Source organism: Fusarium falciforme, chromosome 1 (genome assembly GCF_026873545.1).
Source record: "Fusarium falciforme chromosome 1, complete sequence".
Classification (NCBI taxonomy): domain Eukaryota; kingdom Fungi; phylum Ascomycota; class Sordariomycetes; order Hypocreales; family Nectriaceae; genus Fusarium; species Fusarium falciforme.
This window is the reverse complement of record NC_070544.1, coordinates 305897-374505: the sequence shown is the minus strand read 5'-3', so window position 1 is coordinate 374505 and position 68609 is coordinate 305897. Positions and strand designations below refer to the sequence as shown.

Here is a 68609-nt window from a genome sequence, read left to right as displayed (position 1 = left end):
ATGGGCGAGGATAATAACGGCCTTCAATATTGCTGGACGTGAGGACGACACGGGTGAACGAGAAATAAATAGCACCGGCTAAGCGTGTCTGATATAGCGCGACGTTGTTGCGGTTGTCGAATATCCTTGCTATTGATGGTTGGTATATACGCCGGTGTATTTGGGCTGCTCCAGTAAAAGACGAAGAAGATTGAGATGACAATGATGGGATCGGGCTCTGGTCTGTGGACATGGTCTAAGGTCTACCTAAAGCAGTCTGGCGTCTCACTGCGGGCGGCATGAGTCACAAGAAGCCTGGCCTCGATCTTTGGGACTCCTCATCATAGGGGGTAAGAGACTGAAAGACTAGAAAGAGGCAGAGATAAGTCGCGTTACGGAGTCAGATGGGAGAAGTGCTGCTCAATGCGGCTCAACATTGGATGACACGTGCCTGGGATACGTGGGAGGGGGGTGTAATAAACCTTATGGAGAAGATGGGGGTGGAATTCGGTCCATCGCCAGCAAGGCCTTTAATAGGCAAAATCCCCGAACCCCTCCTCAAGCTGACGACTAGGCATGTAAACTATGGGCAAGGTGACCGTTAGAACGTCGTGTGGCGCGAGTCAGTATCGCAAAGCTTATGTCTAGCGAGTCTGGCTAGGGACACTGTATGTCTAGAATCCGAAGTGCCGAAACATATCCTCCAGGTCCGGCGCCTTAAGTGCCATGTCGCCTTATGCTCTGCATCGTTAATGGAACCCCTTCCTTTTCAAATTGGCTATGGCCATCGCTAGTGTCTATTCCTTCTACCGTAGTTTATACTTAACATTAATGACTTAATATGCCACTACTCCTATAAACTAGAGTATTTTCCCTACCTAGCTTAGCCCAGGAATAGTATATATTGTAAATAGTAGTATATCAACCGGCTAATCCCATGGTCAATCTCAACTAAGATCTTATCTGCGGGGCTTTTGTCGTCGTCCCACTTGACCCCTGAAAATCAAAGTTTAGTTTTATGTTCTCGTCGTCCATGGTGCTGAACCTTTTCTTCCTCACAATCTGTCATTGGGCCAGACAATAAACCAATGGCTTCCCATGACTTAACACCTTGCTCGTGACACCAAACTAACAGCTTTATATAAACTCAGGCTCGAGCGCTATCCCCAGGCGGCAACAAGAGTCATAAGCCGCCACTATAGTCGCAGCTTTACCTGAATAGGTAGTACTGTGCATATTCGCGGGAGTCAGTGATAATCACAAGCTTATTTAATACGCTAAGACTTGATATTTTTAAGTTTTATCCCTCCTATACTACATTACCTTAGCCCACTCGTTCTACGGTAATGATAACTTAAGATCCAGATGACGGTCGGGGAACTTAATATGGCGTCGCTAAATTGGCGCTCTTTTTAGCCACCATAAATATGAATAGCACTTGTGCAGCCCAATGCTTTAGGTGTGTGGCTGTTGGAATTGTGTGAACATTTAGAACTAGACCCGCCACATCGTCAAGCTGACAATGGGAGAAGATGGCCACGCATCACATGCCAGGAAGTTCTTCGTTGGCTACTAAGTCCTAACGCATGCAAACTTGAGTGAAACTAGTCGTTAGGAACACTCCGCCACGGCTAACGAATACGACCCTATCCAAGGAAAGATAAAACAGACCAACTTCAGTCATTCATTTAGATAGAAATAGAAACCAAGAGCTTCAGCGCAGTGAAAACCCCCCGCTGAATGTGGCAGAATCTGAAGTCCTTGGGCGCAATCAGCATGTTCTTGATCTATTGAATCGAACATAATATCGTTATCTTAAAGTGGAGGCCTGGGTTTCCCAACTAAGGATGTCGAATTCTTGATCTTTGGCATCCTCGCTATAGATGCCATAGGCCACATTTCTCATAAATCCAGTTAGAGAGTCTATGTTATGTGCTGAGGCCTTGGGTTTCGCCTTCCGGTACCTATTCACTACAGTCAGGTAAGTACGGCCTAGCGCCAAACCCAGGCCTATTACCGCACAATCCACGACCTCTGAAAGTGATTGTTCGTAGTATGACCGGAAGCCTACCCGTTAAATCCGCCGTGAGAAGGCTGTTTTGCAGGATATATCTCTTGCAAGGTTACTCCACTCATTCTACGTTAAAATACTTCACCCTACCATCCCGTCTAGAACTTCCAAACAACCTTCTTTTTGACAGCGCATGATCCCTGGCCATTTGGCGTACCGCCCTTCTCTAATGCTCGTGCAACGTTGTCTATTTGCTCCTCGGATATCGCCAATCACATGACTATCTCGTATGCCTTGGCACACCCAACTCCCTCCATTTCGCCACTGGCATCCAGGAGGGGCTCGTCCGCAGCAGGCAGGACGGGCAGCTTGGACAGGTCCGCGCCAGGATTCTCTGAGGGGAGCGGCATGGGCTTGCAGGGCATCTTCGGTCTCGCTGCTGGCGAAAGATCGTCCGTCGGAGAGACCACTAATACAACTGTCTCCTCTGCTTGAGGTAGAGTGACTTCGCTAAATAGCAGTGTTGGGGACGTGTGGTCTTGGTTTGGTCGCGACACAGTCTCTCCTTCCTCGATCGTCTGGATAACCTCTATCAATTTCGCGGCTGAATTCGAGAATGAGACTCAAAAAGTGACCTAATGTGCAAAGAGGTCGCCTCCATTTCCGTCACTGGGCGGAATGATAATTGCGCCACATGGACCGCTGATTGGAAACAACTGACTTGTAGCTTGCCGATGACTCAGAGGGGCTGATTCTGTCCGCTCAATATTTACAGAAGTGCATCACGGGATTTGCAATAACATAGTTGAGGGTTCCGATAGGACCAAAGGGTCCAGTGTGTGTTAATTTGTCCATACCGCTCATTGCTGAGGCCAACAGATTACTAAAACCGCGTAAACTCGCATTTCAATAGTGTATACTGCGCGACGGTAGAAGCTACGATGACGGATGCGACTCGGCGGACCAGGTGCAATGCGACGATCAGAAGTGCAGATCGTCCTGTCTCCGGCGCTGAAACCAGGGCCTCAGTGCTTGGTCTCCGGCGAGATGGGCCAAAGGTTCACCACCGCAACTCCCTCTGTTAAGTTATGCTTACCCCTTAAATAAGTATCTATATCTTCTAAGCTAGCAAGGGCCACTAAGCTATACCGCGTCCTACTTATCCCGATAATAATAAGAGTATAAAAGAGGTATGTGTATTTACTTTATAACGAATTTCTTAATAAAATAATATAAAAATTATATTTTATTTAATAATAAGTATATAATTAATAGTTAATATATTATAAATAATATTTTAATAATAAGAGATATATTAAAGAAATATATAATAAGATAATTAATTTAAATAATTTTATAAAATAATTTTATTTTTTATAAATATAAGTTATAGCTTTAATTTGTTTAATTTTTATACTTAAATAATTAGTATAAAAATAAATTAAATATATCAATATTTAATTAAATAATATTTATAATTTTAATAAAATTAGCTTTGTTATAAATATAATTATAAATAAAATAATTATTATAAGCTTAAAAAGGTATTTAAAGCTAAGATTAATATAACTTAGAAACTAAGAATAAGTTATAATTATTTAGATAATTAATATAAAAGGCTAAATAATTTATTTATTTATTATAAATATAAGCTAATATTACTATATTAATGAATATTAAAAAAGTAATTTCTTAAGTGATTAAGTAATTATAATAATATAAAATAATTAAATAAATAAGCAAATTAGTTTTAAAGAGGTTAAATACTTTAATTAATATATAATTAATTAATTAATTAATTATTCTTATTTCTTAATTCTTAATATTTGTTAAAATTATAAAGTTTTTAAATCTAAAAAATATTATAAAAAATTGTTTAAGTTATAATATTATTTATTTATTTTAATTCTTTTAATTTATTAATATTAAATATTTTAATATATTAAAATAAGTTTATAATTAGAAAATAAAATCTTTTATTAAATATTTAATAACTTATATTTTAATAATTATATTCTTTTTTGCCTTATATATTATATATAAAGTTATTATTATAAAGGAAAATATTAAAAAGGCTTTTAAAGAAATTAATTTTATTTTTTTATATTTATAAATTATAATCTTAATACTTAATATATAATTATAAATTTTAATGTTTATTAAGATAAACCCTAAGCCTTTAACCTCTTAGGTTTTAAAAATCCTAAGAATTATATTTAAGATTAAATATTAATTTAAATATTTTAAAAAATATATTAAAAGCTATTAAAATAACTTCTTAGAATTAATCTTTAAAGCCCTAAGGTCTCTTAAAAAAATTATATATTAAAATATTTTAGTTATTAAAATAAAAACTATTAAAAAAAATAATTAATTAATCTTCAAAAATAACTTAATTATAAGAAAGAATTATAATAAAAAGAATAATTATTTAATTAATTAAATATATATAAATATATATATAATAATTAAATTATTAAAAAATAACAATAAAGATATATTAATATAATTAAATATTTAATATTAGAATATATATAATAAATTTAATTATAATATAAAGACTTAATATAGAATAATTAAAATATTTAAAAAAACATAAAAAAGAATTTTAATTAATTAATTAATTTATAATATTCTTATTATAATTTTTATTTATAAAATTAAAATTTTTAAAATATATATATAATTATAATATTTATTTAGTATAACATATATATATAGCAAGTATCACAAATAAGCAAGTATTATAACATACTATATACCTAAAAATTATAAACCTTAAATTTCTAAAAACTAGTATAAAATAGCTATAAGCCTAAAAAGAGAATTTTTATAAATCTAACTAAAAACGTTATAAGGTTATAATCTTCCTAAATTTTTAAAAATTCTAATTAATATTTAAAAAATAAAAAACTTAAAAAAAACAGTATAAATAAGAAATATTTAAATAACTTACTTATTCATTTTTTACAAAATCTAGATAAATTACTAAGATATTTTAGACTTTTTAATAAACACTATTTATACTTCCTAGTATATAGGAATTTAAATTAGATTATTTAGAATTTTTTAAAATACTTCTAGATTTAAGTAAGATTTATACTATAGGCTAAAAGTATAATACTTAGTTAACTATAATACTTGCTATATATCTATATTATATATAAATAAATTATTTAATGAATTTAAATTATTTATTATAATTTCTTTTTAGTATTTAATTATTACTTAATATATTTATATATTAGAATTATATTTTTTATAAATATTATAATATTAAATCCTTAATTATATTTATTATTTTAATTATTATTTTATAATAATTAAATTATTATTTATATATTAATATTTAATTAATTAATTATTTGTTTTTATAATTAAATTATATATAATTTTTTAATTTAATTAAATATTAAATATATTTTTTAATAAATCTTTTATTTTTATTCTTAATAAAAATATCTCTTTTTTAATAATTTATATTTTATTATTAAAAATTTAAAAAATTTAAAAATTTAATTTTAAAAAATAATTTTATATTTAATTTTTAAAATATTTATATATAAATTTAATTTAACTTTAATTTTTATGAATTTTAAAATTTCTAAAATATAAAATAATTTCTTTAATAAATATTAAATATATAATTATATATTAAACTTTAAAATTATAGTTTTTAAATAATATATAATAACTTAATTTATAAAAATATTAAATATTATTATAATTAAAATAAATAAAAAAATATTATATAAAATTATATATTTTTTAAAAGTATTTTTTAAATTTAATAGTTTAATAATTTCTAATATTAATAAATTATAAAATAATAAAAATTACTTAATTAATTAATTTATATTAATTAAAATATTATAATATTTAAAATTTATTTAATTATTAATTTAATTATTTTAAATATTATTTTAGATAAATAATAAGTAATAAAATATTTAACTTTTAATATTAATTATTAAAATATTTAAAGTGTATTTTTATATTATATATTATATTAATTTTAAATATAAATATTTTATTTAGCTTTATTATTTTTAATTCGTTTATAATTATATTTTTTTATTAAACTTAATTTTAATAAGATTATATATATTATTTAATAATATATTAAATTATATACTTATATTTATTATAAATATAATTTAATTTTTAATATTTATTTCATTTTTATATTTAATTTTTTAATAAATATATTTAAAAGTAAATCTTAAATATTATTTATTATTTAAGAAATTTAAACCTTAATAGATATTTATTAATAATATATTATTATTTATAAGTAATTTATTAATATAATATTAAATATAAAAATCATTATTTTATTTATTTAATTATAATACTTATTATATATATATATATTCTTATATATAATATTCTTATAATAAAAATAATTAAAAAAGCTTTTAAAAAAATCAATTTTATTTATTTTAATTTAAAATATATAACCTTAAAAGCTTAAGCTAAGTTCCCTCTTTAAATTCCATATAATCTTATTACGCACAATGCCTAATTTAACAACTATACTATAATAAGGTCTACTCCTTAACCCATGGTTCTAGGACGGTATAGTAGCAAAAGTATTAAGTTATAATAGTTATGTATTTCCTAAGAGATAAACCGGCCGTACTAGGTTTATATTAGCAGAGAGTACTAGGCATAGTCTAAGCGGTAGGTATAAGTTACATCTAGTAATATACTTAAAGGTATTAAGTATAACTAAATTATATTAATAGCTAAAGTAGCTACTATATAAGAAAGTATAATAAGTATATTTTATATACTTAGGGGATTTATCTTAATTACGTATTTTAAGAGGTTAATTAGAGTAATTATATAAGTAATTATAGGTAATTACAAAGTAAGTACTATAATTATCTAGTTCTAGAGGTAATCGCGTCTTAATTAATAAGTAATAATAGGTCCTCTATTAATTATATAATAAGTGCTTTATTAGGTTATAATATAATATTTCCCCTTTATTAGGTTTTATCCTTATAGCCTATAAAGTTAATCGCCTAATTTCTCTTAGTTTATTAAAACCTTTTTCCTTAAATATTTTAATAATATTAATAGTATACTAAAAGTAAAATCTTAATTTATTATATACTATTATTATTTATTTAAACTAATTAAAGAAATAAGCTTTAAAGTTATATCTTATTTAAACTATACCTAGAAATATCTATGATATAAAATACTTAAGGGTATATTTTATTACTTAGAGTATATATATTAAGGTTATACTTATAATAGCTAAGGAGTATTAATTTCTATTAATAAGCGTAATTTAGCTTCGTATTTCTTTTCTTTATTAACCTATTTAATAATATCCCGCCTTATAGCTAAGAAGCGCTGCCTTAAGCTAGAGGAAGAGAGAACCGAGGAGGAATTAATTGCGCTATAGTAATAAGTAAATAAGCGGTTTTCCCGCCTAATATATTTATATCGCTAAAAGAAGTAGATTTATAAGCAGGGCATAGCAATAATGCATTAGGGTTTAAACTTATTAGATAAGTTAGATAAGGCTAAGAGGGTAAAGTTAGAAGCTATAATAGCTATATAGCTTATTAATACTATAGATATTATTAATTAGAATACTATTTTTATTTCTTCTCCTAATATTATTAATAGAAGTCTTTTAGAAAGTATTATATATTAATAAAGTATTCTAAGGGTTCTTATATATTTTCTAAGTCTAAGTAATCCTTTTATTTAATAAAGTATATTATTTTACTATTAATCTTATATATATTAAGAATAGTCTCTATAATATATTTTTTTAGTTTATTAACCTCTATCTCTAGTTTATTATTAGTTTTAACTTAGATAATATTTCTCTTAATTTAAGTAATAAAATATAAAAAATTAAGTAAAGCTTAACTTTAAGTAATAAGTCTAATTTATAATTATATTTTAAGATTTTTTATATAATTTTATAGGGTCTAATATATTTATAATTTAGTTTTTTATTTTATTATTTTATTTTAATATTTTTTAGAATAAGGTAGATTATATTTCCCTTTAAGAAAATTAATCCCTTAATTTTTTTTTTATTTATATAATATATTATTTTATTTCTAATAAATTTAAATTTTATTTATATTTCTTTATATAAGTTTTTTAATTAATTACTAATAAGGATTACTTTAAGATTAATAATAATATCTTATTTTTATTAATATATATCTAATATAAATCTAAAATTAATATAAGCTAATATAATATTTATGCTTTTATTTATAGCTATATTATAAGCTAGCTATATAGCTAATAGCTTGTTAACCTAATTAGTTTATTTATAATTAATATAGTATTAAAGATATTATTTTAATATCTAGTTTATATATTTATTTATTTATTTATTTCCTTATAATATATAATAAATAATTTATAATTAATTCTTAAGTATCTTATAAGGCTTTATTAAAATTTTAAAGTAAATAATAATTCTTAATTTATAATAATTTTCAGTAATATATTATATATTTTAGCGATATAAAAATAAAAAAGATAAATAAATTCTTTAGCTATTATTATTTTTTATAAGGTATAAAATAAGAAAATTTTATAAATCTATTTATAATAATAAGAATATTATTATAAAAGTTTTTAATAATTAATTCTTTTAATAAGGGTAATGTAATAATAAAATCTATAATAATTATATCTTATAGTTATTTTATAACTAGGAATAATTATAATTATTTATAAGGTTTATAGCATTATAGCTTAGTCTTTACGCATAGGTTATAGTATTTAATAGTTATTAAAATAATTTTCTTTATATTTAGAAAAATAAGAATTATTTTAATTTATTCTAGGGTTTTATTTATTTCTTAGTATCTATATAATTAATACTTATATATTTTATATATAAATGTATAATATAGTTTTTCTAAGATTTATTATGTATTTATTTTTTTATTATCTAAGAGTTATTTATTATATTCTAAGATGTATTTTAAAAATATATTATTTTATTTTATTATATAAGGTATTTTTAGGATTTTTTTAGTATTTCTAGATATATTAATAAATAATATAATTGCTTATTTATTTATAGTATTTTTTTAAGAAATTACCTTTAAGGAACTTATTAATATATATAACTAGTTTTTTAAGATCTCTATAGTTATTATTATAAATAAAGATAATAATTTATTTTATATATTCTTTCTCTAAGAAATAAATTAATATCTTAGCTACTTATATAGCTACTTTATAATATTTTTTATAATACAATATATATTCTTATACTTTATATAAGAGTTTATAATTATTATAATACTATTATATAACTTAGGTTATCTTATTTATATTCTTATAATTAGTAACTTAATAATAATAATAATTAAAGATAATTTAAAATATTTTATAAAAAATAAAAAATTTCTTTTTATAGCTTTAAAATCTATTTTTATTATTAGTATTTTTATATATAATTAATAAAGTCTATTACTTATTACTTATACTTCTTAATAAATATAAGGTATTTTAATAAAGGCATTAATTACTAGGTTTATATAATTATCTTTTATTTAAGATATCTCTTTAATATAAACTATAAGAATTATTTTTATATTTTAGTTTTTTTTATATCTAGGTTAGGTTATTAATTAATAATATTAGCTTTATTATTTTTTATTCTTATAATATAAATAATAATATAATTTAATTCTAAGAGATATTTAATATATTATTATTATTATTTACTAAGTTTTTAAATTTTTATAAAATAAATAATATTTTTATAATTTATATATATTTTAATTTAGTATTTATTTCTAAGGAAATAATATTAAAATTCCTTAAATATATTAATAATTATATGGAATTTTTTATTATAAAGAAGGTAATTAAGTTATATTATATATAGTTTATAAAAATAAAAAGTAATTAAATATAAAAGTCTTTTGTTATTTTATTACTTAATCTAGGCGCTTAATATAAAGTCTAAGGTATTTATTTTAAGTTTAATTTATTAAGATAAATTAAATATTTTAAATAGTAATTTACTTAAAATAAGTTCTTTAATTACTTTAATAGCTTTTCTTATCTTATTTTTAAATATAAATAATTTATTTTCTTTTATAAAATTAATAAATATTATAATAATTTTTATAAATTTCCTTAGGAACTTATAATAATAATTCATAAAACTAAAAAAGAATTATATTTTTTTTAGAATTTATTAATTTTCTTATTTTTTAATTATTAAGTCCTTTTTAGGGTTTATATATATTTTATTATAAAAAATAATATATCTAAGAAATCCTATTTCTAGGGTATAAAATATATTTTTCTTAGGTTTTATTAATAACCTAGTAGTTTATAATATTTATAATATCTTATAGATATATTTTATATATTTTTCTATTATTTTAAAGATAATATAAATATTATTTAAATAATCTATAATAAATATATCTAGATATTCTTATAGTATATTATTAATTATATATTAAAATATAATAAATATATTAATAAGTCTAAAAGGTATAATAAGGTATTTAAATAGTTTATATTTAATATAAAAATTAATTTTTTATTTATAATTTTTTATAATTTAAATAAGGTTATAAGCTTTTTTAAGGTTAAATATTATAAAATATTATAGTTTAAAAAATTAATCCTTTAACTTATTAATAAGAGGTAATAATATATAATCTTTAATTATAATAATATTAAGTATTTTAAAATTAATATATAATTAAAACTTTTTATTTTTCTTTAAAACAAATATAATAAGGTATTTAATAAATAACTTACTTTCCCTAATATATCCTTTTTATAATATATCTTTAATATATTTCCTTAATATTAATAATTATATTTTATTAAATACGTAAAGTTTATTAAAGCTAGGTTATTTCTTATTAATAAACTTAATATCTAGGTTATGATATATATACTTAGGTAAACCTATTTTAAGTTCTTTTATAAATAGCTTCTTATATATATAATATTATAATAAAATATTCTTAAGCTATTTTTTTTTAATATCTTTCTAACTTACTTAAGGTTTTCTTTTAATTAATAAAATTAATATATAATATATATAATCTTTTATTAATCTTATTATTTTTATTTTTTATAATAATTATATTATATCTTTTTAAATAAAAACATATTTTATATTTTTTTCTTCTTAGCCTTTATAATATTTTTAATAAAAATTTAAAATCTTATATTATATTTTAAGTTATTATTTATTATAAAAGGTATCTTATTATTAAAATAAAATATTTAATTAATTTATTAATTAAAATATATATTAAATTAATAGAATTATTAATACCTAAGTATAAAATTATATTATATATTTTATATAATATTAAATAATATCTCTTAGTTTTATTTTTTTATAAAAACTTTAAAGTAATTAATTTTATTATTAATAATATCTTATAATAATTAAATAAAATTCCTTCTAGGTTAATAACTAAGTAAGGTATTTATTTATATTTTTATAATAGCTTAAGCCTATTTATTATTATTAAGTTAAAGTAATTCTACTTAGTTTTATTATTTATTAAAATATTTAATTATTTTCTCTTAACTTATACTTTGAATTCTTAGTAATATTATTTATATATCTTATTTATAAAATATAAAGCCTTTTAAGGTAATATATTTTTATATTTTTTTAATTATTACCTTATATTAAATAATATATTTAGTTTTTTAATATTATTATAATATAGCTATAATAATTATATATATATTTATTATTTATCTAGGCTTTATAATTATAATTATCCTTTAGGCTATTTTATTATTATTTATAGCTTTATTTTATAGCTTTATTATTATTATTAGGGTATATATAGTCTAGCTATTATGTTTTTATATAGGCTATATTAAGGTCTTTATTTTTAATATAATAAATATATTCTTATAAGACTATATTAATAGGCCTATAATTCTGTTTAAACTATAATTAATTATTTTTATATTATTCCTTATTAATAATATTTCTTTAGTAAATTAAGAAATTAAATCTTTCTTTTATTCTATATTCTAGCTAATTATATATAACTAATACTTACTTCTTATATTATAAGTATATCTTTTTATAATAAAGGGTTATTTTTATATTAAGATAGCTTTTATTTAGTATTTCTTCTTATTTTATTATAATATACTATATTATAATAATTACTTATTATTTTAAGTTAATAATATTTTCTTTTAAGGGAGAAAAATATAATATAATAATATTAATCCTTTCAATTAATATTTTATTTTATATTAATAGGTCTTATATATTAAATAAAGTTTAATATTTAGCTATAATAATTAAATAAGAAAATAATTATTTTATTTCTTATTTATAATATATATATTATAATAGTAATCTATATATAATACCTAGGAGATTTCTTTATATTAAGGGTATATTAATATAATTTAGGTATTATCTTAAGTATTATATTATAGTTTTAGTTATTAAAGGTTTATTATTATTTCATTATAATATATATAAATATAAATATTTTTTACTTTATTTATATTTTATTATTCTTTAGTTAGCTAAATATATTATATATCTAGGTTAACTTAGTAATATAGGTTAGTTCCTTTTTTAATAAGGATCTTATAGTCTTCCTTTTATAACATATATAAGGGTCTCTTTATTACCTTTATAGCTAGCTTATGTCACGGCCTAATTAAGTCCTAATTATATGCCTCACATTGCCTTATAATATCTACTAATTAGTAGTAATATTAAGGCACTTACTCTTACTATTATAAGCTATTATATATTACTTGCTATAAGGATAGTAAGTAATTATAACTCACTTACTTAGGTATTAGTAACTTACTTAGTATATAAGATATACCTATTATAGTTTTTTATATAATAGCTACCTAAACTATTAATATAACTTAGTTATACTTAATACCTTAAGTATATTACTAGATATAATTTATACCTATTACTTAGAATATATTTAGTACTTTCTGCTAATATATACCTAATATAATTAATTTATCCCTTAGGAAATATATAAGTATTATATATTAATAGCTCTTATTTAGTAATATATTATATACTCTAAGTAATATTATTTTTATAGCACTTAATATTAGATCCCCTTTTACCCCTTGTAGTAAGCTACTTATTACCCCCTAGTAAGGATAGCCTATAATTAAGCTAGAAGAGCCTAATATCCTAATAGATATAAATAATACTATTAAAAAATATATTATTCTAGCCTTATATAAGGATAAAGTCTATAAGCTTAAAAATATATATAATTACTTAAGTACTTAATATAATAACTTTCTAGATAATATATAAAATAATACTAAGATTACCTAAGAATAGCTTATAAGTATAGAAGTATTTATAAGTAATATATAGAAATACTTTTATTAAGCTATATAATAATAGTAATAATAATATTAATAAATAATAAATAAATAATAAAACTAGATTAATTAATTTATTATACTCTAAGCTTAATAAAATAACCTAATATAATAATATATCTATAACCTTAATAACCTAATATTTAAGTATAATAATATAAATATAACCTATAAAAATATAAATAAAATTATTTAACCTAAGGGCCTAGAGCTATTTAATAAATACGCTATTTATATTAAGATATTTTTTATATCTCTTAGGATATATTAATATTATTTTCTTATTAAGATAGCTAATACTAAAAATAAAGTCTTATATATTAGTAAATATCTTATAAGTAATATATTTACCTAGTTTAAGCCTAAGCTATATAATGTTCTTAGGAATAAGCCTATTAAAAAAACCTTATAAATTTTTATAAAGTATAAAACTTTAAAGATATAATTAAATAAAACTTTAGAATTATTAATAAAGAATAATTAGCTATATAGAAACTTAGGAACTTATAATAAATAAAGGTTATTTTAACTTATATAGTTAAGCTTATATAAATTATCTTATATCTTAACTAAGAAATAAATACCCTCTAAATTATATTTTATACAAGACTTAAAGATAAGATTAAGGATAAATTCTATAAGATAGATAAATTAAATAACCTTTAAGATTATATTAATATAGCTATTAAGATTAATAACTAATAATTTAAATAATATATAAAAGAATCTAATACAAAATAAATTTAAGGTAATAAAAGTAATATTAATTAATCTTATAAGTAAGAATAAGCTAAAAATAATATATCTTATAAAACTTATATAAGACTTATAAAACTTAGAGCTATTTAGAAAAATAAAGATATTAAATATTATTATTATTATAAGAAGGGCTATAAAGCTAATAAATATTATAAAAAGTAATAAGATATTAAGAAAAGGTAATATTAGCCTAAGCTGTAATAAAACCTCTTAGAGGGTAAGAAATACCTAGATATAATTAACTAAGATATTAACCCCTAGATAGCTATTTATATTACTAAAACCCTTAGGATAGGATAAAAAGGATATAATAAGACTAATATTTACTTAAATAAGTTAGATATATTATATAATTAAGTATACTTCTTAGAAAAATAAGTAAAAAGTAATTATATAATTAATCATATTATAAAGAAATAACTCTATAAATTAATTAAACCTTAAAAGACTAATTAATTATATATTATAGACTATATAGATTAGAAGCTACTCTCTAAACCTAAGGCTATTAGTATTACCTTATAAGGATAACCCTAGTAATAAATTATTATTATTACTTAGTAGAACTAATAGTATAAACCCGCTATAAGAAATAACTATGCTAAGGGAACCTAAATATAGTAAGAAATAGATATAAGCTAGCTATAAAGGTAATAAAGGGACCCCTATATAATACTATAAGCAGATAACTATAAGACCTTTATTAAAAAAGGAATTAACCTATATTACTAGGATAACCTAGATATATAATATATCTAATTAGCTAAAAAATAATAAAATAAATATAAAGTAAAAGATATTTATATTTATATATATTATAAAGAATTAATAATAAACCCTTAATAACTAAAACTATAATATAACCCTTAGGATAATACTTAAATTATATTAATATATTCCTAATATAAAGAAATCTCTTAGGTATTATATAAGGATTATTACTATAATATATATATCGCAAATAAGTAATAAAATAATTATATTTTAATTTAATAATTATAGCTAAATATTAAATATTACTTAATATATAAGACCTATTAATATAAAATAAAATAATAATTTAAAGGAATTAATATTACTATATAATACTTTTATCTTTTAAAAAAAAAGGCTATTAGGCTAAAATAATAAGTAATTATTATAATATAGTATATTATAATAATATAAAAAGAAATATTAAATAAAAGCTATCTTAATATAAAAGTAACCCTTTATTATAAAGAGATATACCTATAATATAAAAAGTAAGTATTAGCTATATATAATTAGCTAAAATATATAATAAAAAAAGAATATAATTTCTTAACCTATTAAGAAAATACTATTAATAAGGAATAATATAAGGATATTTAATTATACCTTAGAAAGAATTATAAGCGTATTAATATAGTCTTATAGGAATATACTAAGTATATTAAGAATAAAGACCTTAATAAGGTCTATATAGAGATATTATAGCTAGATTATATATACCCTAATAATAATAATAAGGCTATAAAATAAAATTATTAATAATAATATAATAGCCAAAAGAATAATTATAACTATAAAGCCTATATAAATAATAAATATAAATATAATTATTATAGCTATATTATAATAATGATCAAAGACTAAATGCCTTATTTAATATAAGGTAATAAATAAATAAATATAAAAATATATTATTATAAAAGGCCTTATATTTTATAAATAAATTAGATAAGTAATATTACTTAGAATTAAAAGTATAAATTAAGCGAAAATAATTAAATACTTTAATAAATAATAGAGCTAAGTAGAATTACTTTAACCTAATAATAGTAAATAAGCTTAAGTTATTATAAAGATATAAATAAATACCTTACTTAGTTATTAATTTAAAAAGAATCCCTTTTAATTATAATAATAATATTATAAATAATAAGATTAAGTACCTTAGAGTTTTTATTAAAAAAAAAAACTAAGAGATATTATTTAATATTATATTATATATATAATATAATCTTATACTTAGGTACTTATAATTATATTAATTTAACTTATATTTTAATTAAAGAATTTACTAAGTATTTTCTTTTAATTATAAGATATTTTTTATAATAAATAATAACTTAGAATATATTATAAAATATTAAATATTTATTAAAAATACTAAAGAAATTAAATAAATATAAATATAAAATACCTCTTTACTTAAAGAGATATAATATAAATATTAATATAAATAAAAATAATAAAATTTATAAATAATTATATATATTATATAATAGTTTTATTAATTAAAAAAAAACCATAAAGAAATTAAAAAGATATTAAAAGAAAAATAACTTAAGAATATTTTCTTATTATCTTATATTTATAAGAAGCTCTTTATAAAAGAACTTTAAATAAGTTTATTAAAGTATATATATTATAACTTAGAGATTAAGTTTATTCATAATAAATAACCTCGCTTTAATAAATTCTATTTACTTAATAAAATATAATTATTAATCTTAAAAAAATATATTAAAGATATATTATAAAAGAAATATATTAAGAAAAATAAGTTATTTATTAAATACCTTATTATATTTATTTTAAAAAAAAATAAAAAGCTTTAATTTTATATTAATTTTAAAATACTTAATAATATTATCATCTAAGATTATATATTATTACCTCTTATTAATAAATTAAAAGATTAATTTTTTATAATATAATATTTTTTAATATTTAACCTTAAGGGAGCCTATAATTATATTTTAATTAATGAAAAATATAAATAAAAAATTACTTTTTATATTAAATATATATTATTTAAGTCTCTTATTATACCTTTTAGACTTATTAATATACTTATTATATATTAATCAATAATTTATAATATATTCTAAAAATATCTAGATATATTTCTTATATATTACTAAGATAATATTTATATTTTCTTTAAAATAAAAGAAAAATATATAAAATATATTTATAAGATATTATAAATACTATATAATACTAAGTTATTAATAAAACCTAAGAAAAATAAATTCTATACCTTAGAAATAAAATTTCTTAGATATATTATCTTTTATAATAAAATCTATATAAACCCTAAGAAGATCTTAGTAATAAAAATATAAAAGAAATTAATAAATATTAAAGAAATATAATTTTTTCTTAGTTTTATTAATTATTATTATAAATTCCTAATAAAATTTAAGAAAATTATTATATTATTAATTAATTTTATAAAAAAAAATAAACTATTTATATTTTAAGATAAGATAAAAAAAGCCTTTAAAGTTATTAAAGAGCTTATCTTAAGTAAATTAATACTTAAAATATTTAATTTATCTTAATAAATTAAACTTAAAATAAATACCTTAGACTTTATATTAAGCGCCTAGATTAAGTAATAAGGTAATAAAAAACTCTTATACCTAATTATATTATATTTTTATAAATTATATAAAATATAACTTAATTATTTTATTTATAATAAAAAATTCTTTATAATTATTAATACCTTTAAAGAATTTAAATATTATTTCCTTAGAAATAAATATTAAATTAAGGTATATATAAATTATATAAATATTACTTATTTTGCGAAAACTTAAGAAGTTAATAAATAATAATATATTATATTAAATACTTCTTAGAATTTAATTATATTATTACTTATATTAAAAAAATAAAAAATAATAAAGCTAATAATATTAGCTAATAACCTAACCTAGATATAAAAAAGACTAAAATATAAAAATAATTCTTATAATATATATTAAAAAGATATCTTAAATAAAAGATAAGTATATAACCCTAGTAATTAATATCTCTATTAAAATACCTTATATATATTAAGAAATATAAATAATAAGTAATAGATTTTATTAATTATATATAAAAATATTAATAAAAAAAATAGATTTTAAACCTATAAAAAGAAATTTTGTATTTTTAATTAAATATTTTAAATTATTCTTAATTATTATTATTATTAAGTTACTTATTATAGAAATATAAATAAGATAACTTAAGTTATATAATAATATTATAATAATTATAAACTCTTATATAAGGTATAAAGATATATATTTTATTATAAAAAATACTATAAAGTAACTAAATAAATAGCTAAGAGATAAATCTACCTCTTAGAGGAAAAATATATAAAATAAATAATTATATTTTTTTATAATAATAATTATAAAAATCTTAAAAAACTAATTATATATATTAATAAGCTCCTTAAGGGTAACTTTATAGAAAAATACTATAAGTAAATAAGGGATTATATTATTTATTAATATATTTAAAAATACTAAAAAACCTTAAAATAACTTATATAATATAATAAGGTAATTTACTCTTAAAATAAATCTTAGAATATAATAAATAACTCTTAGATAATAAAAAAATAAATAAATAATAAGTCTTAGAAAAACTATATTATAACCTTATATATAAAATATATAATTATTAGCTATATAAATACTAAGGAATTAATAAAACCCTAGAATAAATTAAAATAATATTTATTTTTCTTAATATAAATAAAACTATCTTAATAATTATTAAATAATATAACCTTTATATATAAACTAAGGCATAATACTATAAACCTTATAGAAAATTATAATTACTCTTAGTTATAAAATAACTATAGCATTTAATTACTATAGATCTTATTATAAAACTATTTCTATTAGAAGACTTAGCTATTAAAAACTTTTATAATAATATTCTTATTGATATAAATAAACTTATAAAATTTTCTTATTTTATACCTTATAAAGAATTTATAATAATAAAAGGATTTATTTTTTTTTTTTACTTTTATATTACTAAAATATATAATATATTACTTAAAATTATTATAAATTAAGCATTATTATTTATTTTAAAATTCTAATAAAGCCTTATATAATACTTAAGAATTAACTATAAACTCTTTATAATATACTATAAAGAGATAAATAAATAAATCTATAAATTAAATACTAATATAATATCTTTAATACTATATTAATTATAAATATACTAATTGGGTTAAAAAGCTCTTAGCTATATAGCTAGCCTATAATATAGCTATAAATAAAAGTATAAAGATTATATTAGCTTATACTAATTTTAGATTTATATTAGATATATATTAATAAATCTAAGATATTATTATTAATCCTAAAGCTATTCTTATTAGCAATTAGCTAAAAAACCTATATAAGGAAATAAAAATAAAACTTAAGTTTATTTAAAATAAGATAATAAATTATATTAATAAGAAAAGAATTAAGGGACTAATCTTCTTAAAGGGAGATATAATCTACCTCGCGATAAAAAATATTAAAATAAAATAATAAAAGATATAACTATAAATATATTAAATTATATAAAGTTAAGTAGAAAATTTTAAAATATAACTATAAACTAGACTTATTATTAAAGGTTAAGCTTTACTTAATTTTTTATATTTCTTTACTTAAATTAATAAAAAATACTATCTAAGTTAAAATTAGTAATAAGCTAGAAATAGAAGTTAATAGACTAGAGGAATATATTATATAAGCTATCCTTAATATAGATAAAATTAATAGAAAAATAATATATTTCTTTTAATAAAAGGGCTACCTAGACTTAGAAAATATATAAGAACCCCCTAAATACCTTATTAATATATAATACCTTTTAAAGGACTTTTATTAATAATATTAAAAGAAAGAATAAAACTATTAAGGAAACCTAGATCTAAGATATTAATATATATTATAATTTAAATATCCTCTCTAAGTAAAGATAATTATTATTCTAACTACTTAAGCTTATCTAAGGAAGCTAAACCCTTATATATTATCTTTATACCTCGCGATATTAGCTATTATTTACGCTTATAATATAACTCTAGCTAAGAAAGTAACTTATTTAGATCTTATTGCGCCTTTTATAAGGCCTCCCGATAAGAAGTAAGTAACTCCTTAGTAATAGCCTCCCGCTTACTTAAATAATAAGCCTTCTTAATAATATAGGATATTAGTATTATTAGTAAGAACCCTAGAGAAAAGATATAAAATTATATATAAGAATTTAAAGGGATACCTATTATATTATAAAGATAACCTAGGTAGGTATATAAATTATATTTCTTAAAACTAGAGATTATCTTATAGATAACACCGCGCTTTAAATAGTAAAAATAAGCCATAACCTTAAAACTAAACTAATTAATACTAAAAGTAAGGCTATAATAATTTTTTGGAAATGAAGAAATATTAGATTTTTGAATTATATAGGCTAATATCTTATTATTATAATAATAAAAGTAATAATATATGATAAAGTTAATTACTTATAGAGAAGTAGCTATAATTATAAAAAGTAGCCTTAAGGATAAGATTAATAAAGGGGAGGTATTATATTATAGCCTAATTAAGTCTTAATTATATGCCTTATATTGCCCTATAATACCTACTAATTACTAGTAATATTAAGGCATTTACTCTTATTATTATAAGCTATTATATATTACTTACTATAAGGATAATAAGTAAGTATAACTTACTTACTTAGGTATTAGCGACCAATTTAGTATATAAGATATACCTATTATATATTCTTATATAATAGCTACCTTAGCTATTAATATAACTTAGTTATATTTAATACCTTAAGTTTACTATTAGATATAATTTATATCTATTACTTAAAATATACCTAGTACTTTCTGCTAATATAAACCTAGTATGACTGGTTTATCTCTTAGGAAATATATAATGATTATAGCTTATATCTACTTCTTATTATATTTAGGCCCCCCTAGAGTAATTATCCCTTATAATAGGTTTATACTATTAGTTCTACTAGGTAATAGTAATAATTTACTACTAGGGTTATTCTTATATAGTAATACTAATAGTCTTAGGTTCTAAGAGTAGCTTTTAGCTTATATAGTCTATAATATATAATTAGTTAGTCTTTTAGGGTTTAGCTAATTTATAGAGTTATTTTTTTATAATATTATTAATTATATAATTACCTTTTATTTATTTTTCTAAGAAGTATACTTAGTTATATAATATATCTAACTTATCTAACTAAATACTAGTCTTATTAGATTATTCTTATCTTATCCCAAGGGTTTTAATAATATAAATAGCTATCTAGGGGTTATGATCTTAGTTAGTTATATTTAGGTATTTCTTACCTTCTAGGAGGTTTTATTATAGCTTAGGCTAATATTACCTTTCCTTAATATCTTATTACTTTTTATAATATTTATTAGCTTTATAGCCCTTCTGATAATAATAATAATATTTAATATCTTTATCTTTTTATATAATATATATAATAAGTAAGTAGGCTAGATAAGCAAGTAGGCTAAAAATCCCTTAATTCTTCCTCTTTTTAATTAATTAATTAATTCTTAACTACCTAAGATATCTTAATTAAATAAAAAGGTAAATATCCTTTTTATTCTTTAAGCCCTTTAAAATAACCTAAAATTAAATATCTAAAAAGCTATAAAGATCTATAATATATATTATAATACCCTAGGTTACTAGTAAAAAGGCATATAATCTCAATGCAATATTATTCCTAAATTATATAAGCTATCTAATCTAAAGGATTAGATTATTATTTAATTTATTCTTAACCTAGATTCATAAGGGTTTTCCCCGTAATTATATAATATTAAAGAAATAATAAACTAGCTATTTATTAACCGCGATATATTACTTATTAGTAAGTAATAAGCTATTAACTTTATTAAGCGGCATCTAGGCCTTAAGACTTATTTCTTTTATAAGTATAATTATTAGAGGGCTAAATATAAAAACCTAACTATTATTTATAATTAATTCGCACTTATAATAAATATAATTATAAAATATAATATTACTCTTACTAATATCTATAATTTTAATAAGACTAACTTTATAATAAGTATAATTATAAGCAAAATAGTTATTATAAGCATAAAGAGGTATAAAAAGCTAAAATTAGTTTAGCCTAAAAACTAAGAATAAACTATAATTATTTAAGTAATTAATATAAAAAGGTAGGTAATCTAGCTATTTATTATAATTATAAGCTAATATTACCTTATTAACTAATATAAAAAAAGTAACCTTATAGGCAATTAAGCTATTATAATAACTTATAATAGCTAGATTAATAATAAAATAAGTCTTAAGTAGCTTAAATACTTTAATTAATATATCGCTATTTAATTAAATAATTATTATTATTTTTTAATACTTAATAGGTATAAAAATTATTATTTAATTAAATTTAAGAAATATTATAAAAAAAATAAAATTATTATACTTTATATATTACCTTATTTATCTTATTTACTTTAGCCTCTTAATATTAAATACTTTAAGCTGCTAAAAAAGATATATAATTAAGAAATTAAGTAATTAATTAAATACTTTATTACTTATATTTTAAAGACTAAGTTCTTATTAATCTTTTATATTACCTATTAGGCTATTATAATAATATGTAATATTAAGGGAGATTTCAAAGGAGCTAAGCTTATTCCTTTAGACCCTAAAAGTATTATATTAAAGCTTAATATATAGCTATAGACCCTAATGCCCCTTAAGGAGGAGACTAATTAGCTTAACCCTTAGGTCTTAAAGACCCTAAGGATAGCCCTTAAAGCTAGCTCTTAGTCTAAATACCTTAAAAGATAAATTAAAAGGCATTAAAGTAGCTCCCTAGAGTTTATTCTTAAGGCTCTTAAGTTATTAACTAAGGGAATAAAGGTAATAATATATAAGATAATCTTATTAAAATCTAAGGTTAAGAACTTTTAATAATTAAATAAGGCCCTTAGTAGGTAATATAGAGCTAAAAGAGCCCGCCTATAAGATAGAGAGAAAATAACTATAGATAAGGTAAGAAAAGTAATTAATCAAATAAATATTAATATATAAATATAGGCTAAATTATTAAGAAGTAGTAATTAAGGTAAGTTAATATAACTAAAGGAAAGCTACTATAAAATATATAATAAGGCTAGTTATAATAGAAGAATATATTAAATTATTATTAAGCTATCTAAGGAAAAGAAAATTAGCTTAGTTTAATTAACTAAATACTTTATTATAATTTTATCTTAAATCTTATCTTAAAGGTTAAGATTTTTAGCCTACTTGCTTATCTAGCCTACTTACTTATTATATATATTAGCTCTAAGTTTTATAAGTCTTATATAAGTTTTATAAAATATATTACTTTTAGTTTATTCTCGCTTATAAGATTAATTAGTATTATTTCCCTAAATTTATTTTTTATTAGAATTTTCTATATATTATTTAAATTATTAATTATTAATCTTAATAGTAATATTAATATAGTCTTAGAACTTATTTAATTTATTTATTTTATAGAGTTTATTTTTAACCTTATCCTTAAGTCTTTTATAAAATATAATTTAAAAAATACTTATTCTTTAATTAAATAATAAAATAATTTATATAAACTTAGCTATATAAATTAAAGTAGCCTTTATTTATTATAGGTTTTTAAGTTTTATATAGCTAATTATTCTTTATTAATAATTCTAAAGTTCTATTTAATTATATCCTTAAAGTTTTTATATTCAGTAAAAAAGAGTTAAGTTTCTTTAATAGGCTTATTTCTAAAGAAGTTATATAGCTTAGGGTTAAATTAAGTAAATATATTACCTATAAGATATTTATTAATATATAAGACCTTACTTTTAGTATTAGCTATCTTAATAAAAAAATAATATTAATATACCCTAAGGGATATAAGAAATATCTTAATATAAATAGCTTATTTACTTAATAATTCTAAGTTCTTAGGTTTAATAATCTCGCTAATATCTTTATAGGTTATATTAGTAGTATTATATTTAAATATTAAGTTCCTAAGATTATAGATTTATTATTATATTAGGTTATTTTACTAAGATTAAAGTATAATAAGTTAATTAATTTAATTTTATTATTTACTTATTATTTATTCATATTATTATTATTATTATTTTATAGCCTAATAGAAGTATTTTTATATATTATTTATAGATATCTTTATACTTATAAGCTATTCTTAGGTAATCTTAGTATTATTTTATTTATTATTTAGAAGGTTATTATACTAAGTACTTAAGTAATTATATTTATTTCTAAGCTTATAGACTTTATTCTTATATAAGGCTAGAATAATATATTTTTTAGTATTATTATTTATATTTATTAATATATTAGGCTCTTTTAGCTTAATCACGGGTTATCTTTATTAAGAGATACTAGGTAATTTACTATAAGGAATAAAAGGAGATCTAGTATTAAGTGCTATAGTAATAATATTACTTAGAGTATATAATATATTATTAAATAAGAGCTATTAATATATAATAGTTATATATTTCTTAAGAGATAAACTAGCTATATTAGGTTTATATTAGTAGGGAGTGCTAGGTATAGTCTAAGCGGTGGGTATAAGTTATATCTAGTAATATACTTAAAGGTATTAAGCATAACTAAGTTATATTAATAGCTAAAGTAGCTATTATATAAAAAAATATAATAAATATGCTCTATATACTTAGGGGATTTATCTTGATTACTTATTCTAAGAGGTTAATTAAAGTGATCATATAAGTAATCATAGGTAATCATAAAGTAATTACCGTAATTATCTAGTTCCGGAGGTAATCGCGTCCCGATTGGTAGGTAACAGTGGGTCCTCCATTGGTCACGTGATGAGTGCTTTGTCAGGTCGTGACATAAGTGCCGATAGTTACTGCGTACAGAGTATGCCGAGCGGGACCTTGGCAATCCCCAGAACCTTCACGCGGCTACGCGGCTATGCGACAGCTATGCGGCTATTGATATAGCATGACTCGGAGACAACAGATCCGGCCGTAAGTCAACTGCCGACCTCACAGTCACACAGACATTCCAAGTCTGCCATGCTTCCTAAAAAATGTCATTGTCGTTGCGATGCTGTGTCAACTTATGAAAAAAGACCTAGTTGGGGAATTTTGCTTAGCATACTCGTGATAATCTAGTATTATCGTTGGATTGAATCTCGTGATTGTGGCCAGCAGGTCTTCGGGCAATTGCCGGATCCCATTTGCCGTGGGTGGCCCCACCAAACAAAAGCGACACCTCGATCAAAGTTTCATGTGCCAAATGACAACGCTGCCGGAGTGAGCAGTAGCCGGCTACGGGATGGAGATCACATGAGGCGCTAGAGTGGAAACTATAGGCATGATTTCCCGTGGGGATTGACCGTAGGGAACGCCGGGTGCCCCCAGCTTCTCGGGCTCTCCAAGAACCCGCCTCCATGTAGGGATTAAAGTTGCCATTTACATGGGCCTAGATCGACGGACAGTTGAAGAATATAAGAATAGACTCCATCTCTACACCTCTCCATCTCCATCTCCATCTATCCCGTTGTGACGACGCAGGGCTTGGACGCCTCGTGGCCTGTGACTCAGTTGCCGCATTGACAACCTTGGCCCCCGTCTCACACACTGCTCGACGCAATGGCTAGCCCTGGAAACAAGGTGGACATTGACCACGACGAGTGCCAGGAACAACTGGACAATCGCGGCATCAACGACGGCCACGCCTCCGGACAGGGCCTCGGCAAGGCCGACCGTGCCCTTGCCCTCATCGGCAACGAGAAGGTCGAGCTCACCAATGAGGATAGCCGTCGCATCCGCCGCAAGACGGACAAGATCATCCTCACCATCCTTGTCTGGGTCTACTTCCTCCAAATCCTGGACAAGTCGGTCCTCGGCTACGGTGTGACATACGGGCTCAAGGAGGACACGGGCCTGATCGGAAATCAATACTCGCTCGCCGGCTCCATCGCCCCCATTGCCCAGCTCGCATGGCAGCCCTTTTCGTCCTGGCTCATCGTCAAGGTCCCCCACCGCATCCTCATGCCTACGCTGTGCCTGGGCTGGGGCATTGCGCAGGCGTCCATGGCGGCGTGCCACAACTTTGGCGGGCTCATGGCGTCCCGCTTCTTCCTGGGACTGTTTGAAGCCGGCTGCCTGCCGCTGTTTAGCATCATCACTAGCCAGTGGTATCGACGCGCCGAGCAGCCCCTCCGCGTCGCTGCGTGGTATGGCACAAACGGCCTGGCCACCATCGTCGCGGCGGCCATCTCGTACGGCCTGGGACACATCCAGTCCGACCTACTACAGGGGTGGCAGATGTGGGATCCCCTCGGCACTCTATTTTACGCACTGACACTAAATGACTGACCGCCGGTAGCATCTTCCTCTTTGTCGGCCTCGTCACCATTGTCTCCGCGCCCATCGTCTACTGGAAGCTCGACAACGACATCCCTTCGGCCCGCTTCCTCACCGAACACGAAAAGGCCCAGGCTGTCGAGCGCCTGCGTGCCAACCAGACGGGCACCGGCAGCCGCGACTTCAAGTGGCGGCACGTCCTCGAGGTCGCCCTCGAGCCCAAGACGTACCTCTGGATCGGCATGGCCATGCTGCTCAACGTTGGTGCCAGCGTCACAAACACGTTTGGCCCGCTTATCCTCAGTGGTCTGGTTCAAGACAAGTACCAGACCAGTCTGCTCAACCTGCCGTTTGGCGCTCTGCAGGCCATCGTCATCCTATCGGCGAGCTGGCTCGCCCAAAGGGCCAAGCTCAAGGGCGCGGTCCTCGCAGCGTTTGTGCTCCCTGTCGTGGCTGGCCTGGCAGTGCTCTACTCTGTCAAGCGCGATGGGAGCTCGCGCGCGCCGCTTCTAGTCGGGTACTACCTCCTTGCGTTCCTGTTTGGGGGCAACCCCCTTATCGTGACATGGATTGTCGGCAACACAGGCGGCACGACCAAGAAGTCGGTCATCATGAGCGTCTACAACGCCGCTAGCTCGGCTGGCAATATCGTCGGCCCGCTCCTCTTCAACGACAAGGACGCACCCGAGTACAAGCCCGGCCTGCGCGCCTGTCTGGGCATCTTTGTGGCCCTCGTAGCTGTCGTTTTTATCCAGTGGGTCAACCTCATGATGCTCAACAAGTTACAGGAGAAGAAGCGTGCCAAGAACGGCAAGAAGACCAAGGTTGTGGACCACTCCATGCAGGACCACTACCACAATATGCAGGAGGACAACGATGTGGAAACTGGCGTGGTGAAGGGCGCGGGCAGCGCGCCAGCGTGGCAGGGGACGAAGCTCGGCGAGAATGCGTTCTTGGACCTGACGGATCGTCAGAACGATGAGTTTATTTACATTTATTAGCATTGTTTTGGATAATCTTTAATGATGTGGTGGATTCTGAGTCACGTCCCTCAACCGTGAGGGAGAGTCAAGTTACCCTGCAGAATCTTGCTGGACCTGTAAACTAGAAGCTCTGCGTCTCTACGACTAACTGATACATTAGAAATGCCTAGGATAGTTAACACTTTTACTAAAGAAAGGTTGCCTACTCTTGCCACTCCGTAAATAGTAGTAGGTTGTACTGTCCCATCACCTTGGCCATTAATGTACGCAAAAACATATGGTAGCCTTGGCCGATGTCCGGCTACTGTGCAAGTTACAACGCCTGGTATAATACCCTAACTATTTTATTTGAACCCTCGGAAGATGAATACTTAAGGAAAGATGTGACATAAATGCGGTGGAAAGCAGTTTCTGTAAACAATGATACTTCCTTTACCAGATGTCTCTATTGACATTTCCTTCGAGCAACGTCCAGGCGGCAAAAACTACACCAGATATATATGACAATCCCTCTCGCAAGTGTATTATTCGACAGCACCCATACGAAGCTGTCCAGTAGCGGTAACCAGGTTTGCATCCTTCTGGATTGTGGTTTTATAATGTTCGTGGTTACCTGGGACGGGACCTCTCCGTATATATATCTCCTTGGCCAAACATGGCTTTGAAAGGCGACGCGACGGGATAGATGAGGCTGTGTTGGGAATACATCATGGAAAGTTGAATTATCCCCATAGAAGCGTACACTCTCTACTACACCGTTGATGGCCTTTCGATGAAGTGCTCAGGACATGATCATTAAGGTCTAATCTCTCATTCAAGCAAACACCCCCGACTGCCGGTTGAGTATGATCAACCTGGGTTGAGAGGCCTCCCAAGTATGGATCCAGATAACTTCCAGCCTAAGCAAGTTGACAGCGATGAATAATATCGACGAAAACACTTTGTGCCGAGCCACGCCTCAGCGGCGTACTCGGCGGAATAATTGTCTGTCCCAAAACACCAAGCCACTCTTTGTTTAACGGTCAACACCTCAAACAGGGTTCGCAACCACCCACCTCACCAACCTAATGAAGCGAGGGAAAATAGAATGGCTACTATTCAGGTTGTCACACTATTTCCTGGTCGTCATGATGAGATCGCTGCCCAACCGCAACCTACCCATGATCAACCCGGACTCATCATCCCCCGGCCTGCCGAGAACGGTGGCATCTGCACCCTTTACCAACCGCAAAACGGAAGGAAGGAAATCTCGCAATTGAGCTAGTCAATCAGTCTATCGGGATCCCCTTATTCTAGTATACACAAACTTAATGCCGTCGAAGTAACCTGTATGTCGGCTTCGCTAGGCCGTCTTATCCTTCAACCGTCCGAAGGAGAGCTGTCAATAGCCATATTGGAGAGGCTGAGGCACGAGAGACTCGCAAGAAGGCGTGATCCTTCTTAGTCCAGTTATTCAAAGAACCCGTTCCAGGTAACTGACGGGCAAATCTCTCGTCTGTGGTTTGTCTGTGTCACCATAACAACCGTCACTATAATAGTCCCCAGCGAAACGGTGGGAGCCGAATCACCATCCTCAAACTCGATGCGCATATTCGGCACCTGGTTCCGCCGGGGTTTGGCCTTCTGTGACTGCCCGCAGCTCACACGGCTCGTTCCCACGGAAATCCTGAAGACTTGCAGTCCCTCAATGAGCGGGACTCAGGCCACCTGTCGTCCCTGTCCTCTGCTGAGAAGTGGCTCATGGGTTACCGGCTTGTAAGCTGCCTTACACAGGATCCGGGCCTTTGGCAGCCCACTAGGGTACGGAGCGGGTGATGGCGGTATCGAGTTGCCTGAGTTTTTCAAATATCTCGCGTCGAGAAATACGACAGCATGGAGGCGAACATGTCGATCGCTTAAAAGATAATATCATGTCCAGACCACGCGTTGTCAAACTGTAGCCTCATGGGCAAGTCATCCGGCCTAGAACTGCTCTGCTCCCAGCAAAACTCGGGACTCATCAACATCCCATCAGTCATGCTCAGGGTCGAATCATTCGCATTATACTGGCCGAGAGAATCCAAGTCCCTCCACGAAAAGCCGTTGAGCGGGTCTAGTTCGACCGCCTTGTAACCCCTGGGCAAATTATCCGGCCGTACAGTGTCTTGCACCGGCGTCGATGGCTCGCGTAATGACTTTCTCCGGGATTGCCCCCTGGTTGCTTGGTTGCCCAAGGATTTTCGCCGCAATAGACGAAGCAGGGTTGCGTATCGATGGTCGAGACTGTGTGGGTGGTCGGAGGACTTTGTATTTGCAAAATACTATATAGTACCCACCTACTAGTAAGTAAGATAAAACTTTCCAATATTATAATAACTAAGATAGTTCTCTCTAAGGTAATATAGCTAAATATAGATACAAGCTTAATAAATACAAAGCTAGTTATAAAACTATTAAATTAGATATAGCTATATTATTATATTTTACACCTTAAATAAGTGTCGTACAGAGCGCCTGCGGTCACCTTGAAGCATGAAAAACGGTAGTTGAAAGAGCCTTGTTCTTCTGAAAATGAGGGCATCGCCTAAAGCGGTAATATAACAGCGCGTAGCCCCTTTAGCGGGGCTGCTCTGACCAATCAGAGAGCTCTACCGTTCAACAATAAGATAGTATTAATATTACGGCTTGGTCCCCCGTAATATCGCCGTAAGCCCTATAGGCAGTTAAAGCACCTTCTGTAATTGCTATAATAGCGATTATAGCCTAATCTTTTGCCCCGTGGTACAGCGGCTAAGGTGCCCGCAGCTGTGACGGTGCTGTTATAGATATTAAGTAGCTTAAAATAGGTACTAAACCTATAGATAATATAAGCAGCTATTAAGTTTACTAGAAATATAAAGAGATTTAATATAAGTTAAATAACTTACTAACTAATAGCCTTTAGCGGCTAAAACCTAGAGATACTAATACTATATAGCCTTAAGTTAAGAAACTATACTTTAGCTATTAATAATAAAATACTAAATACTTAGAGAAATTAGCCTTTATATAGGCCTATTGTAAAAAGTTAAACGAGGCTAGACTAATTAGCGGATAAGAAAAAATATAGGGCTTCTAGGAGACGCGAGGAGAAAAGCTTAGGAACTGTAAATAGCCTAGCGTACTTGGCCCTACGAGGTTAGTCCTCCCGGGCGGAATAAATTTCATTCATTAAAGAACCTTTCGGAACGAAAGGCATGAACGGCTAAATTTCACGACGAGTTGGCTTAAAGCCGATAGCCGATAGGCATTTGCCGAATGCGCTTCGTATTCCATTTTGTCGGCAATTGGGAGGATGGCCCTGAACGTTGCTGGGGCCACAACCAGTAGCCGACGCCGAACCTCTGGAGTATTCAAAGCAGAGATCTCCCCGTTGCTAACAGACGGTATGTCGCCTCCTAGGGTCCATCTTACGCGGTTGAGAGCAACGGTAGCACTAGCAATCTTGCGACACTCACGATTGTTACACACCACTATGTCCAAGCGGACTTGTGCTGATACGAAAATGGGAGACGCTGGGACAGGAGCAAGTGGCGGATCGGTGATGCTACCAATGCCTGCAGTATGAAAGCCCCTTTTGCAAGTGAATGAAGGGAACGTAAGGAGATCTGACAATCGATTGTAGCCCCTGACTCCTTCGAAGCCTGAGGACCAGAGCGAAGCGTCGAATCACCAGACCCCCAACGACCTGAGTAGCTTTCGAAACGATGGCGTCGCATTTCCGTCGATATCAAGGAATATCAAGGCCTGCGCCACATGCCGAAAACTCAAGGTATGCTGGGATTAATGACAGAGGTTCATTACGGTTGACATTGAGGCTAGATTAGATGTCTGATGGATAGGAATGGCCCGCCCTGTCGCAGATGTGCAGCGCGCAACTTGGACTGCGTCTTGAATAAGAGCTTGCAAACTATTATCAATGAGAAGTCACAGTACGTTTTATCGCAACTTTTCATCTCACCACTGCTTCTCAAATTGCTCACATTTTAGATAGATTCTCCAAAGCCATAGTGCAGGACCTAGAGCAAGTCCACGACGCTCTCAAGAGGGTGCTGAAAGGGCTCGGCCTCAGAGAACTTCCTCCATTGCAATGTTTAGCAGCAGCCCGCAAGACAGAAGGCTCACTTCCGAGAGATACCCCGAGAAATGAAAGTAGCCACCAACCGCCGTCTCTCCCAGAAGACCATTATGGTCCCTCATGCGATAATTCCCCGATGACGACACCTGAGGATGAGGGCCTTCCCTATGTCCCTATCCACTCACTATACACTTTGACCAAGCTGAGCGCGCTGCGGTCGCCTGAAGACAACGAGGCTGGGCAGCGAGCTCGAACCATAGATGACTTCATCGCTCGTGGGTCAATTGCTCTAGTGGATGCAGAAAGTCTCTTCACTCTGTACCGAGATCGTCTGGACCGCCATATATATAGCATTGGCTGTCGCTATCAGACACTTGAGGAGTTGAGGCAGAAGTCTCCTATTCTATCTGCGGCCACTCTTACGGTTGCAGCGCTTCATGATCCGAAGGCTGATGGCATATATGGGGTATGCAGCTCTGAGTTTCGTCGCCTCATGGAGAAGTCTATGTTCGAGCGGTCAATTAATCGAGACTATCTTCGAGCTATGTGCGTAGCTTCGTACTGGCTGAGCGATATCTCTTGGATGCTCTCAGGATATGCTATTCGTCGAGCTGCTGAGTTACGCAATAGCTGTCGCCAGGCTATCAAGGCCTGCCGCCAGGAAGCAGCTGACTATGCGAGGCTCTGGTATGTCCTCTATATCTGCGACCAGCATCTCGCCACTCTATACGGACGGCCATCAATTATCCAGGAGGACTTATCAGACCAAGGATGGGGTTATTTTCTCGGGCCAGCTGTTGCGACTGATGAAGATAAGCGACTAATAGGTCAGGTGGCGCTAATGGGTATCTTAAGGAGCATCCAAGAGCTATTTGGCTATGATAAGGACGAGGCGATTCCTCAGGAATATATTAACCATATTTCACATTTTCGCCGACAGCTTGATCAATGGTATGATCAATGGACCAAGGAATTGCCAGGTTTGTCTCGCCTTGATATACCGGCAAAGTCGATCTTTAACCGCTACCTTGACTAACCCTTAATAGAACACTGGCCCCAGTTAGGGTCGTTTCCTCGCAAAGGAACAATGTTACACTACAACTTTGCGCAGATTCACCTCTACTCTCATACCTTCCGTGGCCTATCCAGCGACGACCCTATCCCGGCGTACTTCTTCGACTACGCGTTAAAAGCTATCGCCGCAGCTACGGCTGCCGTTGAGCTTATTCTCGCAGACCCAGACGTTGCGAAGGGTATCGCGGGCATGCCGTCATATATGCATTCTATGACGGCATTCGCCAGTATGCTTCTTATCAAAGCGGCCATCAAACATGGAGGCAAACTTATTGGGACGGAGCGAGTCTGTGGCTTAATCACGAGTCTTATACGGCAGTTCCGATCTCAACCCGTTGGGAGATGGCACTTAGCGAACCTAATGGCTGGTGGTCTAGAACGAATGTTAGAGATGCTAAACACAGCGGAGCCAAAGCAGGGCCATCCCTTGCCAAATGGGCTTGTCGTTGGAGCGGGTACCAGTGATGGGGTCAATGTGCGGGGGCAGATGCTGGGTGCAGATGGCCTGTTCCCTGATTTTTATGGAGGCCTTTTCTTCGACTATGACATGAGCGTTGGGTTGTCACACGTGTTCCAGCTCGATCCCGGGATGCTAAACATTGAGGGATCTGCTCTGCCGCTCTAAAGGCATGTGAATCTGGATTTTAGGATGCGGCAGCCTCCTGGAAAATAACGGGTTAGAGGTGTATAGAATGGCATCATTTATAAGGGCATAAAGGCATTAATGGTAGCAGTCTTGTAGTATCAGGGGAGAGGAAACAGCAAACAGTACTTGATTGTGGTATTGGACACCTTCTTGTCTAAAATTTCAGGCTCATCGATATCAGGATTGTCAACGGGCTCACAGCTTCGTTAACAACGCACGGTAGACGCTGATCTATCTCGAGCCAGATGTTTGTGACTAGGCTAACTTCACTGAAAGCAATAGACGTTTAACAAGAAAAAGCTTAAGATGCCTAACAGCACCAACCGACTAATTCTGAGCAAAGTTTGTAAATAATGCTATAGGAATGGAGGACACACTGGCAAACGTGGGGATTTACAGGTAACAGATATCTTCAGAGTACACATTTAAAAAATGTATTCTCATCCAGAGGTAGAATCTTTGCGAGCATATCTAGAGCAAAATCAGATAGTGCAAATTGCTTTTAAGTAGTGTTATAGCTATGATAAATAAAGGGAGCTTGAAGAAATTGGGTTATGTGTGCCGAGTTAACAATATGCGAGCTATATGAATTACATTAATAAGAGGTCGAGCTCCAGTATCTACCTTATTACACGCTTCCTACTTTTATCATAAGCTTATCCATTCTTCATCTTTAAAACCATGTTATTTAGTGACAGCCCTGCTACTTTATAGTATAACTATTAGACACGCTAATAATACGACAGTCAGGCACTTTACAATTCAGGTCTGGGTCCGGACCAGCGCTCCCTTCGTTTCAGTCGCCAGTTGAGCCCGCCACAGTTTGTTCTCGTTGAGCAAATAGAGGTCGCCAGGCCGCCCAAAACAAAAATTTGCGATCCCTCCCTCAACTAGTATTTTACCAAGCAGAAGGCCACCTGGCGACCAGATGTTGATACCATCTCCGCAGCCGCTATACACGTTGCCTGAAGTATCACATTTAATCCCGTCAGGAATACCCGAATCGGCCATGGCGAAAAGCCGTCGGTTAATAAGAAACGGTTGATTCGAGTAGTAGGCTACATCAAAGGCGTATCCGTCGTGGTGTTAACACATGTTCAGGCATATTATCTTAACCGCATGGATTAAACTCACATATGCGACACTCGACAATCGTCTGTGGTCCCGTCACCGTGAATCCAGTCGGTATCTGTGATGTAAACAATTTTCTCGTCTGGGCTGAAGCAAATTCCATTTGGCCGACCAAATCCATCTGCGACAGCACGCACAGATTCACGCTCGGGGTCATATCGGTAGGCTTGATTAGGAAGCTTCGGCTTGGGCCGAATCCCTTGTTCAAAGCCATATATAGGATCCGTGAACCAGATTGATCCGTCAGAGTGAACGACCACGTCGTTGACAGAGTTGAACTCGCGGCCGTGGAACCCGCTGATCAATTTGCGACAGCGATAAGGAGGTTTTGGCTCCATAAAAACGATGCCGCCCGGTGTGTCCAATGTTCCTTGGGCGCAGAATAGAAGGCCGTTTTCGTAGTTCACGCCGCCATTTGCCATCGGTATATCCGGACAGTCAATCTCCTCGCACGTCGTGCTACCCCCCGCAGAAGATAAGGAAACCTTGCAGACTTGTATCTTGCGGCAGCCCTCGCAATCATTGTATTGATTGCTGGTGATGAACAGTGTATTGTCCTCCGGCATGAAGACACCAGCTTCATGTGCGAACGGGTACTCATAGTTCTCGTAAAGGAGCTCAAGCTTCGGCCCGTCCCCGAATATACTCTTTGCTGAGTCGTCGTACACCTTGAACGCGGGTGCATAGTTGATGTCGGACATGGCGTATGTGGTCGAATGGCCCAACGGCAACTTAGCGACTCCAGAAAAAGGGCTATGCAGATTGTGAGTCTTGGGTGCCGCAATCAATTGCCAGCAACCTGGTAATGACTGTTTCAAGTTTGCGGTTCTTAGAAGTCGTGAGAGCTGACTGCATGGCCCGTATCAAGCCCTTATCAATAGAAACCGGTAATCAAATCAATTGCCGCGTAAACCATGACTCGGCATGATGCGGGGCCGACCGCAAAATCTCTTGATCACCGTTGGCGATGGGTGAAAGAAGAACCGCTCTGTGGGGCAACCGGCAATGCCCATTTGCCGTCTTTTGAATGAGATAGATTAGTAAGTTATCGGCGGATTATGTCGGCTATTGTCACCCATTGGTCACTTCCAAAGTGGTAGGTTTATAGGTGGATGAGGAAGCGGGTTATTTGGAAAGTCCCTTAAGGCCCGTTCTAATTAGCCGAAGCTCAGATGGCAATGACTCGGTCTGCTGTTTGTTGTTCACCATTGACAGCATTCCGTAAGGGAGCTATCATCTATCATGCTCAAGCAACTTTGAGTCAGTTTGCGGTAGAGCCAAATGTACAGTTTGAATAGGACCACCGGGAAGCCGGATTTCGTTCTCTCTACATTGAGATGCAAGGCAAGTTGTATGTACAGGAAATGGACCTGTATATCCTCCATCAGCAACCTCACGTTATCACAGTTACTCGCTAGCTCATATTCGCCTCCGTACAGAAAACCCAAGGACCCAGACGATAGATCTAATCCAAGCGTCTCATGCCATAGTCCCAGTCTGGACGCGAGGGCCCCGTGCATGACGCCAATCTATCACTCCTTCAGTTTAGAATCACACTTCTCGACCATTGTAACGACGCTCGGCTTGTCATCCAGAATATCGCGTGCGTGCTCCACCGCAAACAGACGATCGACATCTTCCAGTTCGAGACCTTTAGTTTCGGGGAAAAAGAGATAGATGAGGGGTACCCAGAGAGTGTTGAGAACGGCAAAAATGATATATGTCCTCCAGCCAATGTTGTCAATCGAGATAGGTGTAATTTGTACAATCATCTGATTTCAATAGTCAGTACTGCCCAATCACCTTGGTTTATGCTCCCTTTGAAACAGTCTGGAGCCCGCTTACATAGTTGAATATCCAGTTGGCTGCCGTAGAGATAGACGAACCGCGCTGGCGCAAACGAAGTGGTAACACTTCAGACCTGTGAAATTGTTGGCAATGGCCTCATTCTAAGCCTGAGGAGGTTGCTTCTTGAACATACGGATACACCCAGACAGTGGCCTGGAAACCGATGGTGAAGGCGCCTTGAAACACGAAAAGCATGGCGGCCGCGCCGATACCTGCACCGTGTGCAATAGTCCCATCATTTTCAACCTGATAAATTAAAGCAGCCTGAACTGCCATAGCGGCAGCCATGAGACTGATCATGGAGAGCAGCTGGAAGGCTGTAAGCAACAAGTATAGCATTGGCAAGGATGTAGAAATTCCTACCAACGGCCTTCTTCCGACGCGATCAATCAGGAACCAGGGAATGAATGAAGCAACAAAGAACCAGGTCTGCAGAAACCCAGACATGAGTGCCGACATACGAGTAGAGAAACCAATACTCCGCTCAAAAAGGGTGCTCGCGTAGTCTATGATACAGTCAACACACTGGACGATTTGCATGAAAGGGTGATCTCATAAGACTCACAGATAACTGCGTTGATGCCTCCCAATTGCTGGAAACTCTGGATAGCACAGGCCAAGATGAGGCGCCTCTGGGACTTGATGCTATCGTTTTTAAGGAGGTCCTTCCAAGACCCAGAGCCAATTGAAGCTTCATAAGCGACTGTGTGGGTAATATTAGCGTGTAGGCGGCGAACTTCGGGGTCGTCGATCGAAACAGCGTTGATACGCGCCAGAGTTGCAAGGCAGTCATCAGGCCGATCATGAGCAGCAAGCCATCTCGGAGTCTCCGGAATGATAGTCAAGATAGCCATCATAATGAGAATTGGTACGCATTGCAGGATAACCGGGACTCTCCAGGCATAGCTCCCATGGTGAGAAGAGAAAGCATAATCGATCCAGTAGACAAGGCAGATACCCAGATTGAGGGTCGACAGTTGGGCGCACACAACTGTGACTCTTGTGAGCGAAACCGATCGTTTAAGGCCCTGGCAACGAACTCGGACTTACAAATGCCTCGGCTTGTTTTGGGGCTGAATTCTGCTTGAAGCACGGGGACTGTAGAGTTGACTACACCTAGGCCGAGGCCAGACACGATTCGCCCAGCGATGAGTTGGGCACGTCCATAAGAGGCTGATTGGAGCACCGCGCCGGCAGTCATCACGATGCAACCGAGGAAGATGGTCCGACGCCGACCGAGTCTCTCGCCCCAGACAGCTGCCCAAATGGCCCCAAAAAAGCAACCAACTACGAGTTGGGAACGCGAAGTGAGCAAGATACTTGGCAAGATACTGGCATTGAAGGTATTGACCTACTTTCAAAGATTGCGACAATCACTCCAACCATGTCTGGGCTTGGACTATCAAAACTATTGTTGAAAGAGGGCGTGTTGACTGGATGCGGAGTCAGCGGAATTGGCTTGCAGTCTCAAGGACCGGTGGGGATTCCCACCAAGACCTCCCATCAATCCATTGTCGTAACCGATCAACATGAAGCCCAACGATGTCAGAACACTGACAGTCAGGATCAAGGCCCGGCCCTGCAACTCGATGGGAGCCATGGTTTAGCGGATCAACGGAATCTTTAGTGAAAAATGATGATGGGGAGCTTGGGTAAGCCACAAGCGCGCCGTACTATTTGATGATGACTAGATAGCGGAATGAAGATTGGACAGATGGGCTACGGGAAAGAAGAAAGGGATGGAAAAAGGATTGTGAGATGAATGGTTGCGGGCGGCTATGATAATGTAGAAGAGCACGGAATGTTTGGAGAATAGAAACTATCATTCCCCTGAAGAAGCGGGGTCCCCGTGGGAGTGGAAATGTGCCATTCAAGGATCACCAGGTCTTGCTCAAGGATTCAATTGCCGCCTATCAATTGCCGCCTATCACCGGCGGCAATGACTAACCATTGGCCGTCGGCGAACTCGCGATTGTGAATGCCGCCAACAAGTTGAAGACCCGGGCAACGGTTACGTGTATTTGATGTTGCCGCGGCAGGTCAAGATCAATGCCAGCGCAAGATGTCTGGATAACTTGACCCTGCTGCTTTCAAAATCCTCTACGGTCGCTCACACCCTAGTTACCTCTGTTGAGATGACGAAAATTACGCGAGCACACGTCGTGGGAATATGGGGGCCCTGCTGTTTGCGCAAAAGCACCCTAGCAGCCTCGCTAGCAGTAGACCTGGGCTTCGACAATGTTGAAGGAGACAATGTATGTGCAATCCAACGCTGCTTACCCAAGGTTCTGTGCGCTGCATCGAAAGCAAGTCAGCGGTTGATCCCCGTCCTTCGTTCAAGTACCGTCTCGAAGATTCTGTCGAAAAGGTGAGCGACGGTATCCCTCATACAGATACCGGCAGCTGGAACTAGCCTATCCGCCTGCGCCAGGAAGCTAGGTCCCTCGTGGACGGTGGATCCTGCGGCGTGGTGCTTTCGTGCAGCGCCCTGAAGCGAAAGTACCGGGATGTACTCGGCCCACTCAAGCCCAAACGCCAAGACATCATCGTAACATTCTTTATTACCCGAGGGTCGACCATGATGTACTATTATCCAGGGCGAGGGCCAGGAAAGGACACTATGAGAGATAACATGGTTGTTAGCCAATTGGTCGCTCTGGAAAAGCCCAGCGCCTCGGAGACGGATGTGACGGCAGTCAATGCCAATGACTCGTTGTCTGTGGTGTATGTATGGATTGCTTAATGTGGGGGTGGGGCTCCGCTAGAGTGATCCTCCCCACCACACGATAACGGCAATAGACATTCGGCTAATGACGGCAATGGAACTGGATTTTCGGAGACAAGGTTGGGGCGGCGATCGAATAACTTATTAGCCGAGTCGGCGAAGTATGCAGGCGAGGGTGATAATGAGGGAAGTCGAAAGGCAGGGTATCTCTGGAGTCTTCACATGCGCATGGGGTGTATAGGGTGTGGCTGCGCTCTTCAACATATCTGTTGTTTCTTCGTCTTTGTCTGGCCACTTCATTGACAATGACAACTCTTCACCTCCAACCCACTGACAACCGTATCCAGGGTCGCTTGGCTCTCGTAACCGGTGCAAGGTACCCAATCACCAGCGCATGTGACAATTTTTTGCTGACAGTTTCGTTCAGTGGCGGCATTGGTTCAGCTTCTGCTAGTGCCTTGGCTGCCGAGGGATGTGATGTCGCTCTGCATTACTCTTCTAGCAAGGTATAGAACTTCAGCTCGCCTGAGTCACGATGAGGGTCCTGAAGCGAGATAGTAAGCTAACGCTGTAGCAGAACAAGGTTGAGACACTCGCCCAGGAGCTTCGAAGCAAATATCCATCACAGCTATTTGTGACAGTGGCAGCTGACCTGAAATCGCGTGACTCAACGCGTAACCTCGTCTACAATGTCTTAAACAATGACGAAGTTACTTCCAAGCACAAGGCAATTTCAATTTTGGTTGCCAACGCCGGACTAGGGCACCGCATCCGAGATGTCAAGGACATTCAGGAGGACGACTGGGATGCGATGATGGAAGTTAACACTCGCAGCCCCTTCGTCATCACCAAGTCGTGCCTTCCTGGAATGAGGGCCCAGTCATGGGGCCGTGTTATCTTAATTGGAAGTATAGCGAGTCGTGGTGGCGGCCTCAATGGCTGCCATTATGCCGCTTCGAAGGGTGCACTTTGGTGAGTCGATCTCTGCACTGCCAACCGTAATGACGCCCCAAGCCCTTGTCGTTTGAGGAAGCTACGAAATGGAAGCCAGCTTCACTAACATTTTTCAAGCTCTATGGGCTTAAATCTGGCCAGCCTTCTAGCTCCTGAAGGTGTCACGGTGAATACAGTAAGAGGAGCTGAGAAGGCTTCATTGTTCGGCGCATGGGCTCATCCTAGTTTTTTAGATCTTACCCGCCATGATTGGATCAACTGGAATGATTTCTCCACCAAAGTCTGAGTGCGTACCCAAAATCTAATCGCATGAGATGTCGTAGCTCACTAACTCTAGGAGCTGGGCCAAGGGCTGCGATCTAGAGGCGCTCAAGGCGATTGACCCCGGCCTGGCGATCGCGGCAGGCATCCCGGTTCATCGTTTAGGAACTCCAGGAGAAGTAGCTGGCATTGTCACTATGTTAGTTGTACCTTTTTACCTAGTGCAAGTCTTGACGAGATAGCTGATGATGCATATAGGATGTCTAGTACTGGATATCTAACCGGCCAGGAGGTTATTCTGAGCGGAGGACTGAAATAGAGGAGCCATGGTAAAATCTTGAAACCAACATAGCGCAAACAATCATTTGTCGCTAAACACACAGCAATGTTGATCGGCAGGTTGCTGATGGCTGTCTTGCCGTACGCACACTCCTGAAAGTCTCAGAATGTTCACAACATAGCCACAAAACCTCCCCTTTGTTGCATAGCACATTCTTTCTTATTTTCACACATGTTTCTCCTATTGTTTTGGTGCTATATGCCCCGTAAGCCTCGGTCAATGGAGTGACGTGTGATTGTCTACAGATATTGACTTGGCCTAAAACTTTTGGCTCAGTTTGCTACAGTAAATGCTTAGGTATTGAGGAAGTTCTGTTCCTTTCTTCTTGTATTCTTAAAACATATTCTGCTACCTTGTCCTACCGCTTCAAGGCAAGGAAATGTTGTTGAGTTGACCATTGCCCCTGATCGACGCACATTCAGTGCAGGCGTTAAGGCTCAGATTCCATTTTAACTAAGACTTGGAGCACCATTGTCCCATCGTCAGCCTGCTTCCTACAGGCCATAATGAATGCATCTTGCACATTCTGTCGTTGAAGTTTTGTGAAATGAGGCTGGGGAAGTAATGAAAACCTGGTTCCTTAATAGCCGAGACTTGGATGGCCCTTGGGTGCTCGTTAGTGCAACGGAATTGAGACCTGCAGTAAATATGGGCAGATTTTGAATCAGAGAGCCCATACCACCCATCATAACCTTACCACCTGGTCTAGCAGCCTAGACATCGTAAACCCCGTGATGCGAAAGCCTCACATAGATAGGAGCTTGCAGACAGGAGGGAGCCACCAGTGCGTTCAAAAACGACACCGAAGAGGCCAGGCCGGTCATCAACGGCCTGGAGTGACTCCGGTACTTGATAGCACTCTCTTGTGCAGTTTTAAAGTTTACTTCAATATTCGGACTGATGTTTGTAGACCCCGCAACTCCATGATCGTCTAAATTACGGTTCAAAGCAAAATCAACTCCCGCTTCGTCCATATCTGATACTGTTACTCTGCTCGCGTCACTGATTTACACATTGCCGCAGCCAAAATTCGGGCTGCAGCAGCGCCGACGGCCAGCATGGTGGCCCCAGATTGAAATCCTGCTGGATTTATGGAGTATATGGCCAAGCTGAGTCGCTCAACCATTGCCAAGATCAGGGAAAGATCCGACTTCGGGGGGTGGCACCCCTTTGCGGGGTGATTGACGGGCCCTTGAAAGGCGCCTTGAGCTTGAGGAAATACCTTGGCCGAGCCGTGAAACCTCATATTGCTGCAAATATTGTATGTTGCCTCAGAGGAGCGCGAGCACGACTCGCACGGCAATCCAACTTCCAAGGCCACTGGGTGCCCAACGGACAAGCTGGTAACATCTCTACCAAGTGCAACTGCTACACCTGTAGAATCATGGCCCAGGGTAAGAGGTTCGCGAACCTGGATATAGCCGCTGCGGAATTGTTTATAGTGGTGTAAGTCCGAAGTACAAAGACCGATCCAAGGGATAGCGACCTGGACTTCGCCGGGGGCCGGCGGTTCCAAAGGACGTGAGCTCTGCCGATCGTGGTCAATTGTGGCGCTGCAATGAAATGCACAAGCGCCGAAAAGGGAGTGGATCAACGATTATGATGTCTGACGTCTTACAAGACAGACGCTTTGGTCAATGTGGACACCATCGAGATAGCTACGGTCGTCATGTTGCGCCGATACATACAACTAGACAACCATTTGCGAAAGACTTTGCTGCTCAAGGTGATGGCCTTGGTGGGAGAATTAAAGTACCGCTTTGTTTTGAGACAAGGGTGCTCATTTTCATTCAATTGAAATAGGGTGGTTCAGAATTTCGCAAAAGAGACCTGTCGGTAGAGTGAGTTTACATTACCTACGCGGGCCGTGGCCTCATCAATTTGAGCAGTAGCCGAAGGACATGGATGTCGTAGTAAGAGAATCAAATGAAAGGTTTACCGGGAGGGGCAATTGGATGGAGGGAACAAAGACGTGGTTTTAGGAACATTAATTCTTCGAAGTCGTTTATTATTCAATCAAATTTCAAAGTTTCGTTCCTTTTCTCTTCTTTGCAATTGCCCTGCGAGGAAGCGTTGAATCGCAACAATGTCGAATGTGTTTAATCTCGAAGGTAAAGCTGCATTGGCCACTCGCAATACGAGAGGTATCGGCGCAGCAATGGCCCTCGCTCTCGTAGAGGTCGGCGCAGACATGGATCTTGATACAGGTACTTACAGCGGCCAGAAACAACGAGAGTGATGGGGAGACAGAATGAACAGAATGAATGAGTCCACAAAGACCAGACAAATTGATAGCCTTGGACCAAGCACCTTCTACTATACTGTGGAGCAAGGCTAACAGATTTCGCTGGCGCAAGAGTTATAGTATCGTTGCCATGCCCGAGGAGAAGTAGATCGAAGGCATCGGTTGTCGGTGCTCAGTCTTCGAGGCAGACCTGTCAAGCGAAGAGTCTGTTCAGAAGCTATTCCTGCTGTCCTCAGTCAAGGGCACCGGACAGACATTCACGTCGACTGTGCTGGAATCCAGCGAGGGCACCCGGCGCATCGGTTCCCCAACTCAGACTGTTCCGAAGTTTTACAAGTCAATCTCAATGCCGTCTTCACTATTTGCCGCCATGTCGGCGACCATATGCTACAGCAACAACCGGATGCCGCCGGCCGCCGCAGCTCCATCATCAACCTGACAAGCCTGTTGACCTTCCAGGGTGGCTTTACCGTATCGGCTTACGCGGCCAGCAAAGGTGGCTTTCCCGACTGACCAAGACGCTGAGCAACGAATGAGCCGCCAATGGTTATTACGGTCAACGTCGTTGCGCCGGGCTACATGGCGGCCGAGATGAATGCTGCGTTGATGGAAGACGAGAACCGAGCGGAAAGCATCCTAGCACGCATTTCCGCGAGATGGAGCCGACCAGACAACTTCAAAAGGCCCGGTCGTGTTTCCGGGATGCCAGGCAAGTGGGTATGTTAGTAGTGAAGTGCCCACAGTTTGGCGGGGTCTGGATGGTCGATAGCCAACTGCAGAGGATACGAAATAAATCAAATTCTTGGACGTAAGTTATTACGGTTTGCCAATTCCACCGGCCTGTGGCCGAACCAAGCCACATGCAGAGTGGTGCTTTGCATGTGGCCTCCAAGAGCCTACAGTCATAGTCGGTAGCAAGGGTTTTAGCTTTAGCTTTCTACTAGCACGCCACTAGCCACCATCAACGCCCGCCGTGTGCTCCAGCCCCATGCTATATAAGAGCGGGGTAAGTAGTGGTAGGTACCTCAGGTCAGCACTAAGCGAAGGGTTGAGCATATCCATACATGACTCTAAGCTTTAGCAACCAACAGCAAATGTGGGGGTTGTCTCGGGCCTTGATCTACGAGGTAGAGCGATTTAATAGAAGAGGGACTTGAATTCCCGACGGCGTTTGAACAGGCGACAGTCGTCACAGCACAATTCCCTAGACCCAGACGTATGCCAAGGAATCGCTCATGGCGTCTCCACGGCAGACACTGCCAGACAACGGCATGAGCTTGGGTAAAGATAGACGCATCTCCCGCGCGTGTATCTTTTGCCGCTCGAGAAAGACCAAATGCGATCTGTGGGTCATAAGCGTTCCCTGAGCTGCTTGTGTTTTTTCGGCTATTGCTGCAATTACTAACATGGAGAAAAAGGGAGTCTCGTGGGGTACCAGGACAGCCGCCATGTCGTAGATGTATTGAGCTGAACCAAGAGTGTGTACTCGCAACTTCTAGGCGCGGCGGCCGTCGTGTCCGAGGATTAAGGACCTCTCAACCTCCTGCCAACGATCAACAACCAGCTGACCGGGGGTCAAGTTCCGGGCAGGGCAACACTAATCGCATGGGCGAACAGACGCCCGAACGCGGCGAGAGGGAGCAGCCACGTTCTGACGACGAAGCAAACGGTGAAATTGACGCTTGGCCACCTCCACAAGCACCATCAGAATGGCACCGGCAAGGCCCCCACACTGGCGAGGTGCATGCAGAGTCGAGACAGACGACCGATGGGTTGGAGAGACGCATTACATCCTCGGATCTACTGAACCCTTCAGATGCCTTGGACCTACTGGCCCAAGTAGCAGATCACGAACCTGATGGACAACGTGGCTCCTCGTCGTGGCCGGCAGAAAGCGGCGGCGTTGCCCCAGTAGCTGAAGCAGATACGAGGCAATGTTATCCTCCCCTATCGAACAGCATATTGGCGTTGTCAGATGCTGCATACCTGCTTCAACTGTGAGTATACATTTTTGCCATAATATCGAAGGTTCATGCTAACTTGTCATATATAGCTATCATGAGCGCTACCACCCTTTCTTCCCGATTGCCCACGCCGCCATTTTCGACGACATTAACATCTTGGAATGGATTGAGAAAGAAGAGCACCTGCTGACGGCCATTTTGACGGTTGCCTCTAAAGATGACCAAGCCTGGTCCCGCACATACGAGGCCTGCTCTCGACACATGGAGAGCCTAATCTCCAAGCTCATTTATTCCGGTTCGACCACAGTAGGTGCCGTTGAGGCATTACTGATTCTCGCCGAATGGGCTCCCCAGCCACCACAGCATGACCATGTCATTGGATGTGGTAAAGAAGACCACGGGGCTTGGATGCTGGTAGGCATGGCAATCCGACTCGGTTACCTACAGAGACTAGAACAGACCGGCCTACGTCAAGCTCAAGGGACGTTGTCGGGACACGCGTGTAGGCAGCGTATTGCCTGGGCAGGTATGAAGTCCACAAATTTTCCCCATATCAGGGCATGGAGGTCTGACGACTTGTGCTCGTTGCGCAGCGTGTTATATGAGCGACCGACAGGTATCTATTCGTCTGGGCAAAGGGTTCTGGTCTCGCGGACCAAGCCCCTCGACCCATTTACGAGCGGCGGACTTTCCCTCTCTACAAGCGCAAGTCCTTGGTGGTGACAATCTTGCGCTATTCTTCCAAGCCCACCTTGAGCTCACTCAACAATTTAGCAATGCCCATGATATCCTCTACTCTTCGACGAGCCATAGGGAACAACTCTACTTGGGCGGAGAATACGTGCGATACATCGTCAGTAGCTCACGTGAAACTGCTGAGCTACTACTAAGCTTGTTAGGATGACTTTACCGCCGTTCTTCGAACATGGAAACTCTCATGGGGCAGCCTGACATGTAAGGTTACATGCCCACAATATACGGGGAAAGCCAGAACTTGCTGACTTCATCATACAGTCACTCCCCTCGTCAAAACTTCTTTGATCTTATCCTATGATTTTCTTCGCCTGTATATCAATGCGTTTGCGTTTCAAGCGAATTTAAACCGAGCTGTTCGGCGGGCATTCCGAGAACCGACAAACTCCCAATCGAACGGGGCCCTATTTGCTGACATCGCCGGAGCGCCGGATGCCAGATTCATCTACGAGTCAATAGATGCAGCCAATTCCCTTCTCGGGATGCTAAATGGTTTCATCGACCCCGAGGCTGAGTTGAGATACATGCCCCTCAAATACTACCTCTACGCTATCTATGCGGCGGTATTCCTATTCAAGGTACGAAACGCGATTCTATGCACGTAGCCACCCCTACGCCGTCACTCAGTATTGTATACAAGCTGATCAAGCTTTGATCAACTCCTAGGCGATGCTCGCGGGGGCGATCAAGTCCGCAGATGCCAGCGGGGTACGCCGCACAGTCCATGGAACCATTCTTAGGCTGCAAAGGACATCTACTGACCCCCATAGTCTGGGGCACCGTTATGCCCGATCGCTTCGTCTTTTATGGCGTAAATCCTTTGGCAGCAAGCAAAAGAAAGCGACTTATACTGACAACTTGACGCTGCGAGACCCACTCGCGCTAGCCCAGGATTCAGGCACCCATTCAGCGCCGGGGGGGGAGGGAGTTGCAAAACCAATGTTCTGGGACCCTTTGAACGGGTTTTCTTGGAAAGACCTGGATTCTATTGGCCATTTCATTACAAATGATGCTTCCGCAAGCGTGACGGACGGAGTCTTGACAACTCCCGAGCTCGTGTCAGAACAGGGCGCCGCCGGGACAACAGACTTGGCTGCAGATTTTTGGGATAACGTATGGGATGAGAACGACCTTATATTTTGAGAGTGAATCGCCGTAACAAGTGTAGTCACATTCCGAACGCAGTAATAGCATTCTTTTGGCTCGATCCTCAGGAGGCTATAAGGTTAGCTACGGTTACTGATTTAATCGTACCATGAACCACCGCCCTTTTGACCAACCCCACCTTTGCGACAGGCGAAAAGAAAATACCACCTCGAAAACTCAACTACTTTACTTACACAGCATTTAGCCAAAATCACAGTTATTCGCAAACGATTACCTCCTGTACATATAAATATAACGCCTCTATGAATTTCTTGGCTTTTTGATTAGCCGCCTTGATCCCGTGGTGCGCTAACGATGCATGGTTTCCTCTTTTCGGACGGGCCAGTTCCTCTTCCAAGCTGACAATCCTCACGGTATGCGCTGCTAACGTCTCTTCTTGAACCTCAAAGACTTTGCCAATCACGCTATACCCCCTCCGTGTCTTTGGTGTATTGTTGAGCCCAAGGTCGCGAATCTGGCGGCTGGTTTTCGGTGTATCGTCCGAGCCAAAATACGGTGCCCGGCCGGAGGCCTCCTTGGGCTGCCATTCGGCCAATCCTCTTCAATTTCTGGGTGCCTCAGGGATTTAGCTCGTGAAATTGGCCAGTGACTAATAACTCTCCGGTCAGGGAGTACATTCTTCTCTGTCATTCCCACTTCACAATCCTTAGCGTAGGATGCAGCTTTCGCAAGCCAACAGACGAGGAAGTCACCCCTGGGGATCAATCATTCCATCAATTGGCGGACTATCGGTTGGAAAGCCGGGAAACAGGATACCATTAAGTCCCTTCATCCACAGAAGCAGAGCTCCTTGCCTTTATAGATAGCTGACAGAGCCGTAGCAATTCCATGATTGTTCGGTCAGCTGGACCTTCAGTCAGATGAGCAGCTAACCGTCGGGTGTGATAACATTCAGACTATAACTCATAGCCCTCGAAGCCACACGGATCAAAACAATCCTCAAGCATGTTGACATAGATAGTTGCTAGGCTAGGCAGGCATTCCTAGAAGGAACATTTAAAGCCAAATACATCCCAATAGCCCCAAATGCTTGCTGACGGCCTACCAGCCGCTGCCTGGTCAGAAATTCGAACACTTTCGTCAGACAGCGAGGCTTATCGATATCAAGAGCCTGATCGAATTGCAAGCCAAGTCCGACCTTGAAGACGAGCCCATTGCCCTCGTTATCAGGCTCATATCGCGATTTTCCGTTCCTGTGGGCTATTCTCTGGAGCCTCTAATGGCCTGTTCGGGCATTTGAATAGCTTCTTTTCGAACTCTGTTCAAAATGGGGAAGTGTGTCACAGTATTTCAGGTCGGGAGCAACTCTCCCTAGCTTAGACATGTTTCTATGGAAACTGCAGATAACGACACGATTTATAAAATCAACACTCCCATGTATCAAAGACTGACGTCCGAACATCATTAGTTAGAGAAACCAGGAGATTTTCCTAGCTCCTATCCTTCAATTAGTGCAACAAGCGCATCGTGCTAGATTCGGAACAGTTCTCGTTCCGACGCTGTTATGGTAGAACAAACAGAGTCAAACATCAACTCGTCATCACCCATTTTCCCTCCCTAGGTACGATCTTCTAGCTTAGTTAACCCATCGAGGGCCAGACTCTAACTACAATTATATATCAAAAGTCTATATCTACCTAACACGACCGCGTTTTCTCCACGACGCGGTCGCGACCATCCCAACCACTTTAACCCTTCATAACTTTTTACCACGATATTAGAAAATCATTCTTTTAGCGATATTATATCCGTAAATTATCAGAAAAACCATAATTCTCCCCTAAAGCCAAAGCTGCTATATTAGTAATACTAGAAGCCGGTTTAAGCCAGCGCGCTATCGCGCGTTAGTTTAAAACTAGTCACAGCGCTATCACTAAAGTTCTTAAATGCTTCTATAAGACTAGTATTATTAAGAATAAGCTAAGATTAAAATATCTATTAGTCCTTAATAAGGCATAGAAGCGCTATATTCTATATATAATTCGCTAAGATTATTTTATTTCTTAAGATACCCTTATCTCAAAGTTTAATAGTAAAGTAAGCTAATGAATAATCTAATATATAATAAAGTATTATTATAAGTATAAATAAAAAATAATAAAAAGGCTAAAACTTAATATTAATAAAATAAAAAGCGGCTTTAATTTATATATTTTTAGTTACTATAAATTAATAAATTTAAGGAGGTATATTTATTTAAAATTAATAATAGTATTAAGCTAATTACCTTTTAAGTAATTAACTCTAATAAATCTTTTATTAATAATAAATTAAGTAATCTTAATATTTATCTCTTTTAGGGAGCTTTTAAAAAGTATAATTAAGAGCTTATTAATAAGGGAAATTATATTAAATTGCTAATTTTAATAATAGTTTAGGAAGAAATTTAGAAAATAAAAAAGATATTAATTATCCTTATAAAGTATAACCTTTTAGCTCCTAGGAATAGATATTCCTCTTAGGGTTATAAAATTATATTTTAAGATAATTTTCCTCCTATATATAATAGTACTAGAAGGTTTTAGTAAAATAATATTAGTATTTATTAATTAGGAGAGATTACTATATAGTTTAAATATAATAATATTATCTTTTTAAATTAGTTACCTTACTCGTCTAATATAAGCCTAATTATAAATATTTAAAATATTCTAAAGAGGAGGTTATAGAGAATATTCCTTTATCTAAGGGATATAAAGGATAATTATACTAATAGGGCTGAATTCTAATAGTATGTTAAGATTATATAGAACTTTATCCCTATAAAAGACTAAAAAATAGAGGAAATATAGTTGTAAAAGACTATAGGGTAGGTAATAGAGATAAGAGGTAAATAAAAAGAGAAATTAGCCCTTATATAAAGCTAATTAGCTAGGTAAGGAATTATAGAGTAATAAAAGTATAATAAATAAATAATAAGGTTAAAAGAGAGAAGATTAGCTTCTAATTAGTATTTTTATTCTTTAAATTAATTAAAGATCTAAGGAGTTATTTCTAAGAAAAGGTATATAGCTTATATAGTAAATTACTTAGAATTTATTAATCTAATTTAGATAGAAATTATATTATTAGATAGCCTTAATTCTAGGCTTTAAAACCTTATTAATTTTAGTAATAATAAATAACTAAAAGCTAAGTTATAATATAATAAATATTAAAACCTATAGGGTTTTAAACTAGGATATTTAAAACTAAATAGGAAATACCTTATAGAAAGAGATAGGTTTAATAGTATTATTTAGCTTATAATAAAGCCTTAAGTCTAAGATTATATAACCTTTTTAAAAGGGAAATAAGCCCAAAAGGGGTAATATTAATACTCTCTTATATCTTATTTATCTAAGTATATATTACTTAGGTAAATAGCTTATAAGGAAGCGCATAAGCTAAAATATAGGGTAATAAGATCCTAGGCTTATATCTTATAAGCTTATTTTTCTAGACTTTTATTTATAAAAGACTTTTATTATATAAGGACTTTTATAATAAGAATATAACTAGGTATAGCTCTTTAATTACTAGTAATAAGAAGTTAAAAAAAAGGCTATTATATTAGTATTAGGAAATACTATTATAATATATTAAAAATATTTTTTTTATTAAATAACTTATTAAAAATCTATATCTACCCTACCTATCGCGCAATATATATATTTTAACTATATAACTTAACTTATATATTCCTAGCTAAAACAAAGTCTAATTTAAATAAATAATATACTAAAGTAATACCCTAATCCTCCTCTTTAATATTTAATATACTAACCCCGTGCCTAAATTATAGCTTATAGTTATCACTTGGTTAACTCTAAAAGCTCCTAAATTATACTCTAGGGGATTATAAAAGTCCTTATATAATAAAGGTCTTTTATAAATAAAAGTCTAAAAAAATAAGCTTATAAGATATAAGCCTAGGATCTTATTACCCTATATTTTAGCTTATGCGCTTCCTTATAAGCTATTTACCTAAGTAATATATACTTAGATAAGTAAGATATAAGAGAGTATTAATATTACCCCTTTTGGGCTTATTTCCCTTTTAAGAAGGTTATATAATCTTAGACTTAAGGCTTTATTATAAGCCAAATAATACTATTAAACCTATCTCTTTCTATAGGGTATTTTCTATTTAGTTTTAAATATCTTAGTTTAAAACCCTATAGGTTTTAATATTTATTATATTATAACTTAGCTTTTAGTTATTTATTAATAATAAAACTAATAAGGTTTTAAAGCTTAGAATTAAGGCTATCTAATAATATAATTTCTATCTAAGTTAGATTAATAAATTCTAAGTAATTTACTATATAAGCTATATACCTTCTTTTAGAAATAGCTCCTTAGCTCTTTAATTAATTTAAAGAATAAAAATACTAATTAGAAGCTAGTTTTCTTTATTTTAATTTTATTATTTATTTACTATACTTTTATCGCTTTATAATTCCTTACCTAGCTAATTAGCTTTATATAAGGGCTAATTTCTCTATTTATTTACCTCCTATTTCTATTACCTACCCTATAGTCTTTAAAAACTATATTTCCTCGATTTTCTAGTCTTTTAAAATACCCTTATAACTTATTTCTATATATATATTATTTGATTTTTTATTGCTTTCTTTTTAATTTATTATTTTCTTTTATATTATAATTATTAGTTATAATTATCTTTAGTAATATATAATTTACTATTACTTATATAGATTAGCCTATAATTTATTATATTTAGTATCCCTTAGTTATAAGCCTAGTAATTAAAATCTTTCTTTTAAAATAATATATTTTTTAAGATATTATAATATTATTAATTATTAATATTATAAAGGCTTTTTTTAAGTTGTTTATAAATATATATTATAAATAATATTAAGATAACCCTAGATATAATTAATATATTAATTTAAAGCTTTATATAATACTTATATTATTAAATCTTATATATATAAGAGAGGGGGGTCTCTAAGGTGCCTTAATTAATTATTAGAGGCATAAAGGGTATTATTATAATCTCCTTATTATAAGCTTTATCTAGATATATATTTTAAAGGTATTATTATTATTTTTTTTTTATTTTAAGAATTAGAGTTAGTATTAGAAAAAAACCTAAAAGAAGTATAACCTAAAAGTTAAGTCTTAGTTATTTTTATAATTAGAAGTAATAATAAATTTATTATATAATCTAAAATAAAAGTTAAATTATAAAGAAAACAATAATATTTTTATTATAAATAGAGAATTATTCATTTTTTTATTATATGCCTTTATATCTCTTAAAGATAAAATAAAAGTATATTGTATTAAAATTAGTTATACTATTTATGATTTTTCTTATTAGGACTTTTTAAGATTAATATTTATAATAAGTAAATACATTAATATTAAGAGATTAAAATATATATATAAGATATAAAAAAAAAAGTAATATTCTAAGACTTATAATATATAAAAAGATCCTTTATATAATAAGATTTATATGTATTTAATACAATAATCCTTTTTGATTATTTTTAAGCTAGCTTTATATATTCAATAAAACATGTAAATTATTTTAAAGTTATAATATTATAAATATATCTCTTTAGAAATACTATAATAATAGCCTTATTATTAAGATTATTATTAATTTACTTAGATAAGATTTAAATATTAGGTATAATTATAAATAATAGTATTATTACCATAGTTATTAATATAATTATAATAATTATAATAGAGATAATCTTATAAGCATTAATTTAGATATGCTAATTTATTTTATTAAAAGTTTATATAAAGATATTATTTTTTAAGTATTTAATTTAAAACCTTATCTTATTAATATTTTATATACTTTTAATTTTTATATTACTATAAGAGAAATAATATTACTTTAGAAATTACTTCTAAATAGAGACATAATCCTTTATTATTTTATATTATGTATCTTTTATTATTACCTTTTTTATATAAAAGATTTAATAATAGTATCTTATAAAGCAATAAGTTTAAAAGTATAAGGCTATAGCATTCCTATTAATATCTTTAAGGATTATATTAATATATTAATAAAAAGTATAATATTATATATAGTATCTTTATATAATATATTACTAATACTATATAATTATTCATTATTCTTTTTAATACAAAAAGTATTATTTTTATTATATTAGCTATAGATTTATTTCTCTTACTTTTAAAAAAAGTCACTTATATAAGACTTTAAAGGCCTAGGTAATAGCTATAATAAAGAGAAAATACCTTCATTTAATAAGAGCTATTATAATAATAATATATTTTTTAATTTTCTTAGAGTTAAAGGAATAAAAATATAATAAGCTAATTTCTAGGTTAATATATCCTTAATAATTAAAATCTCTAGAATTATAGCTTTTTAATAATATATTTATATCTTAGATTAATAAAAAATTATAATTATTATAGTTAAGAGAAATTAAAGTAATTAAAAGAGATTTATTATAATACCCTTCTAATAAGTAAGGTAATAATATATTAGGGGTATTATTAATATAAAATATAAGATAATTATAATAACTAAATAACTTCTCTTTAAATATAATATATATATAATTAGAAGTATTATTTTTATTGCCCTAATTAATTAGCCTTTTCCTTAGTTAATATCCCCCCCCGTGCTTAGTCTTCCGAGCATAATAGAGTTGCGGAAGACTGAGTCACGGGAATAGGCCGGACTATAGGCCCCCTCAAGTACCCTATCCATAGTAAGGCTTCTCCATCTCCATATTTAGCTGTTGCCTCGCTTGCAACTGGTCCCCGAGGTTGAATTGCACTGTTATTCTGAGACATGGCGATACCTGCCCTCAATTGGATGTGGAGGTTACGTATATAATCTGAGATTGTGTTTCTGTCTGCTAGGTGGTTTATCCAGGTGTGATATGGTTACCCTGTCAAGAAATCCTCGAAAACTTGGGAGATTATCCGGGATTGCGGGACTTTCCGTTCGCCTGGTAGGCATGACACATGCCAGAGCCAGCTACGCTGACTAAAATGGGCATGATATCTATCGTGTCTTTCTGTTAGAAGGGGTCAAGGATGATGATCATCGTGAACTTCTTCACGGTGAGAGTATGACCACAACTAGCGTTAGGCAACAGCATGATGCTTGATATCGGCAGATTGAACATAGCTCAAAGAGATCGACCTTCATCGCTCCCTGAGGTAGAAGAAGCAGCTTTAATTGACTATCTCTTCTAATCACACCCCTTTGGTCCCCATATTTGGAGAGTTTCATTACTGATACTAGGTTAATTAATCTCGAGCGCTTAAAACCCTACGCCGATCCTTCCACTGGAGCGAAGCTTGCCGCAGGTGTTCGCTAAATCCGTATGTGAAGGCATTGACAAATCCAATGAACTGAGTCGAGCATTGCAGAGCTTGCAACCAACGCGAAGAAGCGCCGATGGACTCGGCAAGCCGACTGACCATAGCGGGAACCCATAATAGAATATATGCAATGGGATATCCATTCATCAATAACATCTTCTTCAAATTGGGTGGTGTCGGAATGTGCGACGCTGGCTGAATGGAATCAGCCGATTCTTGAACTGACTGAAAGGGTCGCGTGCTCTGTGTTGGAGAACGACAGTCTTCCGCTGGCGCCGACAATAAGGTTGGCTTGCCGATCAGGGCCGGGCCCAGAGGAGCTTGCATCTGCTTCGGCCTGTCATGAAGGTGGTCCGATACTTCATAGGAGCTCGGAACCAGAATGTGCTGAGTATCAGACAATTCCGCGCCATCGTCAAAGGAGGCGGCATCCCCTAAAGTGGCTGAGGAGGGATGACTGATCCGAAACTTTCCGAACTTGCGTTTTAGGTGTATGTACATATAAGTATAGATAGCAATGGTGGCCAAGAAAATGGCGATGCGCCACCCATGCGTGAGCCCATAGCGGAGCCCGAGAAACTGGGCGAATCCAGCACCAGTTCCCACTGACATTGCCGTAGGCCCCCACACAGAGACCGATAGTACCTGATATATACATTTTAGCAAAACGGTCACGCCTCAAGAAGATTCAATGGCTGCCGGTTACTGGTGATGATGCCAGGGATCCATGCAGCAGCGCATACAGCTGTCGTTGCCATAGCAGACGATTGTGCAACAAGTCGGCTGTTGAGTACAGTAAAAAGAACAACGATAGATATGATGAGAATATTGAAGTCGATAGCTTGGACAGAGAGTTGTCCGAACCAAGCGTTTGCAATGCAACCGGCGCCGACTGATGTATTCTTGTCCACGCTGGTGCTCGCCAGCGCGACCGCACCTGAAATCGTGTTATTAAGGCTATTCATGAAATCTGACCATGCTAACGGTAAGCCAAATAGTCGAGTCAGCAGTACCCCCTGGATGAATACCTGCCACGAGAAGATTAATAATGAGTGCATGGCGAAAATGTCGCTTAGGTGGAATGACGACATGCAACACGATTGCTATCGAGGTGGCAAGAAAGGACAAAAGCGAGCCCATGAATGTCGGTATGGCGATGACAGGGTCAATCGGTGAGGTGGACATATTGGGGTGAGGGCTGGGTCTTTTGATTGCGAGAGGACCCAGGGGAGGTGCAAGGTCCACATCTTATAAGCAGCGTTACGAACCCGACTCCATCTTGGCACAACTCTACAGGCTATGGAGGGTACAGGCTTTAGAATTCTCATCGCCAGGGGTGGCCGAGCCAGCGGGGAAGGTGGCGTATTGACGTGGCCAGTAGCCCGTACGCTTTGCCCGACTGACTAGTAGCTGACTTACTAGACAGTTTGGTCCAAGGTCGTCCATGATAATCCATAAAATAGTAATCACATGAGGCAATGGCGACTAAGAAAATAATGATAAGGCAGACAAAAGCTTAGAGCCTCTAGGAGATGTCGTATCCGGATGCAATAGTTGTTCTATCTGAGTGGTTAATTTGGGACGATCATCGGACTGAGTAATTCAATCCCGTTCCGCCACGCTAGGCTAATAGCAGCCGAGTCAATACCTTGTTTACTATGTTGCATTGCCCCTTCCGTTTCAGGCGTAGGATGAGTGCTGGCGGAGCTTTTAATCTCTTGCAGATATGTGAAGCCCCCGCAGGTGGTCCAGGTCAGTGGGTCCCCGCTCCCCGCCCAGGACGTTAGAGTATGGGAATCAAGGGGAAAGTCTGGGGTAGAGCCGGCAAGAAAGCCGATGGCAAATGACTTCAGTTGCCGAATTCCAAGGCCACATCAGTTGAATAGTCGCATTCAACCCCATCATGCAATGATGCATAGATATGTGTTGGGAGTTCATTAACTTGGGGCACAGAGGAGACGGATCGATTGATTGAGTGAGGGCGAGGCTCAGTCGCAAACCCTTGCAGGTTCCGACAATGCCTCCCATTGCTACGCGGATTTTGCTACACGGTGAATTCTTTGTTGCGGAGAGAGCAAGCGACATTTCGAAGCTATCAAGGAGCTCGCTGTTCTGCGGCCTTCCCAGGAATGGCGGCGTTGGTGAACGCCTCTACCATCCAGGACTGTGTTTGACACTGGACTGATTCTGAACAGGCGAGCCTCCCCATAGATAGGTCGACTTTGTTGCGGCAGACATCACTGGGACCAGTCTCGAGGCCCACAGTGTTCTCTGTGTAACAGGGACCTGAAGATCACTTGACGAACAATTGCTCTCCGCCCTCCTTGTCCTTCATCCCCGTTCCAAAGGCCGAATATAGAGCACGCCTCATCGAATACCTCCTTTCGGCCCGGATCTACGGCCTCAGCGGTTATTTCTGGTCAGATTGGTGTGGATTACCTCCTTTTGCACCTGCCAAGGAAGGAGGAAGGTTTGGTGAATTCACGGTTGACCTGGGCGACGCGCCAAGGGAGAAAAAAATGGACGGCAGTGTCTGAGCGATAACAGTAGTCCGTTTCATGCCCAATCTCATGTACTCAAGATGCTCCAGAGAAACCAAGTCACTGCGGTCAAAGCGAGACCATTGTCGAAAAAAGCCGAGAGTTCGGCCAGCATTTCCGAGCACCTAAGAGCAGCAATTATCTGCCTCTTCACAGACTTGAATGTGTTGATTTTGATCCTTACTCACTCACTTCCGTCTTATCGAGACTTGCATCTCCCACGCTCTAGCCGGCCCCCAGCGTTATCCTGAACGGTGCATAGCAAACGCCTAGAGTGCCGAGGAGCACATTACAGTCCTACGTCGCACTGCAGGTCTATCCCGGCTATTGCTCTCGGCAATAGAACACCTGGACTTGAAAGGCTGAACCCTGGATATCGGAAATTGGCTTCTTTTGGAGCTATGGCCACATACGCCGAGAGAGCCGAATGGTGGCGCTAATCCCCACGGAGCGGGGGAGATGGGCAAGATGGAAGAACTCCTTTATCAAGGTCACTGGGAAGGTGGTCTCCTGCTTCTTCTACACAGACGTCGCCCTCTTGATGCCTGGCTCATTGATGCCGATTCCCCGTATTGAATGAGCATGCGATGGGAAGCAGGGCCACTATCCCCTCAGGGGTCCGTGGTCGCCCAACCAGTCGCCACAAAACCTATCGACGCTAATCATTTAAAGTTAAAAGTGGGAAGTTTCGTGAAACCTTGGCTCTGTTGTCTCCGAAGTCGAGAACGAGTCTAGTGTCTTCGACAGCCAGGCAGGTTCAGAAGCGCCTGCCTGCACCCCAGACGCTCTGGGTGTTGATGCCACACCTCTTGGTTTGATGGTTCAGCGCGGAGAGTTGGGACTGCGGGGCCTGTTCCGCGGCCCCGACTTCTACCAGTCCTGAAGATGGAAGCCGCATCTCCCAGGAAAAGCTTGTGTTCAAGAGATGTTTCGTCTGAACCTCGATTGGCCGTCATTTTCGGTGGCTTGAACATCAAGCTGTGGGACAAACTTTTCACATCGTGGAATATGAGACGCTGTTCAACCCACAATTCAGAAATCCCTTGCGGTCTCTGTTCCTAACCATCTCTTGTTGCCGTCCTTAAAGCGTCTCCCACCAATTTGTTCACCGTGATGGAAAAGGAGGCCACGGCGCCGACTTTTTGCCCGTGTGTCCTTCGTCCAGCGTGGTCATTCGTTTCTTCCTCCTGAAGAGGGCCACGCCCACAAGCCCCAACGCCTCCCATCAGCAAACGAACCAGCGATGGGCAATCGCAATGGCAGAAAACGGCAAGGGCCTCTCAGATGGAGACTCTGCCAACAGCGTGGTCGCAACCTTCATCGTTGTATTTATCAGCATGGCCCTGTATAATGTCCTCGAGCTAAACTTTGTCATTTTCGGCACCTTCAAGAAGCGAAGCGGCCTTTACTTCTGGAGTTTCCTTATCGCAACCTGGGGAATAGCGCCGAACGCGATCGGCTACCTCCTGAAGCATCTTGCTTTAACAAACATCAGCAACCTTCCCGCTACCCTGATCGTGACCGGATGGTGCACAATGGTCACGGGCCAGTCCGTCGTGCTATATTCACGGTTACGCCTTTTATCGCCGAACCCGACTATTCTTCGCGCTGTGCTGATCATAATCATCTTTAATGGCATTGTTTTGCACGTCCCGGTCATTATCCTAGTATACGGCTCTAGTTCATCGAATCCAGGCCCCTTCATCCGTCCGTACTCTGTCTACGAGAAGCTGCAGTTGACCGTCTTCTTCATCCAAGAGACCATCATCTCCGGCCTATATATCTGGGAGGCTACGAAACTCCTAAAAGCCGAGAGGGATATAAGAGGGAGGGCCGGGCCGAAACGTGTCATGAATCATCTGATCTACGTCAACATCATCGTCATTCTGCTCGACGTCACCATCGTAGCTCTCGAGTTCGCGAATTATTACGACGTACAAACAGGCTACAAGCCGCTGGTATACAGCATCAAGCTGAAGATGGAGTTTAGCATCCTCAATCGGCTTGTGGAGTTGACGCAGAGTTCGACACACAGTAGCTCATACACATGCGGTCGTACCGATGCGACTGCTGGCGTGGCGTTGGACACTTTCGCAGCGGACGGCACAAGCTGTTCAAGAGGGATAACCTGGAGGAGGTCAGACGAGGCTCACATTGGCAGTGGGGGGAACGACAGAGATCTGGAACGCAGTGCCACGGGTGCGATGCGGACCACCGAGCCACGACCGGGCCGCAATGGGGAGCTGGAAAGCCTTAACGGAAAAACGGACACGATGCGCTGTATGTGACGATCGTGTGTTTCCCAAGGGATAAACCGGTCGTGCTAGGTATATATTAGCAGAGAGTACTAGGCAGAGTCTATGTAACAATAGATATAAGTCACGTCTAGTAATATACTTAAGGTATTAAATATAACTAAGTTATATTAATAGCTAAGATAGCTCTTATATAAGGAAATATAATAAGGGTATTTTATATACTTAGGAGGATTTCCTTAATTAGTATTTCTAGTATATTAATTAAAATAATTATATAAAGAACTATTAGTAATTATAAAGTAATTACTATAATTATTTAGCTCCCCTAGGTTATTATAGCCTAATTAATAAGGAATAATTAGGCTATAATATATTATATAATAGGTTATTTTATTAAGTTATAATATAATATCTCCCCTCTATTAGTCTTATCTCTAAGGCCTATAAAGCTAATTACTTAAAATTCTTTTAGTTTATTAAAACCCTCTTTTTTAATTATTCTTATTAAGGCTAATAATATTTTAAAAATAAAATCTTTTATTATTTTATATCGCGATTATTTATTTATACTTATTAAGGAAATAAGTTTTAAAGTTTTACCTTATTTATATTATGCCTAGAAGTATTTATAATATAAGATACTTAAGGGTATATCTTATTATTCTAAGTATATTTATTAAGGGTATACTTATAATAATTCTAGGATATTTATCTCTATTAGTAAATATAATCCTTATATTAATATCTTTATTTTGTTTATTTAACTTTAATAGCTTCTTATTTTATAATTAAGAAATATTAATTTAAGCTTAAAGAAGAGAAAGCTAAGAAGGAATTAATTATATTATAGTTATAAGTAAATAAATAGCTTTCCCGCTTAATATATTTTTATTATTAAAAAAAGTAAATCTATAAGTAAGGCATAGAAATAATATATTAGGGTTTAAATTCTTTAAATAAATTAAATATAACTAAGAGGGTAGAGTTAGAGGCTATAGTAGCTATATAGCTAGTAGGTATTATAGATATTATTAACTAGAGCGCTATTTTTGTTTTTCTTTTTAGTATTATTAATAGAAGTCCTTTGGAAGGTATTATATACTAGTAAGATACTCTAGGGGTTTTTATATATTTTATAAGTCTAAGTAATCTTTTTATTTAATATAATATATTATTTTATTATTTATTTTATTTATATTAAAAATATTTTCTATAATATATTCTTCTAATTTATTAACTTCTATCTTTAATTTATTATTTATTTAGATATAAATAATATCTTATATTAATTTAAGTAATAAGATATAAAAGATTAAATAAAGCTTAATCTTAGGTAATAAGTCTAATTTATAGTTATATTTTAAGATTTCTTATTAAATTTTATAGTATTTAATATACTTATAATTAAGTTTTCTATTATATTTTAATATTTTTTATTATAAGGTAAATTATATCTCTCTCTAAGAAAATTCATCCCTTAACTTTTTTCTTATTAATATAATTTATTATTATATTTTTAATATATTCTAATTTTATTTATGTTTCTTTATATAGATTTTTTAATTAAGCATTAATAAGGATTACTTTTAAGTTAATAATAATATCTTAGGATTATTAATAACTATTAGGGGTAAACCTAAAATTAATATAAGCTAATATAATTTTTATATTTATATTAATTATTATATTATAGGCTAATTATATACCGAATAGCTTCTTAACTTTGGTAGTTTATTTATAGTTAATATAATATTAAAGGTATTATTTTAATATTTAATTTATATATTTACTTATTTATCTCTTTATAATATATAATAAAGAGTTTATAATTAATTCCTAAGTATCCTATAAGGCTTTATTAGAATTATAAAATAATAATCCTTAATATAAAATAATTTTAAGTAATATATTATAAGTTTTTATAATATAAAAATATAAAAAGTAAGTAAATCTTTTAGCTATTATTTATTCTTAATAAGATAAAAAATAAAAAAATTTTATAAATATATTTATAATAATATTTATATTATTATAAAAGTTTCTAATAATTAGGGTTTTTAATAAGGATAATTATATAATAAAATTTATAATAATTAAGTCTTATAGTTATTTTATAATTAAATATAATATACTTAATAAGCAAATAAGCTAAATAAGTAAATAAGCTAAAAATCCTAACCTTCTTATTAGCGATTATAAGAAAAATACTAATATACTTAATAAGTAAACCAATTAGATAAGTAAACTAATCACTATACTATACACCTAAAAATAGCCTACCCTAGACTCTCTAACTTTCTCTATAAAATAGCTAGAAGCTTAAAGAGAGTATTTTTATAAACCTTATATTATATAATTATTAAAAAAATTTTTCTTAGATTTTTAAAAAATTCTATTTATATAGAAATAGCTAAGTATATAATACAAATAAGCTTTTTCCTAACTACTTACTAAGCAGCTCCTCATAAAGCTTAATAAAATTATATAAAAACTATTAAAGTTTAGTTAATTAAACTTTAAATTTATAGCTATTTTAAGCATAATTTAAATTTTAAAGAATTTTTTAAAAAATACTTTTTAAGGTAAAAATACAAGTAATTAGTTTACTTATCTAATTAGCATGCTTATTATATATATTATAAATTATTTAATTAATTAAAATTACTTATTATATTTTTCCTTAGCTATCTTAATTATTAGCTAATAAATCCTTATATTATACCTAGGCTTACTATAAATATTATAATATTAAATACATAATTATATTAACCTTTCTTAATTATTATTCCTTAATAATTTTATTATTATTTATATATTAATATCTATTAAATTAATTATTTTTCTTTTTTTATTATTATTATTTCTCTATTTTATAATTTAATCTTTTTTACCCTTTAGCGCTAACTTAATATCTTATTTACCTCTTAAAGGTCTTTTATCTTAGCTATAAATAAAAAAACCTTATATATAATAGCCTTTATTCCTTTTATAAGAGACTATAGAGCTTAAAAGATTAACTCTAAGGAGCTATTTTAATAACTTTTAATTTATTTTTCGAGGTATTTAAACTAAGATCTAGCCTTAAATATAATCTTTAAGGTCCTTAAGACCTAAGAAGTAAAAAGATTAATTACCTCTTTAATAGGTATTAAAGTTTATAGCTAGATATTAAGCTTTAAGATTATAATTTCTAAGTAATAAGAAATAAAATTAATTCTTTTAAAAACCCCCTTAATATTTCTTTTTATTATAATAGCCTTATATATTATATAAAAAGCTAAAAAAAAGTTAGGTTTTAAAATAAAAATTATAGAATATTTAATTAATTACTGAATTTCTTAATTATAAGTTTATTTTAATATATTAAAGTATTTAATATTAAAAGGTTAAAATATGTAAGAAAAATAATATATAAAGCTAGATAATTTTCTTTTTTTTATAATATCTCTAAAATTTAATAAATTAATAATCTTTATAGCTATTAAGGATTAAAAAATAATAAAAATTAATTAATTAATTAATTTTAGATTAATTAAAATACTTAAGCTACTTAAGGCTAATCTTATTATTAATTTAATGATTTTAGGTTATTATAATAACCTAATTACCTAAGAGGTTATTATCTTAGTATTTATTAATAAAGTAATATTAGCTTATATTAATAATAGCTAATTAGATTACTTAGCCTTTTATATTAATTACTTAAATAATTATAATCTATTCTTAGTTTCTAAGCTATACTAATTTTAACTTTAAATACCTTCTTAAGCCTATAATAACTATTCTATTTATAATTATACCTATAAGAAAGCTAATTTTATTAAAATTATAAATATTATTTAATTAGATATTATACTTTATAATTATATTTATTATAAGCTAAAATTAATTATAAATAATACTTAAATCTTTATACTTAGCTCTTTAATAATTATATATATAAAAGAAATATATCTTAAGCTCTTAATATTACTTAATAAAGTTTAAAGCCTAATATATACTAATTAATAATATATTGCGATTAATATATAATTAATTAATTATTTCTTTTATATTATATAGTTAAGAGGGAAATTCTTATAAATCTAGGTTAAGAATAAAATAAATAAAAATCTTTTTCTTTAGATTAGATAGCTAATATAATTTCTAGATAATATTACGCTAAGACTAAATACCCTTTTACTAACGCCCTAGAGTATAATAATTAATTATATATATTTCTATAGTATATTAAATATATAGGTTTAGGTTATTTTAAAGGGCCTAAAGGGCAAAGAATATTTTAGCTATATAATTAACTTATAATATATTAGTTATATTACGGCCCAGAAGACCCCTAGGTTACATAATAAAAGGGACCTATATTATCCTACTAATCACTAATAGATTAAAATAGATCATAGCCTATAGGCTCTAATCCCCTTTAATCTAGTAAGTAAGATTATAATAGCTTAGGCCTTATAAGCTATAATCTAATATAGTCCCTTTGCTTATATAAAATATATAAAATATACCTATTATACTTTTTTATATAAAAATTACCTTAGCTATTAATATAACTTAATTATACTTAATACCTTAAGTATATTACTAGATATAACTTATACCTATTACTTAGAATATACCTAGCACTCCCTGCTAATATAAACCTAATATAATTAGTTTATCCCTTAGGAAATATATAATTATTATAAATTAGTTAAGAATTAATTAATTAAATAGAGATAATATAAGTTAAGGGAGTTTTAGCTTACTTGTTTATCTAGCCTACTTACTTATTAAGTATATTAATTATAGTTTTTTATAGGGTTTATAATATTATACCATAATTTTTATATAGAGATTATATTATTTAATAATTATTAAGATAGTTTTCTTTATATTAAGAAAATTAAATATTATTTTAACTTATTTTAGCATTTTATTAATTCCTTAATATCTATATAATAAATACTTGTATATTTTATATATAAGTTTATAATATAATTTATCTAAGACTTATAATTTTATTATTTTCTTATTATCTAAGAGTTATTTATTATATTATTAAATTTTTTTAAAAATAAATTACCTTATATTATTATATAAATAGCTTTATTAATCTAATATAGTATCCCTATAATCCTATTCTATTTATAGTTTAATAGTTTTTATATTAATAATTAGGTTTTTTTATAAAATCTTTATACTAATATATCTTTCCTTATATCCTACTTCTAAGCTTATAATTATTATAATATTCTTATATTACTTAAGTTATTTCTTCTAGATTACTATAATATATAACTTCGTAATAATAGTAATTAAAAATAATCTAAAATACTTTATTAAGAATATAGATCTTTCTTTTATAAGTCTAAACTCTATTATCTTATTATTAATATCTTTATATATAATTAATAAAATCTATTATTAATTATTTATATTTTCTAATAAATATAAAATACTTTAATAAGAATATTAATTTTTATATTTATATAATAATATTATATTTAAGGTATTTTTCTAAGGTAATATATAATAATTATTTTTTAGCTTTACTTTTCTTAATATTTAGGTTAAGTTATTAGCTAAGAATATTAACTTAGTTATTTATTATTCTTTTAAGATAAATAATAATATAATTAAATTCTAAAAGGTATTTAATATATTATAGTTATTATTTATTAAGTTCTAAGGTTTTAATAAAATAAATAACATTCTTATAGTTAATATAAACCCTAATTTAATATTTACTTCTAAGGAGGTAATATTAGAATTCTTTAAAAGTATTAATAATTATAAAAAGTTCTTTATTATTAGTAAAGTAATTAAGTTTTATTTTATATAATTTATAAAAATAAAATATAATTAAGTATAAAAGTCTTTTATTATATTATTATTTAATCTAGGCGCCTAGGGTAAAATCTAAGGTATTTATCTTAAGTTTAATTTACTAAGGTAAATTATAAATCATATATATTAATTTACTAAGTATAAATCTTGTAATATTATTAAAAGCTTATTATATTTTATCCTTAAATATAAAGAGGTTATTATTCTTTATATATTTTACTCAAGGTATTATTATCTTATTAAATACTTATAAAAATCTTTAATAGTAATTAATAAAACTAAGAAAGGCTTATATTTCTCTAATATTAATTCACCCCTTTTAGTCTTTAATTATTAAGATATTCTTAGTATTTCTATATATCTTATTATAAGAAATACTCTATCTAAGAAATTCTATCTCTAAGGTATAAAGCCTATTTTTCTAAGGCGTTATTAATAACTTAGCGTCTTATAATATTTATAATACCTTATAGATATATTTTATATATTTTCCTTTTATTTTAAGAATATAAAGATATTATCTAAGTAATATATAATAAATATATCTAAGTATTCTTATAATATATTATTACTTATTTATTAAAATATAATAGATATATTTATAAGTCTAAAAGGTATAATAAGGTACTTTAATAGTTAATATTTAATATAAAAAGTAGTTTTTTATTTATATCTTTTCTTAACTTAAATAAAATTATATCTTTCTTTAAGGTTAAATATAATAAAATATTATATATTAAAAAATTAATCTTTTAGCTTATTAATAAAAAATAATAATATTTAATCTTTAATTATAATAATATTAAATATCTTAAAGTTAATATAAAATTAAAGCTTTGTATTTTTTTTTAAGATAAATATAATTAAATATTTAATTGAGAATTTACGTTTCTTAATATAATTCTTTACAATATATCTTTAATATATTTCTTTAATATTTAGAATTAGGCTTTATTAAGTAAGTAGAGTTTATTAAAGCTAGATTACTTTTTATTAATAAATTTACTTTCTAGGTTATAATATATATACTCTAATAGATTTATTTTAAGTTTTTATATAAAAAGTTTCTTATAAATATAATATTATAATAAAATATTCTTAAGGTATTTTTTCTTTTATTATTTCTTAATTTATTTAAAGATCTTTTATAGCTTATAGAATTATTATATATTATATATAATTATTTATATATTTTATTATTTTTATATATTATAATATTTATCTTATATTCCTTTTAATAAAGAGGTATTTTATATTTACCTCTATTTAACTTTTTTAATATTTATAATAGAAATTTAAAATCTTATATTATCCTCTAAATTATTATTTACTATATAGGGTATCATATTATTAAAAGAAAATACCTAGCTAATTCTCTAATTATATTATAGGTTAAATTACTATAATTATAAATACCTAAGTATAAGATTATATTACTTATTTAGTATAATATTAAATAATATCTCTTAGTTCTTTCTTTTACTAAAAACCTTAAGGTAATTAATCTTATTATTTATAATATTATTATTATAATTAAAAGGGGTTCCTTTTAGGTTAATAATTAAGTAAGGTATTTATTTATATCTCTATAGTAGCTTAAGTATATTTATTATTATTAGATTAAAGTAATTTTATTTAGCTCTCTTATTTATTTAAGTATTTAATTATTTTCCCTTAACTTATACTTTTAATTCTAGGTATTATTACCTATATACTATATTTATAAAAAAGAAGGCCTTTTAAAATAATATTTTATTATATATATATTTATTTATTACCTTATATTAAATAAAGTATTTAGTTTTTTAATATTATATAAATATAATAATTAAACTTATATTTACTTTTTATATAGGCTTTATAGTTATAATTATTTACCTAATTATTAATCTAGTCCTAATAACTTTATTTTATAGCTTTATTACTATTATTAGGATAAGTATAATCTAGCTATTATATTTCTATATAGACCTTATTAAGGTCTCTATGCCTCATATAATTAATATATTCCTATAGGACTATATAAATAAGTCTATAATCCTTTCTAAGGTATAATTAAGTATCTATATATTATTTCTTATTAATAGTATTTCCTTAATAAGTTAAGAAGTTAAATCCTTCTCTTATTATATACTCTAGCTAATTATATATAATTAATACCTACTTCATATATTATAGGTATATTTATTTGCAATAAAAGGTTACTTCTATATTAAGATAGCTTTTATTTAGTACTTCTCCTTATTTTATTATAATACGCTATATTATACTAATAATGTATTCTTTTAACCTAATAGCTTTTCCTTTTAAGGGGTAAAAGCGTAATATAATAATATTAATTCTTTTTAATTATTATTTTATCTTATACTAATAGATCTTATAGGCTAAATAAGGTCTAATATTTAGCTATAATAATTAAACTAGAAAATAATTATTTTGTTATTTATTTATAATATATATATTATAGTAATAATCTTTATATAATACCTAAGAGAATTCTTTATATTAGGGGTATATTAATATAATTTATATATTATCTTAAGGATTATATTATAGTTTTAATTATTAAGGGTTTATTATTAGTTTCTTATAATATATATAAATATAAATATTTTTTACTTTATTTATATTTTATTATTCCCTAGTTAGCTAAATATATTATATATCTAGATTAACTTAGTAATATAAATTAAGTCTTTCTTTAATAAAGATCTTATAATTATTTTTCTATAGTATTATATAAGGGTTTTTTTATTATCTTTATAGCTAATTTATATTTATTTCTTATTATACTTAAGCTCTTTCTAAGTAATTACCTCTTATAGCAGGTTTATAATATGAATTCTATTAGGTAATAATAATAATATATTATTAGGGTTATCTATATAGGGTAATACTAATAGTCTTAGGTTCTAAGACTAATTCCTATGCGCTTAGGTTAATAAGATATAATTATTTAGCCTTTAAGAGTAATATAAGTTTATAGAATTATTTCCTTATAATATTACTAATTATATAATTACCTTTAGCTTATTTCTTTATTAAGTATATAGATTAATAAGATATAGTAATTTCCCCTTATTATAATCTTATTATATTATATCTTATTTATATTATTTAAATTATCTTAGTAATATAAATAGCTATTTAGGGGTTATTATTTAAATTAATTATATTTAAATATTTCTTACCTTCTTAGAGGTTTTATTATAGCTTAGGCTAATATTACCTCTCCTTAACATTTTATTACTTTTTTTAATATTTATTGTCTTATAACCTTTCTTATAATAATAATAATATTTAATATTCTTAGTATCTTTCTAGGCTACTTTAAATTCTATAAGTCTTATATCAGTTTTATAAGATATATTATTCTTAATATATGTATATTTATAAGATTACTTAATATTATTTTTATTATCTTAGATTTATCTTTTATTAGATTCTTCTATATATTATTTAAATTATTAGTTATTAATCTTAATAGTTATATTAATATAATCCTAGAGGTTATTTAGTTTATATATTTTATAGAATTTATTTTTAATCTTATCTTTAAGTCCTTTATAGAATATAATTTAAAGGGTATTTGTCCCTTAATTAAAAAATAGAATAATTTATATAAACTTAGCTATATAGGTTAAAGTAGCCTTTATTTATTATACATTCTAAAGTTTTTATATAACTTATTATTCTTTATTAATAATCTAAAAGTTTTATTTAATTAGATCTTTAAAGTTTTTATATTTAATAAAAAAAATTAAGTTTTTCTAATAGGCTTATTTCTAAAAAAATTATATAGCTTAGGCTTAAACTAAGTATATATACTTCTTATAAGATATCTATTAATATATAAGACTTTATATTTAATATTAGCTATTTAAATAAAGAAATATTATTAATATACTCTAAGGGATATAAGAAATATCCTAATATAAATAGCTTATTTATTAAAAAGCTCGAAGTCCTTAGGTTTAATAATCTCGCTAATATCTTTATAGGTTATAATAGCAGCATTATATTTAAGTATTAAACTACTAAGATTATAAATCTATTATTATATTAGGTTATTTTATTAGGCTTAGAGTATAATAAGTCTATTAATCTAA

General features: G+C 32.0%; 8 protein-coding genes across 8 annotated transcripts; 5 read left to right on the top strand and 3 right to left on the bottom strand.

The window, feature by feature from the left end:
• Positions 1 to 25622: 25622 nt before the first annotated feature.
• NCS54_00003500 (MFS transporter) lies at positions 25623 to 27340 on the top strand (the record flags this gene model as incomplete). Its single annotated transcript, XM_053145700.1, has 2 exons — positions 25623 to 26302; positions 26362 to 27340. 2 exons carry the CDS (start codon positions 25623 to 25625, stop codon positions 27338 to 27340), a joined length of 1659 nt encoding a protein of 552 aa, XP_053001675.1.
• A 3475-nt stretch (positions 27341 to 30815) lies between these two features.
• NCS54_00003400 (Zn(2)-C6 fungal-type domain-containing protein) lies at positions 30816 to 33117 on the top strand (the record flags this gene model as incomplete). Its single annotated transcript, XM_053145699.1, has 5 exons — positions 30816 to 30902; positions 30966 to 31112; positions 31163 to 31272; positions 31335 to 32398; positions 32465 to 33117. 5 exons carry the CDS (start codon positions 30816 to 30818, stop codon positions 33115 to 33117), a joined length of 2061 nt encoding a protein of 686 aa, XP_053001674.1.
• Positions 33118 to 34268: 1151 nt separating this feature from the next.
• On the bottom strand, positions 34269 to 34970 carry NCS54_00003300 (Gluconolactonase; the record flags this gene model as incomplete). Its single annotated transcript, XM_053145698.1, has 1 exon — positions 34269 to 34970. The coding sequence occupies one exon, from the start codon at positions 34968 to 34970 to the stop codon at positions 34269 to 34271; it is 702 nt and encodes a 233-aa protein (XP_053001673.1).
• Positions 34971 to 35801: 831 nt separating this feature from the next.
• Positions 35802 to 37717, bottom strand: NCS54_00003200 (Hypothetical protein; the record flags this gene model as incomplete). The annotated part of the gene is made up of 8 exons (XM_053145697.1): positions 35802 to 36041; positions 36115 to 36190; positions 36251 to 36426; positions 36481 to 36623; positions 36683 to 37108; positions 37168 to 37404; positions 37473 to 37550; positions 37609 to 37717. 8 exons carry the CDS (start codon positions 37715 to 37717, stop codon positions 35802 to 35804), a joined length of 1485 nt encoding a protein of 494 aa, XP_053001672.1.
• Positions 37718 to 39147: 1430 nt separating this feature from the next.
• NCS54_00003100 (3-oxoacyl-[acyl-carrier-protein] reductase-like protein) lies at positions 39148 to 40376 on the top strand (the record flags this gene model as incomplete). The annotated part of the gene is made up of 7 exons (XM_053145696.1): positions 39148 to 39218; positions 39270 to 39348; positions 39420 to 39814; positions 39914 to 39971; positions 40030 to 40082; positions 40134 to 40256; positions 40316 to 40376. 7 exons carry the CDS (start codon positions 39148 to 39150, stop codon positions 40374 to 40376), a joined length of 840 nt encoding a protein of 279 aa, XP_053001671.1.
• Positions 40377 to 43913: 3537 nt separating this feature from the next.
• Positions 43914 to 46502, top strand: NCS54_00003000 (C6 transcription factor; the record flags this gene model as incomplete). The annotated part of the gene is made up of 7 exons (XM_053145695.1): positions 43914 to 43987; positions 44142 to 44639; positions 44696 to 45132; positions 45200 to 45459; positions 45506 to 45560; positions 45621 to 45937; positions 46026 to 46502. 7 exons carry the CDS (start codon positions 43914 to 43916, stop codon positions 46500 to 46502), a joined length of 2118 nt encoding a protein of 705 aa, XP_053001670.1.
• Positions 46503 to 54538: 8036 nt separating this feature from the next.
• On the bottom strand, positions 54539 to 55052 carry NCS54_00002900 (Git3 domain-containing protein; the record flags this gene model as incomplete). The annotated part of the gene is made up of 2 exons (XM_053145694.1): positions 54539 to 54846; positions 54896 to 55052. 2 exons carry the CDS (start codon positions 55050 to 55052, stop codon positions 54539 to 54541), a joined length of 465 nt encoding a protein of 154 aa, XP_053001669.1.
• Positions 55053 to 57663: 2611 nt separating this feature from the next.
• NCS54_00002800 (Hypothetical protein) lies at positions 57664 to 58695 on the top strand (the record flags this gene model as incomplete). The annotated part of the gene is made up of 1 exon (XM_053145693.1): positions 57664 to 58695. One exon carries the CDS (start codon positions 57664 to 57666, stop codon positions 58693 to 58695), a length of 1032 nt encoding a protein of 343 aa, XP_053001668.1.
• Positions 58696 to 68609: the final 9914 nt, after the last annotated feature.